Source organism: Heptranchias perlo, unplaced genomic scaffold (assembly GCF_035084215.1).
Source record: "Heptranchias perlo isolate sHepPer1 unplaced genomic scaffold, sHepPer1.hap1 HAP1_SCAFFOLD_76, whole genome shotgun sequence".
Lineage (NCBI taxonomy): Eukaryota > Metazoa > Chordata > Chondrichthyes > Hexanchiformes > Hexanchidae > Heptranchias > Heptranchias perlo.
Genome location: NW_027139793.1, coordinates 326,278 through 398,366, shown reverse-complemented (window position 1 = coordinate 398,366; position 72,089 = coordinate 326,278).

Genomic DNA, 72,089 nt, shown 5'->3' with positions numbered 1-72,089 from the left:
AGTGTGATGTTTATATATGAACTGTGGGTGTGTATATATGAGTGTGATGTTTATATATGAACTGTGGGTGTGTATATATGAGTGTGATGTTTATATATGGACTGCGGCTGTGTATATATGAGTGTGATGTTTATATATGGACTGTGGGTGTGTATATATGAGTGTGATGTTTATATATGAACTGAGGGTGTGTATATATGAGTGTGATGTTTATATATTAACTGTGGGTGAGTGTATATGAGTGTGATGTTTAGATATGAACTGTGGGTGTGTATATATGAGTGTGATGTTTATATATGAACTGTGGGTGTGTCTATATGAGTGTGATGTTTATGTATGAACTGTGGGTGTGTATACATGAGTGTGATGTTTATATATGAACTGTGGGTGTGTATATATGAGTGCGATGTTTATATATGGACTGTGGGTGTGTATATATGAGTGAGATGTTTATATATGGACTGTGGGTGTGTTTCCATGAGTGTGATGTTTATATATTAACTGTGGGTGTGTATATATGAGTGCGATGTTTATATATGAACTGTGGGTGCATATATATGAGTGTAATGTTTATATATGAACAGTGGGTGCATATATATGAGTGTGATGTTTATATATGAACTGTGGGTGTGTATATATGAGTGTGATGTTTATGTATTAACTGTGGGTGTGTATATATGAGTGTGATGTTTTTATATGAACTGTGGGTGTGTATATATGAGTGTGATGTTTATATATGAACTGTGGGTGTGTATATATGAGTGTGATGTTGATATATTAACTGTGGGTGTGTATGTATGAGTGCGATGTTTATATATTAACTGTGGGTGCATATATATGAGTGTGATGTTTATGTATTAACTGTGGGTGTGTATATATGAGTGTGATGTTTTTATATGAACTGTGGGTGTGTATATATGAGTGTGATGTTTATATATGAACTGTGGGTGTGTGTATATGAGTTTGATCGTTTTTATATGAACTGTGGGTGTGTATATATGAGTGTGATGTTTATATATGAACTTTGGGTGTGTATATATGAGTGTGATGTTTTTATATGAACTGTGGGTGTGTAAATATGAGTGTGATGTTTATATATGAACTGTGGGTGTGTATATATGAGTGTGATGTTTTTATATGAACTGTGGGTGTGTATATATGAGTGTTCATGTTTATATATGAACTGTGGGTGTGTGTATATGAGTGTGATGTTTTGATATGAACTGTGGGTGTGTATATATGAGTGTGATGTTTATATATGAACTGTGGGTGTGTATTTATGAGTGTGATGTTTTTATATGAACTGTGGGTGTGTATGTTTGAGTGTGATGTTTATATATGGACTGTGGGTGTGTATATATGAGTGTGATGTTTATGTATGAACTGAGGGTGTGTATATATGAGTGTGATGTTTATATATTAACTGTGGGTGAGTGTATATGAGTGTGATGTTTAGATATGAACTGTGGGTGTGTATATATGAGTGTGATGTTTATATATGAACTGTGGGTGTGTCTATATGAGTGTGAAGTTTATGTATGAACTGTGGGTGTGTATACATAAGTGTGATGTTTATATATGAACTGTGGGTGTGTATATATGAGTGCGATGTTTATATATGAACTGTGGGTGTGTATTTATGAGTGTGATGTTTTTATATGAACTGTGGGTGTGTATGTTTGAGTGTGATGTTTATATATGGACTGTGGGTGTGTATATATGAGTGTGATGTTTATGTATGAACTGAGGGTGTGTATATATGAGTGTGATGTTTATATATTAACTGTGGGTGAGTGTATATGAGTGTGATGTTTAGATATGAACTGTGGGTGTGTATATATGAGTGTGATGTTTATATATGAACTGTGGGTGTGTCTATATGAGTGTGAAGTTTATGTATGAACTGTGGGTGTGTATACATAAGTGTGATGTTTATATATGAACTGTGGGTGTGTATATATGAGTGCGATGTTTATATATGGACTGTGGGTGTGTATATATGAGTGAGATGTTTATATATGGACTGTGGGTGTGTTTCCATGAGTGTGATGTTTATATATTAACTGTGGGTGTGTATATATGAGTGCGATGTTTATATATGAACTGTGGGTGTGCATATATGAGTGTGATGTTTTTATATGAACTGTGGGTGTGTATATATGAGTGTGATGTTTATATATGAACTGTGGGTGTGTATATATGAGTGTGATGTTTTTATATGAACTGTGGGTGTGTATCTTTGAGTGTGATGTTTTTATATGAACTGTGGGTGTGCATATATGAGTGTGATGTTTATATATGAACTGTGGGTGTGTATATATGAGTGTGATGTTGATATATGAACTGTGGGTGTGTATATATGAGTGTGATGTTTTTATATGAACTGTGGGTGTGTATCTTTGAGTGTGATGTTTTTATATGAACTGTGGGTGTGCATATATGAGTGTGATGTTTATATATGAACTGTGGGTGTGTATATATGAGTGTGATGTTGATATATGAACTGTGGGTGTGTATATATGAGTGTGATGTTTATATATTAACTGTGGGTGTGTATATATGAGTGTGATGTTTTTATATGAACAGTGGGTGTGTTTATATGAGTGTGATGTTTATATATGAACTGTGGGTGTGTATACATGAGTGTGATGTTTATATATTAACTGTGGGTGTGTATATATGAGTGCGATGTTTATATATGAACTGTGGGTGCATATATATGAGTGTGATGTTTATATATGAACTGTGGGTGCATATATATCAGTGTGATGTTTATATATGAACTGTGGGTGTGTATATATGAGTGTGATGTTTATATATTAACTGTGGGTGCATAGATATGAGTGTGATGTTTATATATGAACTGTGGGTGTGTATATATGAGTGTGATGTTTATATATTAACTGTGGATGTGTATATATGAGTGTGATGTTTATATATTAACTGTGGGTGTGAAAATATGAGTGTGATGTTTTTATATGAACTGTGGGTGTGTATATATGAGTGTGATGTTTATATATGAACTGTGGGTGTGTATATATGAGTTTGATGTTTTTATATGAACTGTGGGTGTGTATATATGAGTGTGATGTTTATATATGAACTGTGGATGTGTAGAGATGAGTGTGATATTTATATATGAACTGGGGTGTGTATATATGAGTGTGATGTTTATATATGAACTGTGGGTGTGTATATATGAGTGTGATGTTTATATATGAACTGTGGGTGTGTATATATGAGTGTGATGTTTATATATGAACTGTGGGTGTGTATATATGAGTGTGATGTTTATATATGGACTGCGGCTGTGTATATATGAGTGTGATGTTTATATATGGACTGTGGGTGTGTATATATGAGTGTGATGTTTATATATGAACTGAGGGTGTGTATATATGAGTGTGATGTTTATATATTAACTGTGGGTGAGTGTATATGAGTGTGATGTTTAGATATGAACTGTGGGTGTGTATATATGAGTGTGATGTTTATATATGAACTGTGGGTGTGTCTATATGAGTGTGATGTTTATGTATGAACTGTGGGTGTGTATACATGAGTGTGATGTTTATATATGAACTGTGGGTGTGTATATATGAGTGCGATGTTTATATATGGACTGTGGGTGTGTATATATGAGTGAGATGTTTATATATGGACTGTGGGTGTGTTTCCATGAGTGTGATGTTTATATATTAACTGTGGGTGTGTATATATGAGTGCGATGTTTATATATGAACTGTGGGTGCATATATATGAGTGTGATGTTTATATATGAACAGTGGGTGCATATATATGAGTGTGATGTTTATATATGAACTGTGGGTGTGTATATATGAGTGTGATGTTTATGTATTAACTGTGGGTGTGTATATATGAGTGTGATGTTTTTATATGAACTGTGGGTGTGTATATATGAGTGTGATGTTTATATATGAACTGTGGGTGTGTATATATGAGTGTGATGTTGATATATTAACTGTGGGTGTGTATGTATGAGTGCGATGTTTATATATTAACTGTGGGTGCATATATATGAGTGTGATGTTTATATATTAACTGTGGGTGTGTATATATGAGTGTGATGTTTATGTATTAACTGTGGGTGTGTATATATGAGTGTGATGTTTTTATATGAACTGTGGGTGTGTATATATGAGTGTGATGTTTATATATGAACTGTGGGTGTGTGTATATGAGTGTGATCGTTTTTATATGAACTGTGGGTGTGTATATATGAGTGTGATGTTTATATATGAACTTTGGGTGTGTATATATGAGTGTGATGTTTTTATATGAACTGTGGGTGTGTAAATATGAGTGTGATGTTTATATATGAACTGTGGGTGTGTATATATGAGTGTGATGTTTTTATATGAACTGTGGGTGTGTATATATGAGTGTGATGTTTATATATGAACTGTGGGTGTGTTTATATGAGTGTGATGTTTTTATATGAACTGTGGGTGTGTATACATGAGTGTGATGTTTATATATTAACTGTGGGTGTGTATATATGAGTGCGATGTTTATATATGAACTGTGGGTGCATATATATGAGTGTGATGTTTATATATGAACTGTGGGTGCATATATATCAGTGTGATGTTTATATATGAACTGTGGGTGTGTATATATGAGTGTGATGTTTATATATTAACTGTGGGTGCATAGATATGAGTGTGATGTTTATATATGAACTGTGGGTGTGTATATATGAGTGTGATGTTTATATATTAACTGTGGATGTGTATATATGAGTGTGATGTTTATATATTAACTGTGGGTGTGAAAATATGAGTGTGATGTTTCTATATGAACTGTGGGTGTGTATATATGAGTGTGATGTTTATATATGAACTGTGGGTGTGTATATATGAGTTTGATGTTTTTATATGAACTGTGGGTGTGTATATATGAGTGTGATGTTTATATATGAACTGTGGATGTGTAGAGATGAGTGTGATATTTATATATGAACTGGGGTGTGTATATATGAGTGTGATGTTTATATATGAACTGTGAGTGTGTATATATGAGTGTGATGTTTATATATGAACTGTGGGTGTGTATATATGAGTGTGATGTTTATATATGAACTGTGGGTGTGTATATATGAGTGTGATGTTTATATATGGACTGTGGGTGTGTATATATGAGTGTGATGTTTATGTATGAACTGAGGGTGTGTATATATGAGTGTGATGTTTATATATTAACTGTGGGTGAGTGTATATGAGTGTGATGTTTAGATATGAACTGTGGGTGTGTATATATGAGTGTGATGTTTATATATGAACTGTGGGTGTGTCTATATGAGTGTGATGTTTATGTATGAACTGTGGGTGTGTATACATGAGTGTGATGTTTATATATGAACTGTGGGTGTGTATATATGAGTGCGATGTTTATATATGGACTGTGGGTGTGTATATATGAGTGAGATGTTTATATATGGACTGTGGGTGTGTTTCCATGAGTGTGATGTTTATATATTAACTGTGGGTGTGTATATATGAGTGCGATGTTTATATATGAACTGTGGGTGCATATATATGAGTGTGATGTTTATATATGAACAGTGGGTGCATATATATGAGTGTGATGTTTATATATGAACTGTGGGTGTGTATATATGAGTGTGATGTTTATGTATTAACTGTGGGTGTGTATATATGAGTGTGATGTTTTTATATGAACTGTGGGTGTGTATATATGAGTGTGATGTTTTCTATGAACTGTGGGTGTGTATATATGAGTGTGATGTTGATATATTAACTGTGGGTGTGTATATATGAGTGTGATATTTATATATGAACTGTGAGTGTGTATATATGAGTGTGATGTTTATATATGGACTGTGGTTGTGTATTTATGAGTGTGATGTTTATATATGAACTGTGGGTGTGTATATATGAGTGTGATGTTTATATATGGACTGTGGGTGTGTATGTATGAGTGTGATGTTTACATATGAACTGTGGGTGTGTATATATGAGTGTGATGTTTATATATGAACTGTGGGTGTGTAGAGATGAGTGTGATGTTTTATATGAACTGTGGTGTGTATATATGAGTGTGATTTTTATATATGAACTGGGGTGTGTATATATGAGTGTGAAGTTTATATATGAACTGTGGGTGTGTATATATGAGTGTGATGTTTATATATGAACTGTGGGTGTGTAGAGATGAGTGTGATGTTTTATATGAACTGTGGTGTGTATATATGAGTGTGATTTTTATATATGAACTGGGGTGTGTATATATGAGTGTGAAGTTTATATATGAACTGTGGGTGTGTATATATGAGTGTGATGTTTATATATGAACTGTGGGTGTGTATATATGAGTGTGATGTTTATATATGAACTGTGGGTGTGCATATATGAGTGTGATGTTTATATATGGACTGCGGCTGTGTCTTTATGAGTGTGATGTTTATATCTGGACTGTGGGTGTGTATATATGAGTGTGATGTTTATTTCTTAACTGTGGGTGTGTGTATATGAGTGTGATGTTTAGATATGAACTGTGAGTGTGTATATATGAGTATGATGTTTATATATGAAATGTGGGTGTGTCTATATGAGTGTGATGTTTATGTACGAACTGTGGGTGTGTATGTATGAGTGCGATGTTTATATATTAACTGTGGGTGTGTATCTATGAGTGCGAAGTTTATATATGAACTGTGGGTGTGTATATATGAGTGTGATGTTTATATATTAACTGTGGGTGTGTATATATGAGTGTGATGTTTATGTATTAACTGTGGGTGTGTATATATGAGTGTGATGTTTTTATATGAACTGTGGGTGTGTATATATGAGTGTTCATGTTTATATATGAACTGTGGGTGTGTGTATATGAGTGTGATGTTTTGATATGAACTGTGGGTGTGTATATATGAGTGTGATGTTTATATATGAACTGTGGGTGTGTATTTATGAGTGTGATGTTTTTATATGAACTGTGGGTGTGTATGTTTGAGTGTGATGTTTATATATGAACTGTGGGTGTGTATATATGAGTGTGATGTTTTTATATGAACTGTGGGTGTGTATATATGAGTGTGATGTTTATATATGAACTGTGGGTGTGTATATATGAGTGTGATGTTTTTATATGAACTGTGGGTGTGTATCTTTGAGTGTGATGTTTTTATATGAACTGTGGGTGTGCATATATGAGTGTGATGTTTATATATGAACTGTGGGTGTGTATATATGAGTGTGATGTTGATATATGAACTGTGGGTGTGTATATATGAGTGTGATGTTTTTATATGAACTGTGGGTGTGTATCTTTGAGTGTGATGTTTTTATATGAACTGTGGGTGTGCATATATGAGTGTGATGTTTATATATGAACTGTGGGTGTGTATATATGAGTGTGATGTTGATATATGAACTGTGGGTGTGTATATATGAGTGTGATGTTTATATATTAACTGTGGGTGTGTATATATGAGTGTGATGTTTTTATATGAACAGTGGGTGTGTTTATATGAGTGTGATGTTTATATATGAACTGTGGGTGTGTATACATGAGTGTGATGTTTATATATTAACTGTGGGTGTGTATATATGAGTGCGATGTTTATATATGAACTGTGGGTGCATATATATGAGTGTGATGTTTATATATGAACTGTGGGTGCATATATATCAGTGTGATGTTTATATATGAACTGTGGGTGTGTATATATGAGTGTGATGTTTATATATTAACTGTGGGTGCATAGATATGAGTGTGATGTTTATATATGAACTGTGGGTGTGTATATATGAGTGTGATGTTTATATATTAACTGTGGATGTGTATATATGAGTGTGATGTTTATATATTAACTGTGGGTGTGAAAATATGAGTGTGATGTTTTTATATGAACTGTGGGTGTGTATATATGAGTGTGATGTTTATATATGAACTGTGGGTGTGTATATATGAGTTTGATGTTTTTATATGAACTGTGGGTGTGTATATATGAGTGTGATGTTTATATATGAACTGTGGATGTGTAGACATGAGTGTGATATTTATATATGAACTGGGGTGTGTATATATGAGTGTGATGTTTATATATGAACTGTGGGTGTGTATATATGAGTGTGATGTTTATATATGAACTGTGGGTGTGTATATATGAGTGTGATGTTTATATATGAACTGTGGGTGTGTATATATGAGTGTGATGTTTATATATGGACTGCGGCTGTGTATATATGAGTGTGATGTTTATATATGGACTGTGGGTGTGTATATATGAGTGTGATGTTTATATATGAACTGAGGGTGTGTATATATGAGTGTGATGTTTATATATTAACTGTGGGTGAGTGTATATGAGTGTGATGTTTAGATATGAACTGTGGGTGTGTATATATGAGTGTGATGTTTATATATGAACTGTGGGTGTGTCTATATGAGTGTGATGTTTATGTATGAACTGTGGGTGTGTATACATGAGTGTGATGTTTATATATGAACTGTGGGTGTGTATATATGAGTGCGATGTTTATATATGGACTGTGGGTGTGTATATATGAGTGAGATGTTTATATATGGACTGTGGGTGTGTTTCCATGAGTGTGATGTTTATATATTAACTGTGGGTGTGTATATATGAGTGCGATGTTTATATATGAACTGTGGGTGCATATATATGAGTGTGATGTTTATATATGAACAGTGGGTGCATATATATGAGTGTGATGTTTATATATGAACTGTGGGTGTGTATATATGAGTGTGATGTTTATGTATTAACTGTGGGTGTGTATATATGAGTGTGATGTTTTTATATGAACTGTGGGTGTGTATATATGAGTGTGATGTTTATATATGAACTGTGGGTGTGTATATATGAGTGTGATGTTGATATATTAACTGTGGGTGTGTATGTATGAGTGCGATGTTTATATATTAACTGTGGGTGCATATATATGAGTGTGATGTTTATATATTAACTGTGGGTGTGTATATATGAGTGTGATGTTTATGTATTAACTGTGGGTGTGTATATATGAGTGTGATGTTTTTATATGAACTGTGGGTGTGTATATATGAGTGTGATGTTTATATATGAACTGTGGGTGTGTGTATATGAGTGTGATCGTTTTTATATGAACTGTGGGTGTGTATATATGAGTGTGATGTTTATATATGAACTGTGGGTGTGTATATATGAGTGTGATGTTTTTATATGAACTGTGGGTGTGTAAATATGAGTGTGATGTTTATATATGAACTGTGGGTGTGTATATATGAGTGTGATGTTTTTATATGAACTGTGGGTGTGTATATATGAGTGTGATGTTTATATATGAACTGTGGGTGTGTTTATATGAGTGTGATGTTTTTATATGAACTGTGGGTGTGTATATATGAGTGTGATGTTTTTATATGAACTGTGGGTGTGTATATATGAGTGTGATGTTTATATATGAACTGAGGGTGTGCATATATGAGTGTGATGTTTTTATATGAACTGTGGGTGTGTATATATGAGTGTGATGTTTATATATGAACTGTGGGTGTGTATATATGAGTGTGATGTTTATATATGAACTGTGGATGTGTATATATGAGTGTGATGTTTATATATGAACTGTGGGTGTGTATATATGAGTGTGATGTTTTTATATGAACAGTGGGTGTGTTTATATGAGTGTGATGTTTATATATGAACTGTGGGTGTGTATATATGAGTGTGATGTTTTTATATGAACTGTGGGTGTGTATATATGAGTGTGATGTTTTTATATGAACTGTGGGTGTGTATATATGAGTGTGATGTTTATATATGAACTGTGGGTGTGTTTATATGAGTGTGATTTTTTTATATGAACTGTGGGTGTGTTTATATGAGTGTGATGTTTATATATGAACTGTGGGTGTGTATATATGAGTGTGATGTTTATATATGAACTGTGGGTGTGTATATATGAGTGTGATGTTTTTATATGAACTGTGGGTGTGTATAAATGAGTGTGATGTTTATATATGAACTGTGGGTGTGTTTATATGAGTGTGATGTTTTTATATGAACTGTGGGTGTGTATATATGAGTGTGATGTTTTTATATGAACTGTGGGTGTGTATATATGAGTGTGATGTTTATATATGAACGGTGGGTGTGTATATATGAGTGTGATGTTTTTATATGAACTGTGGGTGTGTATATATGAGTGTGATGTTTATATATTAACTGTGGGTGTGAAAATATGAGTGTGATGTTTTTATATGAACTGTGGGTGTGTATATATGAGTGTGATGTTTATATATGAACTGTGGGTGTGTATATATGAGTTTGATGTTTTTATATGAACTGTGGGTGTGTATATATGAGTGTGAAGTTTATATATGAACTGTGGATGTGTAGAGATGAGTGTGATATTTATATATGAACTGGGGTGTGTATATATGAGTGTGATGTTTATATATGAACTGTGGGTGTGTATATATGAGTGTGATGTTTATATATGAACTGTGGGTGTGTATATATGAGTGTGATGTTTATATATGAACTGTGGGTGTGTATATATGAGTGTGATGTTTATATATGGACTGCGGCTGTGTATATATGAGTGTGATGTTTATATATGGACTGTGGGTGTGTATATATGAGTGTGATGTTTATATATGAACTGAGGGTGTGTATATATGAGTGTGATGTTTATATATTAACTGTGGGTGAGTGTATATGAGTGTGATGTTTAGATATGAACTGTGGGTGTGTATATATGAGTGTGATGTTTTTATATGAACTGTGGGTGTGTATATATGAGTGAGATGTTTATATATGGACTGTGGGTGTGTTTCCATGAGTGTGATGTTTATATATTAACTGTGGGTGTGTATATATGAGTGCGATGTTTATATATGAACTGTGGGTGCATATATATGAGTGTGATGTTTATATATGAACTGTGGGTGTGTATATATGAGTGTGATGTTTATGTATTAACTGTGGGTGTGTATATATGAGTGTGATGTTTTTATATGAACTGTGGGTGTGTATATATGAGTGTGATGTTTATATATGAACTGTGGGTGTGTATATATGAGTGTGATGTTGATATATTAACTGTGGGTGTGTATGTATGAGTGCGATGTTTATATATTAACTGTGGGTGCATATATATGAGTGTGATGTTTATATATTAACTGTGGGTGTGTATATATGAGTGTGATGTTTATGTATTAACTGTGGGTGTGTATATATGAGTGTGATGTTTTTATATGAACTGTGGGTGTGTATATATGAGTGTGATGTTTATATATGAACTGTGGGTGTGTGTATATGAGTGTGATCGTTTTTATATGAACTGTGGGTGTGTATATATGAGTGTGATGTTTATATATGAACTGTGGGTGTGTATATATGAGTGTGATGTTTTTATATGAACTGTGGGTGTGTAAATATGAGTGTGATGTTTATATATGATCTGTGGGTGTGTATATATGAGTGTGATGTTTTTATATGAACTGTGGGTGTGTATATATGAGTGTGATGTTTATATATGAACTGTGGGTGTGTTTATATGAGTGTGATGTTTTTATATGAACTGTGGGTGTGTATATATGAGTGTGATGTTTTTATATGAACTGTGGGTGTGTATATATGAGTGTGATGTTTATATATGAACTGAGGGTGTGCATATATGAGTGTGATGTTTTTATATGAACTGTGGGTGTGTATATATGAGTGTGATGTTTATATATGAACTGTGGGTGTGTATATATGAGTGTGATGTTTATATATGAACTGTGGATGTGTATATATGAGTGTGATGTTTATATATGAACTGTGGGTGTGTATATATGAGTGTGATGTTTTTATATGAACAGTGGGTGTGTTTATATGAGTGTGATGTTTATATATGAACTGTGGGTGTGTATATATGAGTGTGATGTTTTTATATGAACTGTGGGTGTGTATATATGAGTGTGATGTTTTTATATGAACTGTGGGTGTGTATATATGAGTGTGATGTTTATATATGAACTGTGGGTGTGTTTATATGAGTGTGATTTTTTTATATGAACTGTGGGTGTGTTTATATGAGTGTGATGTTTATATATGAACTGTGGGTGTGTATATATGAGTGTGATGTTTATATATGAACTGTGGGTGTGTATATATAAGTGTGATGTTTTTATATGAACTGTGGGTGTGTATAAATGAGTGTGATGTTTATATATGAACTGTGGGTGTGTTTATATGAGTGTGATGTTTTTATATGAACTGTGGGTGTGTATATATGAGTGTGATGTTTTTATATGAACTGTGGGTGTGTATATATGAGTGTGATGTTTATATATGAACTGAGGGTGTGTATATATGAGTGTGATGTTTTTATATGAACTGTGGGTGTGTATATATGAGTGTGATGTTTATATATGAACGGTGGGTGTGTATATATGAGTGTGATGTTTTTATATGAACAGTGGGTGTGTTTATATGAGTGTGATGTTTTTATATGAACTGTGGGTGTGTATATATGAGTGTGATGTTTATATATGAACTGTGGGTGTGTATATATGAGTGTGATGCTTTTATATGAACAGTGGGTGTGTACATATGAGTGTGATGTTTATATATGAACTGTGGGTGTGTATATATGAGTGTGATGTTTATATATGAACTGTGGGTGTGTATATATGAGTGCGATGTTTATATATGGACTGTGGGTGTGTATATATGAGTGTGATGTTTATATATTAACTGTGGGTGTGTGTATATGAGTGTGATGTTTATATATTAACTGTGGGTGTGTATATATGAGTGCGATGTTTATGTATGGACTGTGGGTGTGTATATATGAGTGAGATGTTTATATATGGACTGTGGGTGTGCATACATGAGTGTGATGTTTTTTATTAACTGTGGGTGTGTATATATGAGTGCGATGTTTATATATGAACTGTGGGTGCATATATATGAGTGTGATGTTTATATATGAACTGTGGGTGTGTATATATGAGTGTGATGTTTATATATTAACTGTGGGTGCATATATATGAGTGTGATGTTTATATATGAACTGTGGGTGTGTATATATGAGTGCGATGTTTATATATTAACTGAGGGTGTGTATATATGAGTGTGATGTTTATATATTAACTGTGGGTGTGTATATATGAGTGTGATGTTTTTATATGAACTGTGGGTGTGTATATATGAGTGCGATGTTTATATATGAACTGTGGGTGCATATATATCAGTGTGATGTTAATATATGAACTGTGGGTGTGTATATATGAGTGTGATGTTTATATATTAACTGTGGGTGCATATATATGAGTGTGATGTTTATATATGAACTGTGGGTGTGTATATTTGAGTGCGATGTTTATATATGAACTGTGGGTGTGTATATATGAGTGTGATGTTTATATATGAACTGTGGGTGTGTATATATGAGTGTGATGTTTTTATATGAACTGTGGGTGTGTATATATGAGTGTGATGTTTATATATGAACTGTGGGTGTGTATATATGAGTGTGATGTTTATATATGAACTGTGGGTGTGTATATATGAGTGTGATGTTTTTATATGAACTGTGGGTGTGTATATATGAGTGCGATGTTTATATATGGACTGTGGGTGTGTATATATGAGTGTGATGTTTATATATTAACTGTGGGTGTGTGTATATGAGTGTGATGTTTATATATTAACTGTGGGTGTGTATATATGAGTGTGATGATCATATATGAACTGTGGGTGTGCATATATGAGTGTGATGTTTATTCCTGAACTGTGGGTGTGTATATATGAGTGTGATGTTTATATATTAACTGTGGGTGTGTGTATATGAGTGTGATGTTTATATATTAACTGTGGGTGTGTATATATGAGTGTGATGTTTATATATGAACTGTGGGTGTGTATATATGAGTGTGATGTTTATATATTAACTGTGGGTGTGTATATATGAGTGTGATGTTTATATATGAACTGAGGGTGCATATATATGAGTGTGAAGTTTATATATGAACTGTGGGTGTGTATATATGAGTGTGATGTTTATATATGAACGGTGGGTGTGTATATATGAGTGTGATGTTTATATATTAACTGTGGGTGCATATATATGAGTGTGATGTTTATATATGAACTGTGGGTGTGTATATATGAGTGTGATGTTTATATATTAACTGTGGGTGTGTATATATGAGTGTGATGTTTATATATGAACTGTGGGTGTGTATATATGAGTGTGATGTTTATATATGGACTGGGGTGTGTATGTATGAGTGTGATGTTTATATATGAACTGTGAGTGTGTATATATGAGTGTGATGTTTATATATGAACTGTGGGTGTGTATATATGAGTGTGATGTTTATATATGGACTGGGGTGTTTATATATGAGTGTGATGTTTATATATGGACTGTGGGTGTGTATATATGAGTGTGATGTTTATATATGAACTGTGGGTGTGTATATATGAGTGTGATGTTTATATATGGACTGTGGGTGTGTATATATGAGTGTGATGTTTTTTATTAACTGTGGGTGTGTATATATGAGTGTGATGTTTATATATGGACTGTGGGCGTGTATATATGAGTGTGATGTTTATATATGAACTGTGGGTGTGTATATGTGAGTGTGATGTTTATATATGAACTGTGGGTGTGTATATATGAGTGCAATGTTTATATATGAACTGTGGGTGTGTAGATATGAGTGTGATGTTTATATATTAACTGTGGGTTGTTTTTAAGACTGTGATGTTTATATATGAATTGTGGGTGTGTATATATGAGTATGATGTTTATATATGAACTGTGGGTGCGTATATATGAGTGTGATGTTTATATATGAAATGTGGGTGTGTATATATGAGTGTGATGTTTATATATGAACTGTGGGTCTGTATATATGAGTGTGATGTTTATATATGAACTGTGGGTGTGTATATATGAGTGTGATGTTTATATATGAACTGTGGGTCTGGATATATGAGTGTGATGTTTATATATTAACTGTGGGTGTGTATATATGAGTGCGATGTTTATATATGAACTGTGGGTGCATATATATGAGTGTGATGTTTATATATGAACTGTGGGTGTGTATATATGAGTGTGATGTTTATATATTAACTGTGGGTGCATATATATGAGTGTGATGTTTATATATGAACTGTGGGTGTGAAGATATGAGTGTGATGTTTATATATTAACTGTGGGTGTGTATATATGAGTGTGATGTTTATATATTAACTGTGGGTGTGTATATATGAGTGTGATGTTTATATATGAACTGTGGGTGTGTATATATGAGTGTGATGTTTTTATATGAACAGTGGGTGTGTATATATGAGTGTGATGTTTATATATGAACTGTGGGTGTGTATATATGAGTGTGATGTTTTTATATGAACTGTGGGTGTGTATATATGAGTGTGATGTTTATATATGAACTGTGGGTGTGTATATATGAGTGTGATGTTTATATATGAACTGTGGATTTGTATATATGAGTGTGATGTTTTTATATGAACTGTGGGTGTGTATATATGAGTGTGATGTTTTTATATGAACTGTGGGTGTGTATATATGAGTGCGATGTTTATATATGGACTGTGGGTGTGTATATATGAGTGTGATATTTATATATTAACTGTGGGTGTGTGTATATGAGTGTGATGTTTATATATTAAATGTGGGTGTGTATATATGAGTGCGATGTTTATGTATGGACTGTGGGTGTGTATATATGAGTGAGATGTTTATATATGGACTGTGGGTGTGCATACATGAGTGTGATGTTTATATATTAACTGTGGGTGTCTATATATGAGTGCGATGTTTATATATGAACTGTGGGTGCATATATATGAGTGTGATGTTTATATATGAACTGTGGGTGTGTATATATGAGTGTGATGTTTATATATTAACTGTGGGTGCATATATATGAGTGTGATGTTTATATATGAACTGTGGGTGTGTATATATGAGTGCGATGTTTATATATTAACTGAGGGTGTGTATATATGAGTGTGATGTTTATATATTAACTGTGGGTGTGTATATATGAGTGTGATGTTTTTATATGAACTGTGGGTGTGTATATATGAGTGCGATGTTTATATATGAACTGTGGGTGCATATATATCAGTGTGATGTTTATATATGAACTGTGGGTGTGTATATATGAGTGTGATGTTTATATATTAACTGTGGGTGCATATATATGAGTGTGATGTTTATATATGAACTGTGGGTGTGTATATATGAGTGCGATGTTTATATATTAACTGAGGGTGTGTATATATGAGTGTGATGTTTATATATTAACTGTGGGTGTGTATATATGAGTGTGATGTTTTTATATGAACTGTGGGTGTGTATATATGAGTGTGATGTTTATATATGAACTGTGGGTGTGTATATATGAGTGTGATGTTTTTATATGAACTGTGGGTGTGTATATATGAGTGTGATGTTTATATATGAACTGTGGGTGTGTATATATGAGTGTGATGTTTTTATATGAACTGTGGGTGTGTATCTATGAGTGTGATGTTTATATATGAACTGTCGGTGTGTATATATGAGTGTGATGTTTTTATATGAACTGTGGGTGTGTATATATGAGTGTGATGTTTTTATATGAACTGTGGGTGTGTATATATGAGTGTGATGTTTATATATGAACTGTGGGTGTGTATATATGAGTGTGATGTTTTTATATGAACTGTGGGTGTGTATATATGAGTGTGATGTTTATATATGAACTGTGGGTGTGTATATATGAGTGTGATGTTTATATATGAACTGTGGGTGTGTATATATGAGTGTGATGTTTATATATGAACTGTGGGTGTGCATATATGAGTGTGATGTTTATATATGAACTGTGGGTGTGTATATATGAGTGTGATGTTTTTATATGAACTGTGGGTGTGTATATATGAGTGTGATGTTTATATATGAACTGTGGGTGTGTATATATGAGTGTGATGTTTATATATGAACTGTGGGTGTGTATATATGAGTGTGATGTTTTTATATGAACTGTGGGTGTGTATATATGAGTGCGATGTTTATATATGGACTGTGGGTGTGTATAAATGAGTGTGATGTTTATATATTAACTGTGGGTGTGTGTATATGAGTGTGATGATCATATATGAACTGTGGGTGTGCATATATGAGTGTAATGTTTATTCCTGAACTGTGGGTGTGTATATATGAGTGTGATGTTTATATATTAACTGTGGGTGTGTGTACATGAGTGTGATGTTTATATATTAACTGTGGGTGTGTATATATGAGTGTGATGTTTATATATGAACTGTGGGTGTGTATATATGAGTGTGATGTTTATATATTAACTGTGGGTGTGTATATATGAGTGTGATGTTTATATATGAACTGAGGGTGCATATATATGAGTGTGATGTTTATATATGAACTGTGGGTGTGTATATATGAGTGTGATGTTTATATATGAACGGTGGGTGTGTATATATGAGTGTGATGTTTATATATTAACTGTGGGTGCATATATATGAGTGTGATGTTTATATATGAACTGTGGGTGTGTATATATGAGTGTGATGTTTATATATTAACTGTGGGTGTGTATATATGAGTGTGATGTTTATATATGAACTGTGGGTGTGTATATATGAGTGTGATATTTATATATGGACTGGGGTGTGTATGTATGAGTGTGATGTTTATATATGAACTGTGAGTGTGTATATATGAGTGTGATGTTTATATATGAACTGTGGGTGTGTATATATGAGTGTGATGTTTATATATGGACTGGGGTGTTTATATATGAGTGTGATGTTTATATTTGGACTGTGGGTGTGTATATATGAGTGTGATGTTTATATATGAACTGTGGGTGTGTATATATGAGTGTGATGTTTATATATGGACTGTGGGTGTGTATATATGAGTGTGATGTTTATATATGAACTGTGGGTGTGTATATATGAGTGTGATGTTTATGTATGGACTGTGGGTGTGTATATATGAGTGTGATGTTTATATATGAACTGTGGGTGTGTATATATGAGTGTGATGTTTATATATGAAATGTGGGTGTGTATATATGAGTGCAATGTTTATATATGAACTGTGGGTGTGTAGATATGAGTGTGATGTTTATATATTAACTGTGGGTTGTTTTTAAGACTGTGATGTTTATATATGAATTGTGCGTGTGTATATATGAGTATGATGTTTATATATGAACTGTGGGTGCGTATATATGAGTGTGATATTTATATATGAAATGTGGGTGTGTATATATGAGTGTGATGTTTATATATGAACTGTGGGTCTGTATATATGAGTGTGATGTTTATATATGAACTGTGGGTGTGTATATATGAGTGTGATGTTTATATATTAACTGTGGGTGCATATATATGAGTGTGATGTTTATATATGAACTGTGGGTGTGAAGATATGAGTGTGATGTTTATATATTAACTGTGGGTGTGTATGTATGAGTGTGATGTTTATATATTAACTGTGGGTGTGTATATATGAGTGTGATGTTTATATATTAACTGTGGGTGTGTATATATGAGTGTGATGTTTTTATATGAACAGTGGGTGTGTATATATGAGTGTGATGTTTATATATTAACTGTGGGTGTGTATGTATGAGTGCGATGTTTATGTATGGACTGTGGGTGTGCGTACATGAGTGTGATGTTTATATATTAACTGTGGGTGTGTATATATGAGTGAGATGTTTATATATGGACTGTGGGTGTGCATACATATGAGTGTGATGTTTATATATTAACTGTGGGTGTGTATATATGAGTGCGATGTTTATATATGAACTGTGGGTGCATATATATGAGTGTGATGTTTATATATGAACTGTGGGTGTGTATATATGAGTGTGATGTTTATATATTAACTGTGGGTGCATATATATGAGTGTGATGTTTATATATGAACTGTGGGTGTGTATATATGAGTGCGATGTTTATATATTAACTGAGGGTGTGTATATATGAGTGTGATGTTTATATATGAACTGTGGGTGTGTATATATGAGTGTGATGTTTATATATGAACTGTGGGTGTGAAGATATGAGTGTGATGTTTATATATTAACTGTGGGTGTGTATATATGAGTGTGATGTTTATATATTAACTGTGGGTGTGTATATATGAGTGTGATGTTTATATATTAACTGTGGGTGTGTATATATGAGTGTGATGTTTTTATATGACCAGTGGGTGTGTATACATGAGTGTGATGTTTATATATGAACTGTGGGTGTGTATATATGAGTGTGATGTTTTTATATGAACTGTGGGTGTGTATATATGAGTGTGATGTTTATATATGAACTGTGGGTGTGTATATATGAGTGTGATGTTTTTATATGAACTGTGGGTGTGTATATATGAGTGTGATGTTTATATATGAACTGTGGATTTGTATATATGAGTGTGATGTTTTTATATGAACTGAGGGTATGTATATATGAGTGTGATGTTTTTATATGAACTGTGGGTGTGTATATATGAGTGTGATGTTTATATATGAACTGTGAGTGTGTATAAATGAGTGTGATGTTTTTATATGAACTGTGTGTGTGTGTATATGAGTGTGATGTTTATATATGAACTGTGGGTGTGTTTTTATGAGTGTGATGTTTTTATATGAACTGTGGGTGTGAAAATATGAGTGTGATGTTTATATATGAACTGTGGATGTGTATATATGAGTGTGATGTTTTTATATGAACTGTGGGTGTGTATATATGAGTGCGATGTTTATATATGGACTGTGGGTGTGTATATATGAGTGTGATGATTATATATTAACTGTGGGTGTGTGTATATGAGTGTGATGTTTATATATTAACTGTGGGTGTGTATATATGAGTGTGATGTTCATATATGAACTGTGGGTGTGTATATATGAGTGTGATGTTTATATATGAACTGTGGGTGTGTATATATGAGTGTGATGTTTATATATTAACTGTGGGTGTGTATATATGAGTGTGATGTTTTCTATGAACTGAGGGTGCATATATATGAGTGTGATGTTTATATATGAACTGTGGGTGTGTATATATGAGTGCGATGTTTATATATTAACTGTGGGTGCATATATATGAGTGTGATGTTTATATATGAACTGTGGGTGTGTATATATGAGTGTGATGTTTATATATTAACTGTGGGTGTGTATATATGAGTGTGATGTTTATATATGAACTGTGGGTGTGTATATATGAGTGTGATGTTTATATATGGACTGGGGTGTGTATGTATGAGTGTGATGTTTATATATGAACTGTGAGTGTGTATATATGAGTGTGATGTTTATATATGAACTGTGGGTGTGTATATATGAGTGTGATGTTTATATATGGACTGGGGTGTTTATATATGAGTGTGATGTTTATATATGGACTGTGGGTGTGTATATATGAGAGTGATGTTTATATATGAACTGTGGGTGTGTATATATGAGTGTGATGTTTATATATGGACTGTGGGTGTGTATATATGAGTGTGATGTTTATATATGAACTGTGGGTGTGTATATATGAGTGTGATGTTTATATATGGACTGTGGGTGTGTATATATGAGTGTGATGTTTATATATGAACTGTGGGTGTGTATATATGAGTGTGATGTTTATATATGAAATGTGGGTGTGTATATATGAGTGCAATATTTATATATGAACTGTGGGTGTGTAGATATGAGTGTGATGTTTATATATTAACTGTGGGTTGTTTTTATGACTGTGATGTTTATATATGAATTGTGGGTGTGTGTATATGAGTGTAATGTTTATATATGAACTTTGGTTGTGTATCTCTAAGTGCGATGTTTATATATGAACTGTTGGTGTGTATATATGAGTGTGATGTTTATATATGAACTGTGGGTGCATATATATGAGTGTGATGTTTATATATGAAATGTGGGTGTGTATATATGAGTGTGATGTTTATATATGAACTGTGGGTCTGTATATATGAGTGTGATGTTTATATATGAACTGTGGGTGTGTATATATGAGTGCGATGTTTATATATGAACTGTGGGTGCATATATATGAGTGTGATGTTTATATATGAACTGTGGGTGCATATGTATGAGTGTGATGTTTATATATGAACTGTGGGTGTGTATGTATGAGTGCGATGTTTATATATTAACTGTGGGTGTGTATCTATGAGTGCGATGTTTATATATGAACTGTGGGTGTGTATATATGAGTGTGATGTTTATATATTAGCTGTGGGTGTGTATATATGAGTGTGATGTTTATGTATTAACTGTGGGTGTGTATATATGAGTGTGATGTTTTTATATGAACTGTGGGTGTGTATATATGAGTGTGATGTTTATATATGAAATGTGGGTGTGTGTATATGAGTGTGATGTTTTGATATGAACTGTGGGTGTGTATATATGAGTGTGATGTTTATATATGAACTGTGGGTGTGTATATATGAGTGTGATGTTTATATATGAACTGTGGGTGTGCATATATGAGTGTGATGTTTATATATGAACTGTGGGTGTGTATATATGAGTGTGATGTTTTTATATGAACTGTGGGTGTGTATATATGAGTGTGATGTTTATATATGAACTGTGGGTGTGTATATATGAGTGTGATGTTTATATATGAACTGTGGGTGTGTATATATGAGTGTGATGTTTTTATATGAACTGTGGGTGTGTATATATGAGTGCGATGTTTATATATGGACTGTGGGTGTGTATAAATGAGTGTGATGTTTATATATTAACTGTGGGTGTGTATATATGAGTGTAATGTTTATTCCTGAACTGTGGGTGTGAAAATATGAGTGTGATGTTTATATATTAACTGTGGGTGTGTGTACATGAGTGTGATGTTTATATATTAACTGTGGGTGTGTATATATGAGTGTGATGTTTATATATGAACTGTGGGTGTGTATATATGAGTGTGATGTTTATATATTAACTGTGGGTGTGTATATATGAGTGTGATGTTTATATATGAACTGAGGGTGCATATATATGAGTGTGATGTTTATATATGAACTGTGGGTGTGTATATATGAGTGTGATGTTTATATATGAACGGTGGGTGTGTATATATGAGTGTGATGTTTATATATTAACTGTGGGTGCATATATATGAGTGTGATGTTTATATATGAACTGTGGGTGTGTATATATGAGTGTGATGTTTATATATTAACTGTGGGTGTGTATATATGAGTGTGATATTTATATATGGACTGGGGTGTGTATGTATGAGTGTGATGTTTATATATGAACTGTGAGTGTGTATATATGAGTGTGATGTTTATATATGAACTGTGGGTGTGTATATATGAGTGTGATGTTTATATATGGACTGGGGTGTTTATATATGAGTGTGATGTTTATATTTGGACTGTGGGTGTGTATATATGAGTGTGATGTTTATATATGAACTGTGGGTGTGTATATATGAGTGTGATGTTTATATATGGACTGTGGGTGTGTATATATGAGTGTGATGTTTATATATGAACTGTGGGTGTGTATATATGAGTGTGATGTTTATGTATGGACTGTGGGTGTGTATATATGAGTGTGATGTTTATATATGAACTGTGGGTGTGTATATATGAGTGTGATGTTTATATATGAAATGTGGGTGTGTATATATGAGTGCAATGTTTATATATGAACTGTGGGTGTGTAGATATGAGTGTGATGTTTATATATTAACTGTGGGTTGTTTTTAAGACTGTGATGTTTATATATGAATTGTGCGTGTGTATATATGAGTATGATGTTTATATATGAACTGTGGGTGCGTATATATGAGTGTGATATTTATATATGAAATGTGGGTGTGTATATATGAGTGTGATGTTTATATATGAACTGTGGGTCTGTATATATGAGTGTGATGTTTATATATGAACTGTGGGTGTGTATATATGAGTGTGATGTTTATATATTAACTGTGGGTGCATATATATGAGTGTGATGTTTATATATGAACTGTGGGTGTGAAGATATGAGTGTGATGTTTATATATTAACTGTGGGTGTGTATGTATGAGTGTGATGTTTATATATTAACTGTGGGTGTGTATATATGAGTGTGATGTTTATATATTAACTGTGGGTGTGTATATATGAGTGTGATGTTTTTATATGAACAGTGGGTGTGTATATATGAGTGTGATGTTTATATATTAACTGTGGGTGTGTATGTATGAGTGCGATGTTTATGTATGGACTGTGGGTGTGCATACATGAGTGTGATGTTTATATATTAACTGTGGGTGTGTATATATGAGTGAGATGTTTATATATGGACTGTGGGTGTGCATACATATGAGTGTGATGTTTATATATTAACTGTGGGTGTGTATATATGAGTGCGATGTTTATATATGAACTGTGGGTGCATATATATGAGTGTGATGTTTATATATGAACTGTGGGTGTGTATATATGAGTGTGATGTTTATATATTAACTGTGGGTGCATATATATGAGTGTGATGTTTATATATGAACTGTGGGTGTGTATATATGAGTGCGATGTTTATATATTAACTGAGGGTGTGTATATATGAGTGTGATGTTTATATATGAACTGTGGGTGTGTATATATGAGTGTGATGTTTATATATGAACTGTGGGTGTGAAGATATGAGTGTGATGTTTATATATTAACTGTGGGTGTGTATATATGAGTGTGATGTTTATATATTAACTGTGGGTGTGTATATATGAGTGTGATGTTTATATATTAACTGTGGGTGTGTATATATGAGTGTGATGTTTTTATATGAACAGTGGGTGTGTATACATGAGTGTGATGTTTATATATGAACTGTGGGTGTGTATATATGAGTGTGATGTTTTTATATGAACTGTGGGTGTGTATATATGAGTGTGATGTTTATATATGAACTGTGGGTGTGTATATATGAGTGTGATGTTTTTATATGAACTGTGGGTGTGTATATATGAGTGTGATGTTTATATATGAACTGTGGATTTGTATATATGAGTGTGATGTTTTTATATGAACTGAGGGTATGTATATATGAGTGTGATGTTTTTATATGAACTGTGGGTGTGTATATATGAGTGTGATGTTTATATATGAACTGTGAGTGTGTATAAATGAGTGTGATGTTTTTATATGAACTGTGGGTGTGTGTATATGAGTGTGATGTTTATATATGAACTGTGGGTGTGTTTTTATGAGTGTGATGTTTTTATATGAACTGTGGGTGTGAAAATATGAGTGTGATGTTTATATATGAACTGTGGATGTGTATATATGAGTGTGATGTTTTTATATGAACTGTGGGTGTGTATATATGAGTGCGATGTTTATATATGGACTGTGGGTGTGTATATATGAGTGTGATGATTATATATTAACTTTGGGTGTGTGTATATGAGTGTGATGTTTATATATTAACTGTGGGTGTGTATATATGAGTGTGATGTTCATATATGAACTGTGGGTGTGTATATATGAGTGTGATGTTTATATATGAACTGTGGGTGTGTATATATGAGTGTGATGTTTATATATTAACTGTGGGTGTGTATATATGAGTGTGATGTTTTCTATGAACTGAGGGTGCATATATATGAGTGTGATGTTTATATATGAACTGTGGGTGTGTATATATGAGTGCGATGTTTATATATTAACTGTGGGTGCATATATATGAGTGTGATGTTTATATATGAACTGTGGGTGTGTATATATGAGTGTGATGTTTATATATTAACTGTGGGTGTGTATATATGAGTGTGATGTTTATATATGAACTGTGGGTGTGTATATATGAGTGTGATGTTTATATATGGACTGGGGTGTGTATGTATGAGTGTGATGTTTATATATGAACTGTGAGTGTGTATATATGAGTGTGATGTTTATATATGAACTGTGGGTGTGTATATATGAGTGTGATGTTTATATATGGACTGGGGTGTTTATATATGAGTGTGATGTTTATATATGGACTGTGGGTGTGTATATATGAGTGTGATGTTTATATATGAACTGTGGGTGTGTATATATGAGTGTGATGTTTATATATGGACTGTGGGTGTGTATATATGAGTGTGATGTTTATATATGAACTGTGGGTGTGTATATATGAGTGTGATGTTTATATATGGACTGTGGGTGTGTATATATGAGTGTGATGTTTATATATGAACTGTGGGTGTGTATATATGAGTGTGATGTTTATATATGAAATGTGGGTGTGTATATATGAGTGCAATATTTATATATGAACTGTGGGTGTGTAGATATGAGTGTGATGTTTATATATTAACTGTGGGTTGTTTTTATGACTGTGATGTTTATATATGAATTGTGGGTGTGTGTATATGAGTGTAATGTTTATATATGAACTTTGGTTGTGTATCTCTAAGTGCGATGTTTATATATGAACTGTTGGTGTGTATATATGAGTGTGATGTTTATATATGAACTGTGGGTGCATATATATGAGTGTGATGTTTATATATGAAATGTGGGTGTGTATATATGAGTGTGATGTTTATATATGAACTGTGGGTCTGTATATATGAGTGTGATGTTTATATATGAACTGTGGGTGTGTATATATGAGTGCGATGTTTATATATGAACTGTGGGTGCATATATATGAGTGTGATGTTTATATATGAACTGTGGGTGCATATGTATGAGTGTGATGTTTATATATGAACTGTGGGTGTGTATGTATGAGTGCGATGTTTATATATTAACTGTGGGTGTGTATCTATGAGTGCGATGTTTATATATGAACTGTGGGTGTGTATATATGAGTGTGATGTTTATATATTAGCTGTGGGTGTGTATATATGAGTGTGATGTTTATGTATTAACTGTGGGTGTGTATATATGAGTGTGATGTTTTTATATGAACTGTGGGTGTGTATATATGAGTGTAATGTTTATATATGAAATGTGGGTGTGTGTATATGAGTGTGATGTTTTGATATGAACTGTGGGTGTGTATATATGAGTGTGATGTTTATATATGAACTGTGGGTGTGTATTTATGAGTGTGATGTTTTTATATGAACTGTGGGTGTGTATATATGAGTGTGATGTTTATATATGAACTGTGGGTGTGTATATATGAGTGTGATGTTTTTATATGAACTGTGGGTGTGTATATATGAGTGTGATGTTTATATATGAACTGTGGGTGTGTATATATGAGTGTGATGTTTTTATATGAACTGTGGGTGTGTATATATGAGTGTGATGTTTTTATATGAACTGTGGGTGTGTATATATGAGTGTGATGTTTATATATGAACTGTGGGTGTGTATATATGAGTGTGATGTTTTTATATGAACTGTGGGTGTGTATATATGAGTGTGATGTTTATATATGAACTATGGGTGTGTAAATATGAGTGTGATGTTTTTATATGAACAGTGGGTGTGTTTATATGAGTGTGATGTTTATATATGAACTGTGGGTGTGTATACATGAGTGTGATGTTTATATATTAACTGTGGGTGTGTATATATGAGTGCGATGTTTATATATGAACTGTGGGTGCATATATATGAGTGTGATGTTTATATATGAACTGTGGGTGCATATATATCAGTGTGATGTTTATATATGAAATGTGGGTGTGTATATATGAGTGTGATGTTTATATATTAACTGTGGGTGCATATATATGAGTTTGATGTTTATATATGAACTGTGGGTGTGTATATATGAGTGTGATGTTTATATATTAACTGTGGGTGTGTATATATGAGTGTGATGTTTATATATTAACTGTGGGTGTGAAAATATGAGTGTGATGTTTTTATATGAACTGTGGGTGTGTATATATGAGTGTGATGTTTATATATGAACTGTGGGTGTGTATATATGAGTGTGATGTTTTTATATGAACTGTGGGTGTGTATATATGAGTGTGATGTTTATATATGAACTGTGGGTGTGTAGAGATGAGTGTTATATTTATATATGAACTGGGGTGTGTATATATGAGTGTGATGTTTATATATGAACTGTGGGTGTGTATATATGAGTGTGATGTTTATATATGAACTGTGGGTGTGTATATATGAGTGTGATGTTTATATATGAACTGTGGGTGTGTATATATGAGTGTGATGTTTATATATGGACTGCGGCTGTGTATATATGAGTGCAATGTTTATATATGGACTGTGGGTGTGTATATATGAGTGTGATGTTTATATATTAACTGTGGGTGTGTGTATATGAGTGTGATGTTTAGATATGAACTGTGGGTGTGTATATATGAGTGTGATGTATATATGATCTGTGGGTGTGTCTATATGAGTGTGATGTTTATGTATGAACTGTGGGTGTGTATACATGAGTGTGATGTTTATATATGAACTGTGGGTGTGTACATATGAGTGCGATGTTTATATATGGACTGTGGGTGTGTATATATGAGTGAGATGTTTATATATGGACTGTGGGTGTGTTTCCATGAGTGTGATGTTTATATATTAACTGTGGGTGTGTATATATGAGTGCGATGTTTATATATGAACTGTGGGTGCATATATATGAGTGTGATGTTTATATATGAACTGTGGGTGTGTATGTATGAGTGCGATGTTTATATATTAACTGTGGGTGCATATATATGAGTGTGATGTTTATATATTAACTGTGGGTGTGTATATATGAGTGTGATGTTTATGTATTAACTGTGGGTGTGTGTATATGAGTGTGATGTTTATATATGAACTGTGGGTGTGTAGAGATGAGTGTGATATTTATATATGAACTGGGGTGTGTATATATGAGTGTGATGTTTATATATGAACTGTGGGTGTGTGTATATGAGTGTGATCGTTTTTATATGAACTGTGGGTGTGTATATATGAGTGTGATGTTTATATATGAACTGTGGGTGTGTATATATGAGTGTGATGTTTTTATATGAACTGTGGGTGTGTAAATATGAGTGTGATGTTTATATATGAACTGTGGGTGTGTATATATGAGTGTGATGTTTTTATATGAACTGTGGGTGTGTATATATGAGTGTGATGTTTATATATGAACTGTGGGTGTGTTTATATGAGTGTGATTTTTTTATATGAACTGTGGGTGTGTTTATATGAGTGTGATGTTTATATATGAACTGTGGGTGTGTTATATGAGTGTGATGTTTATATATGAACTGTGGGTGTGTATATGTGAGTGTGATGTTTTTATATGAACTGTGGGTGTGTATAAATGAGTGTGATGTTTATATATGAACTGTGGGTGTGTTTATATGAGTGTGAAGTTTTTATATGAACTGTGGGTGTGTATATATGAGTGTGATCTTTTTATATGAACTGTGGGTGTGTATATATGAGTGTGATGTTTATATATGAACTGAGGGTGTGTATATATGAGTGTGATGTTTTTATATGAACTGTGGGTGTGTATATATGAGTGTGATGTTTATATATGAACTGTGGGTGTGTATATATCAGTGTGATGTTTTTATATGAACAGTGGGTGTGTTTATATGAGTGTGATGTTTTTATATGAACTGTGGGTGTGTATATATGAGTGTGATGTTTATATATGAACTGTGGGTGTGTATATATGAGTGTGATGTTTATATATGAACTGAGGGTGTGTATATATGAGTGTGATGTTTTTATATGAACTGTGGGTGTCTATATATGAGTGTGATGTTTTTATATGAACTGTGGGTGTGTATATATGAGTGTGATGTTTTTATATGAACTGTGGGTGTGTATATATGAGTGCGATGTTTATATATGGACTGTGGGTGTGTATATATGAGTGTGATGTTTATATATTAACTGTGGGTGTGTGTATATGAGTGTGATGTTTATATATTAACTGTGGGTGTGTATATATGAGTGCGATGTTTATGTATGGACTGTGGGTGTGTATATATGAGTGAGATGTTTATATATGGACTGTGGGTGTGCATACATGAGTGTGATGTGTATATATTAACTGTGGGTGTGTATATATGAGTGCGATGTTTATATATGAACTGTGGGTGTGTATATATGAGTGCAATGTTTATATATGAACTGTGGGTGCATATATATGAGTGTGATGTTTATATATGAACTGTGGGTGTGTATATATGAGTGTGATGTTTATATATTAATTGTGGGTGCATATATATGAGTGTGATGTTTATATATGAACTGTGGGTGTGTATATATCAGTGCGATGTTTATATATTAACTGAGGGTGTGTATATATGAGTGTGATGTTTATATATTAACTGTGGGTGTGTATATATGAGTGTGATGTTTTTATATGAACTGTGGGTGTGCATATATGAGTGTGATGTTTATATATGAACTGTGGGTGTGTATATATGAGTGTGATGTTTTTATATGAACTGTGGGTGTGTATATATGAGTGTGATGTTTATATATGAACTGTGGGTGTGTATATATGAGTGTGATGTTTTTATATGAACTGTGGGTGTGTATCTATGAGTGCGATGTTTATATATGAACTGTGGGTGTGTATATATGAGTGTGATGTTTATATATGAACTGTGGGTGTGTATATATGAGTGTGATGTTTTTATATGAACTGTGGGTGTGTATATATGAGTGTGATGTTTATATATGAACTGTGGGTGTGTATATATGAGTGTGATGTTTATATATTAACTGTGGGTGTGTATATATGAGTGTGATGTTTTTATATGAACTGTGGGTGTGTATATATGAGTGTGATGTTTATATATGAACTGTGGGTGTGTATATGTGAGTGTGATGTTTTTATATGAACTGTGGGTGTGTATCTATGAGTGTGATGTTTATATATGAACTGTCGGTGTGTATATATGAGTGTGATGTTTTTATATGAACTGTGGGTGTGTATATATGAGTGTGATGTTTTTATATGAACTGTGGGTGTGTATATATGAGTGTGATGTTTATATATGAACTGTGGGTGTGTATATATGAGTGTGATGTTTTTATATGAACTGTGGGTGTGTATATATGAGTGTGATGTTTATATATGAACTGTGGGTGTGTATATATGAGTGTGATGTTTATATATGAACTGTGGGTGTGTATATATGAGTGTGATGTTTTTATATGAACTGTGGGTGTGTATATATGAGTGTGATGTTTATATATGAACTGTGGGTGTGTATATATGAGTGTGATGTTTATATATGAACTGTGGGTGTGTATATATGAGTGTGATGTTTTTATATGAACTGTGGGTGTGTATATATGAGTGCGATGTTTATATATGGACTGTGGGTGTGTATATATGAGTGTGATGTTTATATATTAACTGTGGGTGTGTGTACATGAGTGTGATGTTTATATATTAACTGTGGGTGTGTATATATGAGTGTGATGATCATATATGAACTGTGGGTGTGCATATATGAGTGTGATGTTTATTTCTGAACTGTGGGTGTGTATATATGAGTGTGATGTTTATATATTAACTGTGGGTGTGTGTATATGAGTGTGATGTTTATATATTAACTGTGGGTGTGTATATATGAGTGTGATGTTTATATATGAACTGTGGGTGTGTATATATGAGTGTGATGTTTATATATTAACTGTGGGTGTGTATATATGAGTGTGATGTTTTTATATGAACTGTGGGATGTATATATGAGTGTGATGTTTATATATGAACTGTGGGTGTGTATATATGAGTGTGATGTTTATATATTAACTGTGGGTGTGTATATATGAGTGTGATGTTTTTATATGAACTGTGGGTGTGTATATATGAGTGTGATGTTTATATATGAACTGTGGGTGTGTATATGTGAGTGTGATGTTTTTATATGAACTGTGGGTGTGTATCTATGAGTGTGATGTTTATATATGAACTGTCGGTGTGTATATATGAGTGTGATGTTTTTATATGAACTGTGGGTGTGTATATATGAGTGTGATGTTTTTATATGAACTGTGGGTGTGTATATATGAGTGTGATGTTTATATATGAACTGTGGGTGTGTATATATGAGTGTGATGTTTTTATATGAACTGTGGGTGTGTATATATGAGTGTGATGTTTATATATGAACTGTGGGTGTGTATATATGAGTGTGATGTTTATATATGAACTGTGGGTGTGTATATATGAGTGTGATGTTTTTATATGAACTGTGGGTGTGTATATATGAGTGTGATGTTTATATATGAACTGTGGGTGTGTATATATGAGTGTGATGTTTTTATATGAACTGTGGGTGTGTATATATGAGTGCGATGTTTATATATGGACTGTGGGTGTGTATATATGAGTGTGATGTTTATATATTAACTGTGGGTGTGTGTATATGAGTGTGATGTTTATATATTAACTGTGGGTGTGTATATATGAGTGTGATGATCATATATGAACTGTGGGTGTGCATATATGAGTGTGATGTTTATTTCTGAACTGTGGGTGTGTATATATGAGTGTGATGTTTATATATTAACTGTGGGTGTGTGTATATGAGTGTGATGTTTATATATTAACTGTGGGTGTGTATATATGAGTGTGATGTTTATATATGAACTGTGGGTGTGTATATATGAGTGTGATGTTTATATATTAACTGTGGGTGTGTATATATGAGTGTGATGTTTATATATGTACTGAGGGTGCATATATATGAGTGTGATGTTTATATATGAACTGTGGGTGTGTATATATGAGTGTGATGTTTATTATATGAACTGTGGGTGTGTATATATGAGTGTGATGTTTATATATGAACTGTGGGTGTGTATATATGAGTGTGATGTTTTTATATGAACTGTGGGTGTGTATATATGAGTGTGATGTTTTTATATGAACTGTGGGTGTGTATATATGAGTGTGATGTTTATATATGAACTGTGGGTGTGTATATATGAGTGTGATGTTTTTATATGAACTGTGGGTGTGTATATATGAGTGTGATGTTTATATATGAACTGTGGGTGTGTAAATATGAGTGTGATGTTTTTATATGAACAGTGGGTGTGTTTATATGAGTGTGATGTTTATATATGAACTGTGGGTGTGTATACATGAGTGTGATGTTTATATATTAACTGTGGGTGTGTATATATGAGTGCGATGTTTATATATGAACTGTGGGTGCATATATATGAGTGTGATGTTTATATATGAACTGTGGGTGCATATATATCAGTGTGATGTTTATATATGAACTGTGGGTGTGTATATATGAGTGTGATGTTTATATATTAACTGTGGGTGCATATATATGAGTGTGATGTTTATATATGAACTGTGGGTGTGTATATATGAGTGTGATGTTTATATATTAACTGTGGGTGTGTATATATGAGTGTGATGTTTATATATTAACTGTGGGTGTGAAAATATGAGTGTGATGTTTTTATATGAACTGTGGGTGTGTATATATGAGTGTGATGTTTATATATGAACTGTGGGTGTGTATATATGAGTGTGATGTTTTTATATGAACTGTGGGTGTGTATATATGAGTGTGATGTTTATATATGAACTGTGGGTGTGTAGAGATGAGTGTGATATTTATATATATACTGGGGTGTGTATATATGAGTGTGATGTTTATATATGAACTGTGGGTGTGTATATATGAGTGTGATGTTTATATATGAACTGTGGGTGTGTATATATGAGTGTGATGTTTATATATGAACTGTGGGTGTGTATATATGAGTGTGATGTTTATATATGGACTGCGGCTGTGTATATATGAGTGTGATGTTTATATATGGACTGTGGGTGTGTTTCTATGAGTGTGATGTTTATATATTAACTGTGGGTGTGTGTATATGAGTGTGATGTTTAGATATGAACTGTGGGTGTGTATATATGAGTGTGATGTATATATGATCTGTGGGTGTGTCTATATGAGTGTGATGTTTATGTATGAACTGTGGGTGTGTATACATGAGTGTGATGTTTATATATGAACTGTGGGTGTGTACATATGAGTGCGATGTTTATATATGGACTGTGGGTGTGTATATATGAGTGAGATGTTTATATATGGACTGTGGGTGTGTTTCCATGAGTGTGATGTTTATATATTAACTGTGGGTGTGTATATATGAGTGCGATGTTTATATATGAACTGTGGGTGCATATATATGAGTGTGATGTTTATATATGAACTGTGGGTGTGTATGTATGAGTGCGATGTTTATATATTAACTGTGGGTGCATATATATGAGTGTGATGTTTATATATTAACTGTGGGTGTGTATATATGAGTGTGATGTTTATGTATTAACTGTGGGTGTGTGTATATGAGTGTGATGTTTTTATATGAACTGTGGGTGTGTATATATGAGTGTGATGTTTATATATGAACTGTGGGTGTGTGTATATGAGTGTGATCGTTTTTATATGAACTGTGGGTGTGTATATATGAGTGTGATGTTTATATATGAACTGTGGGTGTGTATATATGAGTGTGATGTTTTTATATGAACTGTGGGTGTGTAAATATGAGTGTGATGTTTATATATGAACTGTGGGTGTGTATATATGAGTGTGATGTTTTTATATGAACTGTGGGTGTGTATATATGAGTGTGATGTTTATATATGAACTGTGGGTGTGTTTATATGAGTGTGATTTTTTTATATGAACTGTGGGTGTGTTTATATGAGTGTGATGTTTATATATGAACTGTGGGTGTGTTATATGAGTGTGATGTTTATATATGAACTGTGGGTGTGTATATGTGAGTGTGATGTTTTTATATGAACTGTGGGTGTGTATAAATGAGTGTGATGTTTATATATGAACTGTGGGTGTGTTTATATGAGTGTGAAGTTTTTATATGAACTGTGGGTGTGTATATATGAGTGTGATCTTTTTATATGAACTGTGGGTGTGTATATATGAGTGTGATGTTTATATATGAACTGAGGGTGTGTATATATGAGTGTGATGTTTTTCTCTGAACTGTGGGTGTGTATATATGAGTGTGATGTTTATATATGAACTGTGGGTGTGTATATATGAGTGTGATGTTTTTATATGAACAGTGGGTGTGTTTATATGAGTGTGATGTTTTTATATGAACTGTGGGTGTGTATATATGAGTGTGATGTTTATATATGAACTGTGGGTGTGTATATATGAGTGTGATGTTTATATATGAACTGAGGGTGTGTATATATGAGTGTGATGTTTTTATATGAACTGTGGGTGTCTATATATGAGTGTGATGTTTTTATATGAACTGTGGGTGTGTATATATGAGTGTGATGTTTTTATATGAACTGTGGGTGTGTATATATGAGTGCGATGTTTATATATTAACTGTGGGTGCATATATATGAGTGTGATGTTTATATATGAACTGTGGGTGTGTATATATGAGTGTGATGTTTATATATTAACTGTGGGTGTGTATATATGAGTGTGATGTTTATATATGAACTGTGGGTGTGTATATATGAGTGTGATGTTTATATATGGACTGGGGTGTGTATGTATGAGTGTGATGTTTATATATGAACTGTGAGTGTGTATATATGAGTGTGATGTTTATATATGAACTGTGGGTGTGTATATATGAGTGTGATGTTTATATATGGACTGGGGTGTTTATATATGAGTGTGATGTTTATATATGGACTGTGGGTGTGTATATATGAGAGTGATGTTTATATATGAACTGTGGGTGTGTATATATGAGTGTGATGTTTATATATGGACTGTGGGTGTGTATATATGAGTGTGATGTTTATATATGAACTGTGGGTGTGTATATATGAGTGTGATGTTTATATATGGACTGTGGGTGTGTATATATGAGTGTGATGTTTATATATGAACTGTGGGTGTGTATATATGAGTGTGATGTTTATATATGAAATGTGGGTGTGTATATATGAGTGCAATATTTATATATGAACTGTGGGTGTGTAGATATGAGTGTGATGTTTATATATTAACTGTGGGTTGTTTTTATGACTGTGATGTTTATATATGAATTGTGGGTGTGTGTATATGAGTGTAATGTTTATATATGAACTTTGGTTGTGTATCTCTAAGTGCGATGTTTATATATGAACTGTTGGTGTGTATATATGAGTGTGATGTTTATATATGAACTGTGGGTGCATATATATGAGTGTGATGTTTATATATGAAATGTGGGTGTGTATATATGAGTGTGATGTTTATATATGAACTGTGGGTCTGTATATATGAGTGTGATGTTTATATATGAACTGTGGGTGTGTATATATGAGTGCGATGTTTATATATGAACTGTGGGTGCATATATATGAGTGTGATGTTTATATATGAACTGTGGGTGCATATGTATGAGTGTGATGTTTATATATGAACTGTGGGTGTGTATGTATGAGTGCGATGTTTATATATTAACTGTGGGTGTGTATCTATGAGTGCGATGTTTATATATGAACTGTGGGTGTGTATATATGAGTGTGATGTTTATATATTAGCTGTGGGTGTGTATATATGAGTGTGATGTTTATGTATTAACTGTGGGTGTGTATATATGAGTGTGATGTTTTTATATGAACTGTGGGTGTGTATATATGAGTGTGATGTTTATATATGAAATGTGGGTGTGTGTATATGAGTGTGATGTTTTGATATGAACTGTGGGTGTGTATATATGAGTGTGATGTTTATATATGAACTGTGGGTGTGTATATATGAGTGTGATGTTTATATATGAACTGTGGGTGTGCATATATGAGTGTGATGTTTATATATGAACTGTGGGTGTGTATATATGAGTGTGATGTTTTTATATGAACTGTGGGTGTGTATATATGAGTGTGATGTTTATATATGAACTGTGGGTGTGTATATATGAGTGTGATGTTTATATATGAACTGTGGGTGTGTATATATGAGTGTGATGTTTTTATATGAACTGTGGGTGTGTATATATGAGTGCGATGTTTATATATGGACTGTGGGTGTGTATAAATGAGTGTGATGTTTATATATTAACTGTGGGTGTGTATATATGAGTGTAATGTTTATTCCTGAACTGTGGGTGTGTATATATGAGTGTGATGTTTATATATTAACTGTGGGTGTGTGTACATGAGTGTGATGTTTATATATTAACTGTGGGTGTGTATATATGAGTGTGATGTTTATATATGAACTGTGGGTGTGTATATATGAGTGTGATGTTTATATATTAACTGTGGGTGTGTATATATGAGTGTGATGTTTATATATGAACTGAGGGTGCATATATATGAGTGTGATGTTTATATATGAACTGTGGGTGTGTATATATGAGTGTGATGTTTATATATGAACGGTGGGTGTGTATATATGAGTGTGATGTTTATATATTAACTGTGGGTGCATATATATGAGTGTGATGTTTATATATGAACTGTGGGTGTGTATATATGAGTGTGATGTTTATATATTAACTGTGGGTGTGTATATATGAGTGTGATATTTATATATGGACTGGGGTGTGTATGTATGAGTGTGATGTTTATATATGAACTGTGAGTGTGTATATATGAGTGTGATGTTTATATATGAACTGTGGGTGTGTATATATGAGTGTGATGTTTATATATGGACTGGGGTGTTTATATATGAGTGTGATGTTTATATTTGGACTGTGGGTGTGTATATATGAGTGTGATGTTTATATATGAACTGTGGGTGTGTATATATGAGTGTGATGTTTATATATGGACTGTGGGTGTGTATATATGAGTGTGATGTTTATATATGAACTGTGGGTGTGTATATATGAGTGTGATGTTTATGTATGGACTGTGGGTGTGTATATATGAGTGTGATGTTTATATATGAACTGTGGGTGTGTATATATGAGTGTGATGTTTATATATGAAATGTGGGTGTGTATATATGAGTGCAATGTTTATATATGAACTGTGGGTGTGTAGATATGAGTGTGATGTTTATATATTAACTGTGGGTTGTTTTTAAGACTGTGATGTTTATATATGAATTGTGCGTGTGTATATATGAGTATGATGTTTATATATGAACTGTGGGTGCGTATATATGAGTGTGATATTTATATATGAAATGTGGGTGTGTATATATGAGTGTGATGTTTATATATGAACTGTGGGTCTGTATATATGAGTGTGATGTTTATATATGAACTGTGGGTGTGTATATATGAGTGTGATGTTTATATATTAACTGTGGGTGCATATATATGAGTGTGATGTTTATATATGAACTGTGGGTGTGAAGATATGAGTGTGATGTTTATATATTAACTGTGGGTGTGTATGTATGAGTGTGATGTTTATATATTAACTGTGGGTGTGTATATATGAGTGTGATGTTTATATATTAACTGTGGGTGTGTATATATGAGTGTGATGTTTTTATATGAACAGTGGGTGTGTATATATGAGTGTGATGTTTATATATTAACTGTGGGTGTGTATGTATGAGTGCGATGTTTATGTATGGACTGTGGGTGTGCATACATGAGTGTGATGTTTATATATTAACTGTGGGTGTGTATATATGAGTGAGATGTTTATATATGGACTGTGGGTGTGCATACATATGAGTGTGATGTTTATATATTAACTGTGGGTGTGTATATATGAGTGCGATGTTTATATATGAACTGTGGGTGCATATATATGAGTGTGATGTTTATATATGAACTGTGGGTGTGTATATATGAGTGTGATGTTTATATATTAACTGTGGGTGCATATATATGAGTGTGATGTTTATATATGAACTGTGGGTGTGTATATATGAGTGCGATGTTTATATATTAACTGAGGGTGTGTATATATGAGTGTGATGTTTATATATGAACTGTGGGTGTGTATATATGAGTGTGATGTTTATATATGAACTGTGGGTGTGAAGATATGAGTGTGATGTTTATATATTAACTGTGGGTGTGTATATATGAGTGTGATGTTTATATATTAACTGTGGGTGTGTATATATGAGTGTGATGTTTATATATTAACTGTGGGTGTGTATATATGAGTGTGATGTTTTTATATGAACAGTGGGTGTGTATACATGAGTGTGATGTTTATATATGAACTGTGGGTGTGTATATATGAGTGTGATGTTTTTATATGAACTGTGGGTGTGTATATATGAGTGTGATGTTTATATATGAACTGTGGGTGTGTATATATGAGTGTGATGTTTTTATATGAACTGTGGGTGTGTATATATGAGTGTGATGTTTATATATGAACTGTGGATTTGTATATATGAGTGTGATGTTTTTATATGAACTGAGGGTATGTATATATGAGTGTGATGTTTTTATATGAACTGTGGGTGTGTATATATGAGTGTGATGTTTATATATGAACTGTGAGTGTGTATAAATGAGTGTGATGTTTTTATATGAACTGTGGGTGTGTGTATATGAGTGTGATGTTTATATATGAACTGTGGGTGTGTTTTTATGAGTGTGATGTTTTTATATGAACTGTGGGTGTGAAAATATGAGTGTGATGTTTATATCTGAACTGTGGATGTGTATATATGAGTGTGATGTTTTTATATGAACTGTGGGTGTGTATATATGAGTGCGATGTTTATATATGGACTGTGGGTGTGTATATATGAGTGTGATGATTATATATTAACTTTGGGTGTGTGTATATGAGTGTGATGTTTATATATTAACTGTGGGTGTGTATATATGAGTGTGATGTTCATATATGAACTGTGGGTGTGTATATATGAGTGTGATGTTTATATATGAACTGTGGGTGTGTATATATGAGTGTGATGTTTATATATTAACTGTGGGTGTGTATATATGAGTGTGATGTTTTCTATGAACTGAGGGTGCATATATATGAGTGTGATGTTTATATATGAACTGTGGGTGTGTATATATGAGTGCGATGTTTATATATTAACTGTGGGTGCATATATATGAGTGTGATGTTTATATATGAACTGTGGGTGTGTATATATGAGTGTGATGTTTATATATTAACTGTGGGTGTGTATATATGAGTGTGATGTTTATATATGAACTGTGGGTGTGTATATATGAGTGTGATGTTTATATATGGACTGGGGTGTGTATGTATGAGTGTGATGTTTATATATGAACTGTGAGTGTGTATATATGAGTGTGATGTTTATATATGAACTGTGGGTGTGTATATATGAGTGTGATGTTTATATATGGACTGGGGTGTTTATATATGAGTGTGATGTTTATATATGGACTGTGGGTGTGTATATATGAGTGTGATGTTTATATATGAACTGTGGGTGTGTATATATGAGTGTGATGTTTATATATGGACTGTGGGTGTGTATATATGAGTGTGATGTTTATATATGAACTGTGGGTGTGTATATATGAGTGTGATGTTTATATATGGACTGTGGGTGTGTATATATGAGTGTGATGTTTATATATGAACTGTGGGTGTGTATATATGAGTGTGATGTTTATATATGAAATGTGGGTGTGTATATATGAGTGCAATATTTATATATGAACTGTGGGTGTGTAGATATGAGTGTGATGTTTATATATTAACTGTGGGTTGTTTTTATGACTGTGATGTTTATATATGAATTGTGGGTGTGTGTATATGAGTGTAATGTTTATATATGAACTTTGGTTGTGTATCTCTAAGTGCGATGTTTATATATGAACTGTTGGTGTGTATATATGAGTGTGATGTTTATATATGAACTGTGGGTGCATATATATGAGTGTGATGTTTATATATGAAATGTGGGTGTGTATATATGAGTGTGATGTTTATATATGAACTGTGGGTCTGTATATATGAGTGTGATGTTTATATATGAACTGTGGGTGTGTATATATGAGTGCGATGTTTATATATGAACTGTGGGTGCATATATATGAGTGTGATGTTTATATATGAACTGTGGGTGCATATGTATGAGTGTGATGTTTATATATGAACTGTGGGTGTGTATGTATGAGTGCGATGTTTATATATTAACTGTGGGTGTGTATCTATGAGTGCGATGTTTATATATGAACTGTGGGTGTGTATATATGAGTGTGATGTTTATATATTAGCTGTGGGTGTGTATATATGAGTGTGATGTTTATGTATTAACTGTGGGTGTGTATATATGAGTGTGATGTTTTTATATGAACTGTGGGTGTGTATATATGAGTGTAATGTTTATATATGAAATGTGGGTGTGTGTATATGAGTGTGATGTTTTGATATGAACTGTGGGTGTGTATATATGAGTGTGATGTTTATATATGAACTGTGGGTGTGTATTTATGAGTGTGATGTTTTTATATGAACTGTGGGTGTGTATATATGAGTGTGATGTTTATATATGAACTGTGGGTGTGTATATATGAGTGTGATGTTTTTATATGAACTGTGGGTGTGTATATATGAGTGTGATGTTTATATATGAACTGTGGGTGTGTATATATGAGTGTGATGTTTTTATATGAACTGTGGGTGTGTATATATGAGTGTGATGTTTTTATATGAACTGTGGGTGTGTATATATGAGTGTGATGTTTATATATGAACTGTGGGTGTGTATATATGAGTGTGATGTTTTTATATGAACTGTGGGTGTGTATATATGAGTGTGATGTTTATATATGAACTATGGGTGTGTAAATATGAGTGTGATGTTTTTATATGAACAGTGGGTGTGTTTATATGAGTGTGATGTTTATATATGAACTGTGGGTGTGTATACATGAGTGTGATGTTTATATATTAACTGTGGGTGTGTATATATGAGTGCGATGTTTATATATGAACTGTGGGTGCATATATATGAGTGTGATGTTTATATATGAACTGTGGGTGCATATATATCAGTGTGATGTTTATATATGAAATGTGGGTGTGTATATATGAGTGTGATGTTTATATATTAACTGTGGGTGCATATATATGAGTTTGATGTTTATATATGAACTGTGGGTGTGTATATATGAGTGTGATGTTTATATATTAACTGTGGGTGTGTATATATGAGTGTGATGTTTATATATTAACTGTGGGTGTGAAAATATGAGTGTGATGTTTTTATATGAACTGTGGGTGTGTATATATGAGTGTGATGTTTATATATGAACTGTGGGTGTGTATATATGAGTGTGATGTTTTTATATGAACTGTGGGTGTGTATATATGAGTGTGATGTTTATATATGAACTGTGGGTGTGTAGAGATGAGTGTTATATTTATATATGAACTGTGGGTGTGTATATATGAGTGCGATGTTTATATATGGACTGTGGGTGTGTATATATGAGTGTGATGTTTATATATTAACTGTGGGTGTGTGTATATGAGTGTGATGTTTAGATATGAACTGTGGGTGTGTATATATGAGTGTGATGTATATATGATCTGTGGGTGTGTCTATATGAGTGTGATGTTTATGTATGAACTGTGGGTGTGTATACATGAGTGTGATGTTTATATATGAACTGTGGGTGTGTACATATGAGTGCGATGTTTATATATGGACTGTGGGTGTGTATATATGAGTGAGATGTTTATATATGGACTGTGGGTGTGTTTCCATGAGTGTGATGTTTATATATTAACTGTGGGTGTGTATATATGAGTGCGATGTTTATATATGAACTGTGGGTGCATATATATGAGTGTGATGTTTATATATGAACTGTGGGTGTGTATGTATGAGTGTGATGTTTATATATTAACTGTGGGTGCATATATATGAGTGTGATGTTTATATATTAACTGTGGGTGTGTATATATGAGTGTGATGTTTATGTATTAACTGTGGGTGTGTGTATATGAGTGTGATGTTTATATATGAACTGTGGGTGTGTAGAGATGAGTGTGATATTTATATATGAACTGGGGTGTGTATATATGAGTGTGATGTTTATATATGAACTGTGGGTGTGTGTATATGAGTGTGATCGTTTTTATATGAACTGTGGGTGTGTATATATGAGTGTGATGTTTATATATGAACTGTGGGTGTGTATATATGAGTGTGATGTTTTTATATGAACTGTGGGTGTGTAAATATGAGTGTGATGTTTATATATGAACTGTGGGTGTGTATATATGAGTGTGATGTTTTTATATGAACTGTGGGTGTGTATATATGAGTGTGATGTTTATATATGAACTGTGGGTGTGTTTATATGAGTGTGATTTTTTTATATGAACTGTGGGTGTGTTTATATGAGTGTGATGTTTATATATGAACTGTGGGTGTGTTATATGAGTGTGATGTTTATATATGAACTGTGGGTGTGTATATGTGAGTGTGATGTTTTTATATGAACTGTGGGTGTGTATAAATGAGTGTGATGTTTATATATGAACTGTGGGTGTGTTTATATGAGTGTGAAGTTTTTATATGAACTGTGGGTGTGTATATATGAGTGTGATCTTTTTATATGAACTGTGGGTGTGTATATATGAGTGTGATGTTTATATATGAACTGAGGGTGTGTATATATGAGTGTGATGTTTTTATATGAACTGTGGGTGTGTATATATGAGTGTGATGTTTATATATGAACTGTGGGTGTGTATATATCAGTGTGATGTTTTTATATGAACAGTGGGTGTGTTTATATGAGTGTGATGTTTTTATATGAACTGTGGGTGTGTATATATGAGTGTGATGTTTATATATGAACTGTGGGTGTGTATATATGAGTGTGATGTTTATATATGAACTGAGGGTGTGTATATATGAGTGTGATGTTTTTATATGAACTGTGGGTGTCTATATATGAGTGTGATGTTTTTATATGAACTGTGGGTGTGTATATATGAGTGTGATGTTTTTATATGAACTGTGGGTGTGTATATATGAGTGCGATGTTTATATATGGACTGTGGGTGTGTATATATGAGTGTGATGTTTATATATTAACTGTGGGTGTGTGTATATGAGTGTGATGTTTATATATTAACTGTGGGTGTGTATATATGAGTGCGATGTTTATGTATGGACTGTGGGTGTGTATATATGAGTGAGATGTTTATATATGGACTGTAGGTGTGCATACATGAGTGTGATGTGTATATATTAACTGTGGGTGTGTATATATGAGTGCGATGTTTATATATGAACTGTGGGTGTGTATATATGAGTGCAATGTTTATATATGAACTGTGGGTGCATATATATGAGTGTGATGTTTATATATGAACTGTGGGTGTGTATATATGAGTGTGATGTTTATATATTAATTGTGGGTGCATATATATGAGTGTGATGTTTATATATGAACTGTGGGTGTGTATATATCAGTGCGATGTTTATATATTAACTGAGGGTGTGTATATATGAGTGTGATGTTTATATATTAACTGTGGGTGTGTATATATGAGTGTGATGTTTTTATATGAACTGTGGGTGTGCATATATGAGTGTGATGTTTATATATGAACTGTGGGTGTGTATATATGAGTGTGATGTTTTTATATGAACTGTGGGTGTGTATATATGAGTGTGATGTTTATATATGAACTGTGGGTGTGTATATATGAGTGTGATGTTTTTATATGAACTGTGGGTGTGTATCTATGAGTGCGATGTTTATATATGAACTGTGGGTGTGTATATATGAGTGTGATGTTTATATATGAACTGTGGGTGTGTATATATGAGTGTGATGTTTTTATATGAACTGTGGGTGTGTATATATGAGTGTGATGTTTATATATGAACTGTGGGTGTGTATATATGAGTGTGATGTTTATATATTAACTGTGGGTGTGTATATATGAGTGTGATGTTTTTATATGAACTGTGGGTGTGTATATATGAGTGTGATGTTTATATATGAACTGTGGGTGTGTATATGTGAGTGTGATGTTTTTATATGAACTGTGGGTGTGTATCTATGAGTGTGATGTTTATATATGAACTGTCGGTGTGTATATATGAGTGTGATGTTTTTATATGAACTGTGGGTGTGTATATATGAGTGTGATGTTTTTATATGAACTGTGGGTGTGTATATATGAGTGTGATGTTTATATATGAACTGTGGGTGTGTATATATGAGTGTGATGTTTTTATATGAACTGTGGGTGTGTATATATGAGTGTGATGTTTATATATGAACTGTGGGTGTGTATATATGAGTGTGATGTTTATATATGAACTGTGGGTGTGTATATATGAGTGTGATGTTTTTATATGAACTGTGGGTGTGTATATATGAGTGTGATGTTTATATATGAACTGTGGGTGTGTATATATGAGTGTGATGTTTATATATGAACTGTGGGTGTGTATATATGAGTGTGATGTTTTTATATGAACTGTGGGTGTGTATATATGAGTGCGATGTTTATATATGGACTGTGGGTGTGTATATATGAGTGTGATGTTTATATATTAACTGTGGGTGTGTGTACATGAGTGTGATGTTTATATATTAACTGTGGGTGTGTATATATGAGTGTGATGATCATATATGAACTGTGGGTGTGCATATATGAGTGTGATGTTTATTTCTGAACTGTGGGTGTGTATATATGAGTGTGATGTTTATATATTAACTGTGGGTGTGTGTATATGAGTGTGATGTTTATATATTAACTGTGGGTGTGTATATATGAGTGTGATGTTTATATATGAACTGTGGGTGTGTATATATGAGTGTGATGTTTATATATTAACTGTGGGTGTGTATATATGAGTGTGATGTTTTTATATGAACTGTGGGATGTATATATGAGTGTGATGTTTATATATGAACTGTGGGTGTGTATATATGAGTGTGATGTTTATATATTAACTGTGGGTGTGTATATATGAGTGTGATGTTTTTATATGAACTGTGGGTGTGTATATATGAGTGTGATGTTTATATATGAACTGTGGGTGTGTATATGTGAGTGTGATGTTTTTATATGAACTGTGGGTGTGTATCTATGAGTGTGATGTTTATATATGAACTGTCGGTGTGTATATATGAGTGTGATGTTTTTATATGAACTGTGGGTGTGTATATATGAGTGTGATGTTTTTATATGAACTGTGGGTGTGTATATATGAGTGTGATGTTTATATATGAACTGTGGGTGTGTATATATGAGTGTGATGTTTTTATATGAACTGTGGGTGTGTATATATGAGTGTGATGTTTATATATGAACTGTGGGTGTGTATATATGAGTGTGATGTTTATATATGAACTGTGGGTGTGTATATATGAGTGTGATGTTTTTATATGAACTGTGGGTGTGTATATATGAGTGTGATGTTTATATATGAACTGTGGGTGTGTATATATGAGTGTGATGTTTATTTATGAACTGTGGGTGTGTATATATGAGTGTGATGTTTTTATATGAACTGTGGGTGTGTATATATGAGTGCGATGTTTATATATGGACTGTGGGTGTGTATATATGAGTGTGATGTTTATATATTAACTGTGGGTGTGTGTATATGAGTGTGATGTTTATATATTAACTGTGGGTGTGTATATATGAGTGTGATGATCATATATGAACTGTGGGTGTGCATATATGAGTGTGATGTTTATTTCTGAACTGTGGGTGTGTATATATGAGTGTGATGTTTATATATTAACTGTGGGTGTGTGTATATGAGTGTGATGTTTATATATTAACTGTGGGTGTGTATATATGAGTGTGATGTTTATATATGAACTGTGGGTGTGTATATATGAGTGTGATGTTTATATATTAACTGTGGGTGTGTATATATGAGTGTGATGTTTATATATGTACTGAGGGTGCATATATATGAGTGTGATGTTTATATATGAACTGTGGGTGTGTATATATGAGTGTGATGTTTATTATATGAACTGTGGGTGTGTATATATGAGTGTGATGTTTATATATGAACTGTGGGTGTGTATATATGAGTGTGATGTTTTTATATGAACTGTGGGTGTGTATATATGAGTGTGATGTTTTTATATGAACTGTGGGTGTGTATATATGAGTGTGATGTTTATATATGAACTGTGGGTGTGTATATATGAGTGTGATGTTTTTATATGAACTGTGGGTGTGTATATATGAGTGTGATGTTTATATATGAACTGTGGGTGTGTAAATATGAGTGTGATGTTTTTATATGAACAGTGGGTGTGTTTATATGAGTGTGATGTTTATATATGAACTGTGGGTGTGTATACATGAGTGTGATGTTTATATATTAACTGTGGGTGTGTATATATGAGTGCGATGTTTATATATGAACTGTGGGTGCATATATATGAGTGTGATGTTTATATATGAACTGTGGGTGCATATATATCAGTGTGATGTTTATATATGAACTGTGGGTGTGTATATATGAGTGTGATGTTTATATATTAACTGTGGGTGCATATATATGAGTGTGATGTTTATATATGAACTGTGGGTGTGTATATATGAGTGTGATGTTTATATATTAACTGTGGGTGTGTATATATGAGTGTGATGTTTATATATTAACTGTGGGTGTGAAAATATGAGTGTGATGTTTTTATATGAACTGTGGGTGTGTATATATGAGTGTGATGTTTATATATGAACTGTGGGTGTGTATATATGAGTGTGATGTTTTTATATGAACTGTGGGTGTGTATATATGAGTGTGATGTTTATATATGAACTGTGGGTGTGTAGAGATGAGTGTGATATTTATATATATACTGGGGTGTGTATATATGAGTGTGATGTTTATATATGAACTGTGGGTGTGTATATATGAGTGTGATGTTTATATATGAACTGTGGGTGTGTATATATGAGTGTGATGTTTATATATGAACTGTGGGTGTGTATATATGAGTGTGATGTTTATATATGGACTGCGGCTGTGTATATATGAGTGTGATGTTTATATATGGACTGTGGGTGTGTTTCTATGAGTGTGATGTTTATATATTAACTGTGGGTGTGTGTATATGAGTGTGATGTTTAGATATGAACTGTGGGTGTGTATATATGAGTGTGATGTATATATGATCTGTGGGTGTGTCTATATGAGTGTGATGTTTATGTATGAACTGTGGGTGTGTATACATGAGTGTGATGTTTATATATGAACTGTGGGTGTGTACATATGAGTGCGATGTTTATATATGGACTGTGGGTGTGTATATATGAGTGAGATGTTTATATATGGACTGTGGGTGTGTTTCCATGAGTGTGATGTTTATATATTAACTGTGGGTGTGTATATATGAGTGCGATGTTTATATATGAACTGTGGGTGCATATATATGAGTGTGATGTTTATATATGAACTGTGGGTGTGTATGTATGAGTGCGATGTTTATATATTAACTGTGGGTGCATATATATGAGTGTGATGTTTATATATTAACTGTGGGTGTGTATATATGAGTGTGATGTTTATGTATTAACTGTGGGTGTGTGTATATGAGTGTGATGTTTTTATATGAACTGTGGGTGTGTATATATGAGTGTGATGTTTATATATGAACTGTGGGTGTGTGTATATGAGTGTGATCGTTTTTATATGAACTGTGGGTGTGTATATATGAGTGTGATGTTTATATATGAACTGTGGGTGTGTATATATGAGTGTGATGTTTTTATATGAACTGTGGGTGTGTAAATATGAGTGTGATGTTTATATATGAACTGTGGGTGTGTATATATGAGTGTGATGTTTTTATATGAACTGTGGGTGTGTATATATGAGTGTGATGTTTATATATGAACTGTGGGTGTGTTTATATGAGTGTGATTTTTTTATATGAACTGTGGGTGTGTTTATATGAGTGTGATGTTTATATATGAACTGTGGGTGTGTTATATGAGTGTGATGTTTATATATGAACTGTGGGTGTGTATATGTGAGTGTGATGTTTTTATATGAACTGTGGGTGTGTATAAATGAGTGTGATGTTTATATATGAACTGTGGGTGTGTTTATATGAGTGTGAAGTTTTTATATGAACTGTGGGTGTGTATATATGAGTGTGATCTTTTTATATGAACTGTGGGTGTGTATATATGAGTGTGATGTTTATATATGAACTGAGGGTGTGTATATATGAGTGTGATGTTTTTCTCTGAACTGTGGGTGTGTATATATGAGTGTGATGTTTATATATGAACTGTGGGTGTGTATATATGAGTGTGATGTTTTTATATGAACAGTGGGTGTGTTTATATGAGTGTGATGTTTTTATATGAACTGTGGGTGTGTATATATGAGTGTGATGTTTATATATGAACTGTGGGTGTGTATATATGAGTGTGATGTTTATATATGAACTGAGGGTGTGTATATATGAGTGTGATGTTTTTATATGAACTGTGGGTGTCTATATATGAGTGTGATGTTTTTATATGAACTGTGGGTGTGTATATATGAGTGTGATGTTTTTATATGAACTGTGGGTGTGTATATATGAGTGCGATGTTTATATATGGACTGTGGGTGTGTATATATGAGTGTGATGTTTATATATTAACTGTGGGTGTGTGTATATGAGTGTGATGTTTATATATTAACTGTGGGTGTGTATATATGAGTGCGATGTTTATGTATGGACTGTGGGTGTGTATGTATGAGTGAGATGTTTATATATGGACTGTGGGTGTGCATACATGAGTGTGATGTGTATATATTAACTGTGGGTGTGTATATATGAGTGCGATGTTTATATATGAACTGTGGGTGTGTATATATGAGTGCGATGTTTATATATGAACTGTGGGTGCATATATATGAGTGTGAAGTTTATATATGAACTGTGGGTGTGTATATATGAGTGTGATGTTTATATATTAATTGTGGGTGCATATATATGAGTGTGATGTTTATATATGAACTGTGGGTGTGTATATATCAGTGCGATGTTTATATATTAACTGAGGGTGTGTATATATGAGTGTGATGTTTATATATTAACTGTGGGTGTGTATATATGAGTGTGATGTTTTTATATGAACTGTGGGTGTGTATATATGAGTGTGATGTTTATATATGAACTGTGGGTGTGTATATATGAGTGTGATGTTTTTATATGAACTGTGGGTGTGTATATATGAGTGTGATGATTATATATGAACTGTGGGTGTGTATATATGAGTGTGATGTTTTTATATGAACTGTGGGTGTGTATCTATGAGTGCGATGTTTATATATGAACTGTGGGTGTGTATATATGAGTGTGATGTTTATATATGAACTGTGGGTGTGTATATATGAGTGTGATGTTTTTATATGAACTGTGGGTGTGTATATATGAGTGTGATGTTTATATATGAAATGTGGGTGTGTATATATGAGTGTGATGTTTATATATTAACTGTGGGTGTGTATATATGAGTGTGATGTTTTTATATGAACTGTGGGTGTGTATATATGAGTGTGATGTTTATATATGAACTGTGGGTGTGTATATGTGAGTGTGATGTTTTTATATGAACTGTGGGTGTGTATATATGAGTGTGATGTTTTTATATGAACTGTGGGTGTGTATATATGAGTGTGATGTTTATATATGAACTGTGGGTGTGTATATATGAGTGTGATGTTTATATATGAACTGTGGGTGTGTATATATGAGTGTGATGTTTTAATATGAACTGTGGGTGTGTATATATGAGTGCGATGTTTATATATGGACTGTGGGTGTGTATATATGAGTGTGATGTTTATATATTAACTGTGGGTGTGTGTATATGAGTGTGATGTTTATATATTAACTGTGGGTGTGTATATATGAGTGTGATGATCATATATGAACTGTGGGTGTGCATATATGAGTGTGATGTTTATTTCTGAACTGTGGGTGTGTATATATTAGTGTGATGTTTATATATTAACTGTGGGTGTGTGTATATGAGTGTGATGTTTATATATTAACTGTGGGTGTGTATATATGCGTGTGATGTTTATATATGAACTGTGGGTGTGTATATATGAGTGTCATGTTTATATATTAACTGTGGGTGTGTATATATGAGTGTGATGTTTATATATGAACTGAGGGTGCATATATATGAGTGTGATGTTTATATATGAACTGTGGGTGTGTATATATGAGTGTGATGTTTATATATGAACGGTGGGTGTGTATATATGAGTGCGATGTTTATATATTAACTGTGGGTGCATATATATGAGTGTGATGTTTATATATGAACTGTGGGTGTGTATATATGAGTGTGATGTTTATATATTAACTGTGGGTGTGTATATATGAGTGTGATGTTTATATATGAACTGTGGGTGTGTATATATGAGTGTGATGTTTATATATGGACTGGGGTGTGTATGTATGAGTGTGATGTTTATATATGAACTGTGAGTGTGTATATATGAGTGTGATGTTCATATATGAACTGTGGGTGTGTATATATGAGTGTGATGTTTATATATGGACTGGGGTGTTTATATATGAGTGCGATGTTTATATATGGACTGTGGGTGTGTATATATGAGTGTGATGTTTATATATGAACTGTGGGTGTGTATATATGAGTGTGATGTTTATATATGGACTGTGGGTGTGTATATATGAGTGTGATGTTTATATATTAACTGTGGGTGTGTATATATGAGTGTGATGTTTATATATGGACTGTGGGTGTGTATATATGAGTGTGATGTTTATATATGAACTGTGGGTGTGTATATATGAGTGTGATGTTTATATATGAAATGTGGGTGTGTATATATGAGTGCAATGTTTATATATGAACTGTGGGTGTGTAGATATGAGTGTGATGTTTATATATTAACTGTGGGTTGTTTTTAAGACTGTGATGTTTATATATGAATTGTGGGTGTGTGTATATGAGTGTGATGTTTATATATGAACTGTGGGTGTGTATATATGAGTGTGATGTTTATATATGAAATGTGGGTGTGTATATATGAGTGCAATGTTTATATATGAACTGTGGGTGTGTAGATATGAGTGTGATGTTTATATATTAACTGTGGGTTGTTTTTAAGACTGTGATGTTTATATATGAATTGTGGGTGTGTATATATGAGTATGATGTTTATATATGAACTGTGGGTGCGTATATATGAGTGTGATGTTTATATATGAAATGTGGGTGTGTATATATGAGTGTGATGTTTATATATGAACTGTGGGTCTGTATATATGAGTGTGATGTTTATATATGAACTGTGGGTGTGTATATATGAGTGTGATGTTTATATATGAACTGTGGGTCTGTATATATGAGTGCGATGTTTATATATTAACTGTGGGTGTGTATATATGAGTGCGATGTTTATATATGAACTGTGGGTGCATATATATGAGTGTGATGTTTATATATGAACTGTGGGTGTGTATATATGAGTGTGATGTTTATATATTAACTGTGGGTGCATATATATGAGTGTGATGTCTATATATGAACTGTGGGTGTGAAGATATGAGTGTGATGTTTATATATTAACTGTGGGTGTGTATATATGAGTGTGATGTTTATATATTAACTGTGGGTGTGTATATATGAGTGTGATGTTTATATATTAACTGTGGGTGTGTATATATGAGTGTGATGTTTTTATATGAACTGTGGGTGTGTATATATGAGTGTGATGTTTATATATGAACTGTGGGTGTGTATATATGAGTGTGATGTTTTTATATGAACTGTGGGTGTGTATATATGAGTGTGATGTTTGTATATGAACTGTGGGTGTGTATATATGAGTGTGATGTTTTTATATGAACTGTGGGTGTGTATATATGAGTTTGATGTTTATATATGAACTGTGGATTTGTATATATGAGTGTGATGTTTTTATATGAACTGTGGGTATGTATATATGAGTGTGATGTTTTTATATGAACTGTGGGTGTGTATATATGAGTGTGATGTTTATATATGAACTGTGGGTGTGTATATATGAGTGTGATGTTTTTATATTAACTGTGGGTGTGTATATATGAGTGTGATGATCATATATGAACTGTGGGTGTGCATATATGAGTGTGATGTTTATTTCTGAACTGTGGGTGTGTATATATGAGTGTGATGTTTATATATTAACTGTGGGTGTGTGTATATGAGTGTGATGTTTATATATTAACTGTGGGTGTGTATATATGAGTGTGATGTTTATATATGAACTGTGGGTGTGTATATATGAGTGTGATGTTTATATATTAACTGTGGGTGTGTATATATGAGTGTGATGTTTATATATGAACTGAGGGTGCATATATATGAGTGTGATGTTTATATATGAACTGTGGGTGTGTATATATGAGTGTGATGTTTATATATGAACGGTGGGTGTGTATATATGAGTGCGATGTTTATATATTAACTGTGGGTGCATATATATGAGTGTGATGTTTATATATGAACTGTGGGTGTGTATATATGAGTGTGATGTTTATATATTAACTGTGGGTGTGTATATATGAGTGTGATGTTTATATATGAACTGTGGGTGTGTATATATGAGTGTGATGTTTATATATGGACTGGGGTGTGTATGTATGAGTGTGATGTTTATATATGAACTGTGAGTGTGTATATATGAGTGTGATGTTCATATATGAACTGTGGGTGTGTATATATGAGTGTGATGTTTATATATGGACTGGGGTGTTTATATATGAGTGTGATGTTTATATATGGACTGTGGGTGTGTATATATGAGTGTGATGTTTATATATGAACTGTGGGTGTGTATATATGATTGTGATGTTTATATATGGACTGTGGGTGTGTATATATGAGTGTGATGTTTATATATTAACTGTGGGTGTGTATATATGAGTGTGATGTTTATATATGGACTGTGGGTGTGTATATATGAGTGTGATGTTTATATATGAACTGTGGGTGTGTATATATGAGTGTGATGTTTATATATGAAATGTGGGTGTGTATATATGAGTGCAATGTTTATATATGAACTGTGGGTGTGTAGATATGAGTGTGATGTTTATATATTAACTGTGGGTTGTTTTTAAGACTGTGATGTTTATATATGAATTGTGGGTGTGTGTATATGAGTGTGATGTTTATATATGAACTGTGGGTGTGTATATATGAGTGTGATGTTTATATATGAAATGTGGGTGTGTATATATGAGTGCAATGTTTATATATGAACTGTGGGTGTGTAGATATGAGTGTGATGTTTATATATTAACTGTGGGTTGTTTTTAAGACTGTGATGTTTATATATGAATTGTGGGTGTGTATATATGAGTATGATGTTTATATATGAACTGTGGGTGCGTATATATGAGTGTGATGTTTATATATGAAATGTGGGTGTGTATATATGAGTGTGATGTTTATATATGAACTGTGGGTCTGTATATATGAGTGTGATGTTTATATATGAACTGTGGGTGTGTATATATGAGTGTGATGTTTATATATGAACTGTGGGTCTGTATATATGAGTGCGATGTTTATATATTAACTGTGGGTGTGTATATATGAGTGCGATGTTTATATATGAACTGTGGGTGCATATATATGAGTGTGATGTTTATATATGAACTGTGGGTGTGTATATATGAGTGTGATGTTTATATATTAACTGTGGGTGCATATATATGAGTGTGATGTTTATATATGAACTGTGGGTGTGAAGATATAAGTGTGATGTTTATATATTAACTGTGGGTGTGTATATATGAGTGTGATGTTTATATATTAACTGTGGGTGTGTATATATGAGTGTGATGTTTATATATTAACTGTGGGTGTGTATATATGAGTGTGATGTTTTTATATGAACTGTGGGTGTGTATATATGAGTGTGATGTTTATATATGAACTGTGGGTGTGTATATATGAGTGTGATGTTTTTATATGAACTGTGGGTGTGTATATATGAGTGTGATGTTTATATATGAACTGTGGGTGTGTGTATATGAGTGTGATGTTTTTATATGAACTGTGGGTGTGTATATATGAGTGTGATGTTTATATATGAACTGTGGATTTGTATATATGAGTGTGATGTTTTTATATGAACTGTGGGTATGTATATATGAGTGTGATGTTTTTATATGAACTGTGGGTGTGTATATATGAGTGTGATGTTTATATATGAACTGTGGGTGTGTATATATGAGTGTGATGTTTTTATATGAACTGTGGGTGTGTGTATATGAATGTGATGTTTATATATGAACTGTGGGTGTGTTTTTATGAGTGTGATGTTTTTATATGAACTGTGGGTGTGTATATATGAGTGTAATGTTTATATATGAACTGTGGATGTGTTTCTATGAGTGTGATGTTTTTATATGAACTGTGGGTGTGTATATATGAGTGCGATGTTTATATATGGACTGTGGGTGTGTATATATGAGTGTGATGTTTATATATTAACTGTGGGTGTGTGTATATGAGTGTGATGTTTATATATTAACTGTGGGTGTGTATATATGAGTGTGATGTTTATATATTAACTGTGGGTGTGTATATATGAGTGTGATGTTTATATATGAACTGTGGGTGTGTATATATGAGTGTGATGTTTATATATGGACTGGGGTGTGTATGTATGAGTGTGATGTTTATATATGGACTGGGGTGTTTATATATGAGTGTGATGTTTATTTTTGGACTGTGGGTGTGTATATATGAGTGTGATGTTTATATATGAACTGTGGGTGTGTATATATGAGTGTGATGTTTATATATGAACTGTGGGTGTGTATATATGAGTGTGATGTTTATATATGGACTGGGGTGTTTATATATGAGTGTGATGTTTATATATGGACTGTGGGTGTGTATATATGAGTGTGATGTTTATATATGAACTGTGGGTGTGTATATATGAGTGTGATGTTTATATATGGACTGGGGTGTGTATGTATGAGTGTGATGTTTATATATGGACTGGGGTGTTTATATATGAGTGTGATGTTTATATATGGACTGTGGGTGTGTATATATGAGTGTGATGTTTATATATGAACTGTGAGTGTGTATATATGAGTGTGATGTTTATATATGAACTGTGGGTGTGTATATATGAGTGTGATGTTTATATATGGACTGGGGTGTTTATATATGAGTGTGATGTTTATATATGGACTGTGGGTGTGTATATATGAGTGTGATGTTTATATATGAACTGTGGGTGTGTATATATGAGTGTGACGTTTATATATGGACTGTGGGTGTGTATATATGAGTGTGATGTTTATATATTAACTGTGGGTGTGTATATATGAGTGTGATGTTTATATATGGACTGTGGGTGTGTATATATGAGTGTGATGTTTATATATGAACTGTGGGTGTGTATATATGAGTGTGATGTTTATATATGAAATGTGGGTGTGTATATATGAGTGCAATATTGATATATGAACTGTGGGTGTGTAGATATGAGTGTGATGTTTATATATTAACTGTGGGTTGTTTTTATGACTGTGATGTTTATATATGAATTGTGGGTGTGTGCATATGAGTCTAATGTTTATATATGAACTGTGGGTGTGTATCTCTGAGTGCGATGTTTATATATGAACTGTTGGTGTGTATATATGAGTGTGATGTTTATATATGAACTGTGGGTGCATATATATGAGTGTGATGTTTATATATGAAATGTGGGTGTGTATATATGAGTGTGATGTTTATATATGAACTGTGGGTCTGTATTTATGAGTGTGATGTTTATATATGAACTGTGGGTGTGTATATATGAGTGTGATGTTTATATATGAACTGTGGGTGTGTATATATGAGTGTGATGTTTTTATATGAACTGTGGGTGTGTATATATGAGTGTGATGTTTATATATGAACTGTGGGTGTGTATATATGAGTGTGATGTTTTTATATGAACTGTGGGTGTGTATATATGAGTGTGATGTTTATATATTAACTGTGGGTGTGTATATATGAGTGTGATGTTTATATATTAACTGTGGGTGTGTATATATGAGTGTGATGTTTTTATATGAACTGTGGGTGTGTATATATGAGTGTGATGTTTATATATGAACTGTGGGTGTGTGTATATGAGTGTGATGTTTATATATTAACTGTGGGTGTGTATATATGAGTGTGATGATCATATATGAACTGTGGGTGTGCATATATGAGTGTGATGTTTATTTCTGAACTGTGGGTGTGTATATATGAGTGTGATGTTTATATATTAACTGTGGGTGTGTGTATATGAGTGTGATGTTTATATATTAACTGTGGGTGTGTATATATGAGTGTGATGTTTATATATGAACTGTGGGTGTGTATATATGAGTGTGATGTTTATATATTAACTGTGGGTGTGTATATATGAGTGTGATGTTTATATATGAACTGAGGGTGCATATATATGAGTGTGATGTTTATATATGAACTGTGGTTGTGTATATATGAGTGTGATGTTTATATATGAACGGTGGGTGTGTATATATGAGTGCGATGTTTATATATTAACTGTGGGTGCATATATATGAGTGTGATGTTTATATATGAACTGTGGGTGTGTATATATGAGTGTGATGTTTATATATTAACTGTGGGTGTGTATATATGAGTGTGATGTTTATATATGAACTGTGGGTGTGTATATATGAGTGTGATGTTTATATATGGACTGGGGTGTGTATGTATGAGTGTGATGTTTATATATGAACTGTGAGTGTGTATATATGAGTGTGATGTTCATATATGAACTGTGGGTGTGTATATATGAGTGTGATGTTTATATATGGACTGGGGTGTTTATATATGAGTGTGATGTTTATATATGGACTGTGGGTGTGTATATATGAGTGTGATGTTTATATATGAACTGTGGGTGTGTATATATGAGTGTGATGTTTATATATGGACTGTGGGTGTGTATATATGAGTGTGATGTTTATATATTAACTGTGGGTGTGTATATATGAGTGTGATGTTTATATATGGACTGTGGGTGTGTATATATGAGTGTGATGTTTATATATGAACTGTGGGTGTGTATATATAAGTGTGATGTTTATATATGAAATGTGGGTGTGTATATATGAGTGCAATGTTTATATATTAACTGTGGGTGTGTAGATATGAGTGTGATGTTTATATATTAACTGTGGGTTGTTTTTAAGACTGTGATGTTTATATATGAATTGTGGGTGTGTATATATGAGTATGATGTTTATATATGAACTGTGGGTGCGTATATATGAGTGTGATGTTTATATATGAAATGTGGGTGTGTATATATGAGTGTGATGTTTATATATGAACTGTGGGTCTGTATATATGAGTGTGATGTTTATATATGAACTGTGGGTGTGTATATATGAGTGTGATGTTTATATATGAACTGTGGGTCTGTATATATGAGTGTGATGTTTATATATTAACTGTGGGTGTGTATATATGAGTGCGATGTTTATATATGAACTGTGGGTGCATATATATGAGTGTGATGTTTATATATGAACTGTGGGTGTGTATATATGAGTGTGATGTTTATATATTAACTGTGGGTGCATATATATGAGTGTGATGTTTATATATGAACTGTGGGTGTGAAGATATGAGTGTGATGTTTATATATTAACTGTGGGTGTGTATATATGAGTGTGATGTTTATATATTAACTGTGGGTGTGTATATATGAGTGTGATGTTTATATATTAACTGTGGGTGTGTATATATGAGTGTGATGTTTTTATATGAACTGTGGGTGTGTATATATGAGTGTGATGTTTATATATGAACTGTGGGTGTGTATATATGAGTGTGATGTTTTTATATGAACTGTGGGTGTGTATATATGAGTGTGATGTTTATATATGAACTGTGGGTGTGTATATATGAGTGTGATGTTTTTATATGAACTGTGGGTGTGTATATATGAGTGTGATGTTTATATATGAACTGTGGATTTGTATATATGAGTGTGATGTTTTTATATGAACTGTGGGTATGTATATATGAGTGTGATGTTTTTATATGAACTGTGGGTGTGCATATATGAGTGTGATGTTTATATATGAACTGTGGGTGTGTATATATGAGTGTGATGTTTTTATATGAACTGTGGGTGTGTGTATATGAGTGTGATGTTTATATATGAACTGTGGGTGTGTTTTTATGAGTGTGATGTTTTTATATGAACTGTGGGTGTGTATATATGAGTGTGATGTTTATATATGAACTGTGGATGTGTTTCTATGAGTGTGATGTTTTTATATGAACTGTGGGTGTGTATATATGAGTGTGATGTTTATATATTAACTGTGGGTGTGTATATATGAGTGTGATGTTTATATATTAACTGTGGGTGTGTATATATGAGTGTGATGTTTATATATGAACTGTGGGTGTGTATATATGAGTGTGATGTTTATATATGGACTGGGGTGTGTATGTATGAGTGTGATGTTTATATATGGACTGGGGTGTTTATATATGAGTGTGATGTTTATATATGGACTGTGGGTGTGTATATATGAGTGTGATGTTTATATATGAACTGTGGGTGTGTATATATGAGTGTGATGTTTATATATGAACTGTGGGTGTGTATATATGAGTGTGATGTTTATATATGGACTGGGGTGTTTATATATGAGTGTGATGTTTATATATGGACTGTGGGTGTGTATATATGAGTGTGATGTTTATATATGAACTGTGGGTGTGTATATATGAGTGTGATGTTTATATATGGACTGGGGTGTGTATGTATGAGTGTGATGTTTATATATGGACTGGGGTGTTTATATATGAGTGTGATGTTTATATATGGACTGTGGGTGTGTATATATGAGTGTGATGTTTATATATGAACTGTGAGTGTGTATATATGAGTGTGATGTTTATATACGAACTGTGGGTGTGTATATATGAGTGTGATGTTTATATATGGACAGGGGTGTTTATATATGAGTGTGATGTTTATATATGGACTGTGGGTGTGTATATATGAGTGTGATGTTTATATATGAACTGTGGGTGTGTATATATGAGTGTGACGTTTATATATGGACTGTGGGTGTTTATATATGAGTGTGATGTTTATATATTAACTGTGGGTGTGTATATATGAGTGTGATGTTTATATATGGACTGTGGGTGTGTATATATGAGTGTGATGTTTATATATGAACTGTGGGTGTGTATATATGAGTGTGATGTTTATATATGAAATGTGGGTGTGTATATATGAGTGCAATATTGATATATGAACTGTGGGTGTGTAGATATGAGTGTGATGTTTATATATTAACTGTGGGTTGTTTTTATGACTGTGATGTTTATATATGAATTGTGGGTGTGTGCATATGAGTGTAATGTTTATATATGAACTGTGGGTGTGTATCTCTGAGTGCGATGTTTATATATGAACTGTTGGTGTGTATATATGAGTGTGATGTTTATATATGAACTGTGGGTGCATATATATGAGTGTGATGTTTATATATGAAATGTGGGTGTGTATATATGAGTGTGATGTTTATATATGAACTGTGGGTCTGTATATATGAGTGTGATGTTTATATATGAACTGTGGGTGTGTATATATGAGTGTGATGTTTATATATGAACTGTGGGTGTGTATATATGAGTGTGATGTTTATATATGAACTGTGGGTGTGTATATATGAGTGTGATGTTTATATATGAACTGTGGGTGTGTATATATGAGTGTGATGTTTTTATATGAACTGTGGGTGTGTATATATGAGTGTGATGTTTATATATTAACTGTGGGTGTGTATATATGAGTGTGATGTTTATATATTAACTGTGGGTGTGTATATATGAGTGTGATGTTTTTATATGAACTGTGGGTGTGTATATATGAGTGTGATGTTTATATATGAACTGTGGGTGTGTATATATGAGTGTGATGTTTATATATGAACTGTGGGTGTGTATATATGAGTGTGATGTTTATATATGAACTGTCGGTGTGTATATATGAGTGTGATGTTTTTATATGAACTGTGGGTGTGTATATATGAGTGTGATGTTTATATATGAACTGTGGGTGTGTATATATGAGTGTGATGTTTTTATATGAACTGTGGGTATGTATATATGAGTGTGATGTTTATATATGAACTGTGGGTGTGTATATATGAGTGTGATGTTTTTATATGAACTGTGGGTGTGTATATATGAGTGTGATGTTGATATATGAACTGTGGATGTGTATATATGAGTGTGATGTTTTTATATGAACTGTGGGTGTGTATATATGAGTGCGATGTTTATATATGGACTGTGGGTGTGTATATATGAGTGTGATGTTTATATATTAACTGTGGGTGTGTGTATATGGGTGTGATGTTTATATATTAACTGTGGGTGGTTATATATGAGTGTGATGTTCATATTTGAACTGTGGGTGTGCATATATGAGTGTGATGTTTATATATGAACTGTGGGTGTGTATATATGAGTGTGATGTTTATATATTAACTGTGGGTGTGTGTCTATGAGTGTGATGTTTATATATTAACTGTGGGTGTGTATATATGAGTGCGATGTTTATATATGAACTGTGGGTGCATATATATGAGTGTGATGTTTATATATGAACTGTGGGTGCATATATATGAGTGTGATGTTTATGTATGAACTGTGGGTGTGAAGATATGAGTGTGATGTTTATATATTAACTGTGGGTGTGTATATATGAGTGTGATGTTTATATATTAACTGTGGGTGTGTATATATGAGTGTGATGTTTATATATTAACTGTGGGTGTGTATATATGAGTGTGATGTTTTTATATTAACTGTGGGTGTGTATATATGAGTGTGATGTTTATATATGAACTGTGGGTGTGTATATATGAGTGTGATGTTTTTATATTAACTGTGGGTGTGTATATATGAGTGTGATGTTTATATATTAACTGTGGGTGTGTATATATGAGTGTGATGTTTATATATTAACTGTGGGTGTGTATATATGAGTGTGATGTTTATATATTAACTGTGGGTGTGTATATATGAGTGTGATGTTTATATATGGACTGGGGTGTTTATATATGAGTGTGATGTTTATATATGGACTGTGGGTGTGTATATATGAGTGTGATGTTTATATATGAACTGTGGGTGTGTATATATGAGTGTGACGTTTATATATGGACTGTGGGTGTGTATATATGAGTGTGATGTTTATATATTAACTGTGGGTGTGTATATATGAGTGTGATGTTTATATATGGACTGTGGGTGTGTATATATGAGTGTGATGTTTATATATGAACTGTGGGTGTGTATATATGAGTGTGATGTTTATATATGAAATGTGGGTGTGTATATATGAGTGCAATATTTATATATGAACTGTGGGTGTGTAGATATGAGTGTGATGTTTATATATTAACTGTGGGTTGTTTTTATGACTGTGATGTTTATATATGAATTGTGGGTGTGTGCATATGAGTGTAATGTTTATATATGAACTGTGGGTGTGTATCTCTGAGTGCGATGTTTATATATGAACTGTTGGTGTGTATATATGAGTGTGATGTTTATATATGAACTGTGGGTGCATATATATGAGTGTGATGTTTATATATGAAATGTGGGTGTGTATATATGAGTGTGATGTTTATATATGAACTGTGGGTCTGTATATATGAGTGTGATGTTTATATATGAACTGTGGGTGTGTATATATGAGTGTGATGTTTATATATGAACTGTGGGTCTGTATATATGAGTGTGATGTTTATATATCAACTGTGGGTGCATATATATGAGTGTGATGTTTATATATGAACTGTGGGTGTGGAGATATGAGTGTGATGTTTACATATTAACTGTTGGTGCATATATATGAGTGTGATGTTTATATATGAACTGTGGGTGTGTATATATGAGTGTGATGTTTATATATGAACTGTGGGTGTGTATATATGAGTGTGATGTTTTTATATGAACTGTGGGTGTGTATATATGAGTGTGATGTTTATATATGAACTGTGGGTGTGTATATATGAGTGTGATGTTTTTATATGAACTGTGGGTGTGTATATATGAGTGTGATGTTTATATATTAACTGTGGGTGTGTATATATGAGTGTGATGTTTATATATTAACTGTGGGTGTGTATATATGAGTGTGATGTTTTTATATGAACTGTGGGTGTGTATATATGAGTGTGATGTTTATATATGAACTGTGGGTGTGTATATATGAGTGTGATGTTTTTATATGAACTGTGGGTGTGTATATATGAGTGTGATGTTTATATATGAACTGTCGGTGTGTATATATGAGTGTGATGTTTTTTTATGAACTGTGGGTGTGTATATATGAGTGTGATGTTTATATATGAACTGTGGGTGTGTATATATGAGTGTGATGTTTTTGTATGAACTGTGGGTGTGTATATATGAGTGTGATGTTTTTATATGAACTGTGGGTGTGTATATATGAGTGTGATGTTTATATATGAACTGTGGGTGTGTATATATGAGTGTGATGTTTTTATATTAACTGTGGGTGTGTATATATGAGTGTGATGTTTATATATTAACTGTGGGTGTGTATATATGAGTGTGATGTTTATATATTAACTGTGGGTGTGTATATATGAGTGTGATGTTTATATATTAACTGTGGGTGTGTATATATGAGTGTGATGTTTATATATGGACTGGGGTGTTTATATATGAGTGTGATGTTTATATATGGACTGTGGGTGTGTATATATGAGTGTGATGTTTATATATGAACTGTGGGTGTGTATATATGAGTGTGACGTTTATATATGGACTGTGGGTGTGTATATATGAGTGTGATGTTTATATATTAACTGTGGGTGTGTATATATGAGTGTGATGTTTATATATGGACTGTGGGTGTGTATATATGAGTGTGATGTTTATATATGAACTGTGGGTGTGAAAATATGAGTGTGATGTTTATATATGAAATGTGGGTGTGTATATATGAGTGCAATATTTATATATGAACTGTGGGTGTGTAGATATGAGTGTGATGTTTATATATTAACTGTGGGTTGTTTTTATGACTGTGATGTTTATATATGAATTGTGGGTGTGTGCATATGAGTGTAATGTTTATATATGAACTGTGGGTGTGTATCTCTGAGTGCGATGTTTATATATGAACTGTTGGTGTGTATATATGAGTGTGATGTTTATATATGAACTGTGGGTGCATATATATGAGTGTGATGTTTATATATGAAATGTGGGTGTGTATATATGAGTGTGATGTTTATATATGAACTGTGGGTCTGTATATATGAGTGTGATGTTTATATATGATCTGTGGGTGTGTATATATGAGTGTGATGTTTATATATGAACTGTGGGTCTGTATATATGAGTGTGATGTTTATATATCAACTGTGGGTGCATATATATGAGTGTGATGTTTATATATGAACTGTGGGTGTGTATATATGAGTGTGATGTTTACATATTAACTGTTGGTGCATATATATTAGTGTGATGTTTATATATGAACTGTGGGTGTGTATATATGAGTGTGATGTTTATATATGAACTGTGGGTGTGTATATATGAGTGTGATGTTTTTATATGAACTGTGGGTGTGTATATATGAGTGTGATGTTTATATATGAACTGTGGGTGTGTATATATGAGTGTGATGTTTTTATATGAACTGTGGGTGTGTATATATGAGTGTGATGTTTATATATTAACTGTGGGTGTGTATATATGAGTGTGATGTTTATATATTAACTGTGGGTGTGTATATATGAGTGTGATGTTTTTATATGAACTGTGGGTGTGTTTTTATGAGTGTGATGTTTATATATGAACTGTGGGTGTGTATATATGAGTGTGATGTTTTTATATGAACTGTGGGTGTGTATATATGAGTGTGATGTTTATATATGAACTGTCGGTGTGTATATATGAGTGTGATGTTTTTGTATGAACTGTGGGTGTGTATATATGAGTGTGATGTTTTTATATGAACTGTGGGTGTGTATATATGAGTGTGATGTTTATATATGAACTGTGGGTGTGTATATATGAGTGTGATATATTTATATGAACTTTGGGTGTGTGTATATGAGTGAGATGTTTATATATGAACTGTGGGTGTGTATATATGAGTGTGATGTTTTTATATGAACTGTGGGTGTGTATATATGAGTGTGATGTTGATATATGAACTGTGGATGTGTATATATGAGTGTGATGTTTTTATATGAACTGTGGGTGTGTATATATGAGTGCGATGTTTATATATGGACTGTGGGTGTGTATATATGAGTGTGATGTTTATATATTAACTGTGGGTGTGTGTATATGGGTGTGATGTTTATATATTAACTGTGGGTGTTTATATATGAGTGTGATGTTCATATATGAACTGTGGGTTTGCATATATGAGTGTGATGTTTATATATGAACTGTGGGTGTTTATATATGAGTGTGATGTTTATATATTAACTGTGGGTGTGTGTATATGAGTGTGATGTTTATATATTAACTGTGGGTGTGTATATATGAGTGCGATGTTTATATATGAACTGTGGGTGCATATATATGAGTGTGATATTTATATATGAACTGTGGGTGTGTATATATGAGTGTGATGTTTATATATTAACTGTGGGTGCATATATATGAGTGTGATGTTTATATATGAACTGTGGGTGTGAAGATATGAGTGTGATGTTTATATATTAACTGTGGGTGTGTATATATGAGTGTGATGTTTATATATTAACTGTGGGTGTGTATATATGAGTGTGATGTTTATATATTATCTGTGGGTGTGTATATATGAGTGTGATGTTTTTATATTAACTGTGGGTGTGTATATATGAGTGTGATGTTTATATATGAACTGTGGGTGTGTATATATGAGTGTGATGTTTTTATATTAACTGTGGGTGTGTATATATGAGTGTGATGTTTATATATTAACTGTGGGTGTGTATGTATGAGTGTGATGTTTATATATTAACTGTGGGTGTGTATATATGAGTGTGATGTTTATATATTAACTGTGGGTGTGTATATATGAGTGTGATGTTTTTATATTAACTGTGGGTGTGTATATATGAGTGTGATGTTTATATATGAACTGTGGGTGTGTATATATGAGTGTGATGTTTTTATATGAACTGTGGGTGTGTATATATGAGTGTGATGTTTATATATGAACTGTGGATTTGTATATATGAGTGTGATGTTTTTATATGAACTGTGGCTGTGTATATATGAGTGTGATGTTTTTATATGAACTGTGGGTGTGTGTATATGAGTGTGATGTTTATATATGAACTGTGGGTGTGTTTTTATGAGTGTGATGTTTTTATATGAACTGTGGGTGTGTATATATGAGTGTGATGTTTTTTCTGAACTGTGGATGTGTATATATGAGTGTGATGTTTTTATATGAACTGTGGGTGTGTATATATGAGTGCGATGTTTATATATGGACTGTGGGTGTGTATATATGAGTGTGATGTTTATATATTAACTGTGGGTGTGTGTATATGAGTGTGATATTTATATATTAACTGTGGGTGTGTATATATGAGTGTGATGTTTATATATGAACTGTGGGTGTGTATATATGAGTGTGATGTTTATATATGAACTGTGGTTGTGCATATATGAGTGTGATGTTTATATATGAACTGTGGGTGTGCATATATGAGTGTGATGTTTATATATGGACTGCGGCTGTGTATATATGAGTGTGATGTTTTTATATGAACTGTGGGTGTGTATATATGAGTGTGATGTTTATATATGAACTGTGGGTGTGTATATATGAGTGTGATGTTTTTATATTAACTGTGGGTGTGTATATATGAGTGTGATGTTTATATATTAACTGTGGGTGTGTATATATGAGTGTGATGTTTATATATTAACTGTGGGTGTGTATATATGAGTGTGATGTTTATATATTAACTGTGGGTGTGTATATATGAGTGTGATGTTTATATATGGACTGGGGTGTTTATATATGAGTGTGATGTTTATATATGGACTGTGGGTGTGTATATATGAGTGTGATGTTTATATATGAACTGTGGGTGTGTATATATGAGTGTGACGTTTATATATGGACTGTGGGTGTGTATATATGAGTGTGATGTTTATATATTAACTGCGGGTGTGTATATATGAGTGTGATGTTTATATATGGACTGTGGGTGTGTATATATGAGTGTGATGTTTATATATGAACTGTGGGTGTGTATATATGAGTGTGATGTTTATATATGAAATGTGGGTGTGTATATATGAGTGCAATATTTATATATGAACTGTGGGTGTGTAGATATGAGTGTGATGTTTATATATTAACTGTGGGTTGTTTTTATGACTGTGATGTTTATATATGAATTGTGGGTGTGTGCATATGAGTGTAATGTTTATATATGAACTGTGGGTGTGTATCTCTGAGTGCGATGTTTATATATGAACTGTTGGTGTGTATATATGAGTGTGATGTTTATATATGAACTGTGGGTGCATATATATGAGTGTGATGTTTATATATGAAATGTGGGTGTGTATATATGAGTGTGATGTTTATATATGAACTGTGGGTCTGTATATATGAGTGTGATGTTTATATATGAACTGTGGGTGTGTATATATGAGTGTGATGTTGATATATGAACTGTGGATGTGTATATATGAGTGTGATGTTTTTATATGAACTGTGGGTGTGTATATATGAGTGCGATGTTTATATATGGACTGTGGGTGTGTATATATGAGTGTGATGTTTATATATTAACTGTGGGTGTGTGTATATGGGTGTGATGTTTATATATTAACTGTGGGTGTTTATATATGAGTGTGATGTTCATATATGAACTGTGGGTTTGCATATATGAGTGTGATGTTTATATATGAACTGTGGGTGTTTATATATGAGTGTGATGTTTATATATTAACTGTGGGTGTGTGTATATGAGTGTGATGTTTATATATTAACTGTGGGTGTGTATATATGAGTGCGATGTTTATATATGAACTGTGGGTGCATATATATGAGTGTGATATTTATATATGAACTGTGGGTGTGTATATATGAGTGTGATGTTTATATATTAACTGTGGGTGCATATATATGAGTGTGATGTTTATATATGAACTGTGGGTGTGAAGATATGAGTGTGATGTTTATATATTAACTGTGGGTGTGTATATATGAGTGTGATGTTTATATATTAACTGTGGGTGTGTATATATGAGTGTGATGTTTATATATTATCTGTGGGTGTGTATATATGAGTGTGATGTTTTTATATTAACTGTGGGTGTGTATATATGAGTGTGATGTTTATATATGAACTGTGGGTGTGTATATATGAGTGTGATGTTTTTATATTAACTGTGGGTGTGTATATATGAGTGTGATGTTTATATATTAACTGTGGGTGTGTATGTATGAGTGTGATGTTTATATATTAACTGTGGGTGTGTATATATGAGTGTGATGTTTATATATTAACTGTGGGTGTGTATATATGAGTGTGATGTTTTTATATTAACTGTGGGTGTGTATATATGAGTGTGATGTTTATATATGAACTGTGGGTGTGTATATATGAGTGTGATGTTTTTACATGAACTGTGGGTGTGTATATATGAGTGTGATGTTTATATATGAACTGTGGATTTGTATATATGAGTGTGATGTTTTTATATGAACTGTGGCTGTGTATATATGAGTGTGATGTTTTTATATGAACTGTGGGTGTGTGTATATGAGTGTGATGTTTATATATGAACTGTGGGTGTGTTTTTATGAGTGTGATGTTTTTATATGAACTGTGGGTGTGTATATATGAGTGTGATGTTTTTTCTGAACTGTGGATGTGTATATATGAGTGTGATGTTTTTATATGAACTGTGGGTGTGTATATATGAGTGCGATGTTTATATATGGACTGTGGGTGTGTATATATGAGTGTGATGTTTATATATTAACTGTGGGTGTGTGTATATGAGTGTGATATTTATATATTAACTGTGGGTGTGTATATATGAGTGTGATGTTTATATATGAACTGTGGGTGTGTATATATGAGTGTGATGTTTATATATGAACTGTGGTTGTGCATATATGAGTGTGATGTTTATATATGAACTGTGGGTGTGCATATATGAGTGTGATGTTTATATATGGACTGCGGCTGTGTATATATGAGTGTGATGTTTTTATATGAACTGTGGGTGTGTATATATGAGTGTGATGTTTATATATGAACTGTGGGTGTGTATATATGAGTGTGATGTTTTTATATTAACTGTGGGTGTGTATATATGAGTGTGATGTTTATATATTAACTGTGGGTGTGTATATATGAGTGTGATGTTTATATATTAACTGTGGGTGTGTATATATGAGTGTGATGTTTATATATTAACTGTGGGTGTGTATATATGAGTGTGATGTTTATATATGGACTGGGGAGTTTATATATGAGTGTGATGTTTATATATGGACTGTGGGTGTGTATATATGAGTGTGATGTTTATATATGAACTGTGGGTGTGTATATATGAGTGTGACGTTTATATATGGACTGTGGGTGTGTATATATGAGTGTGATGTTTATATATTAACTGCGGGTGTGTATATATGAGTGTGATGTTTATATATGGACTGTGGGTGTGTATATATGAGTGTGATGTTTATATATGAACTGTGGGTGTGTATATATGAGTGTGATGTTTATATATGAAATGTGGGTGTGTATATATGAGTGCAATATTTATATATGAACTGTGGGTGTGTAGATATGAGTGTGATGTTTATATATTAACTGTGGGTTGTTTTTATGACTGTGATGTTTATATATGAATTGTGGGTGTGTGCATATGAGTGTAATGTTTATATATGAACTGTGGGTGTGTATCTCTGAGTGCGATGTTTATATATGAACTGTTGGTGTGTATATATGAGTGTGATGTTTATATATGAACTGTGGGTGCATATATATGACTGTGATGTTTATATATGAAATGTGGGTGTGTATATATGAGTGTGATGTTTATATATGAACTGTGGGTCTGTATATATGAGTGTGATGTTTATATATGATCTGTGGGTGTGTATATATGAGTGTGATGTTTATATATGAACTGTGGGTCTGTATATATGAGTGTGATGTTTATATATCAACTGTGGGTGCATATATATGAGTGTGATGTTTATATATGAACTGTGGGTGTGTATATATGAGTGTGATGTTTACATATTAACTGTTGGTGCATATATATTAGTGTGATGTTTATATATGAACTGTGGGTGTGTATATATGAGTGTGATGTTTATATATGAACTGTGGGTGTGTATATATGAGTGTGATGTTTTTATATGAACTGTGGGTGTGTATATATGAGTGTGATGTTTATATATGAACTGTGGGTGTGTATATATGAGTGTGATGTTTTTATATGAACTGTGGGTGTGTATATATGAGTGTTATGTTTATATATTAACTGTGGGTGTGTATATATGAGTGTGATGTTTATATATTAACTGTGGGTGTGTATATATGAGTGTGATGTTTTATATGAACTGTGGGTGTGTATATATGAGTGTGATGTTTATATATGAACTGTGGGTGTGTATATATGAGTGTGATGTTTTTATATGAACTGTGGTTGTGTATATATGAGTGTGATGTTTATATATGAACTGTCGGTGTGTATATATGAGTGTGATGTTTTTATATGAACTGTGGGTATGTATATATGAGTGTGATGTTTATATATGAACTGTGGGTGTGCATATATGAGTGTGATGTTTTTGTATGAACTGTGGGTGTGTATATATGAGTGTGATGTTTTTATATGAACTGTGTGTGTGTATATATGAGTGTGATGTTTATATATGAACTGTGGGTGTGTATATATGAGTGTGATGTATTTATATGAACTTTGGGTGTGTGTATATGAGTGAGATGTTTATATATGAACTGTGGGTGTGTATATATGAGTGTGATGTTTTTATATGAACTGTGGGTGTGTATATATGAGTGTGATGTTGATATATGAACTGTGGATGTGTATATATGAGTGTGATGTTTTTATATGAACTGTGGGTGTGTATATATGAGTGCGATGTTTATATATGGACTGTGGGTGTGTATATATGAGTGTGATGTTTATATATTAACTGTGGGTGTGTGTATATGGGTGTGATGTTTATATATTAACTGTGGGTGTTTATATATGAGTGTGCTGTTCATATATGAACTGTGGGTGTGCATATATGAGTGTGATGTTTATATATGAACTGTGGGTGTTTATATATGAGTGTGATGTTTATATATTAACTGTGGGTGTGTGTATATGAGTGTGATGTTTATATATTAACTGTGGGTGTGTATATATGAGTGCGATGTTTATATATGAACTGTGGGTGCATATATATGAGTGTGATGTTTATATATGAACTGTGGGTGTGTATATATGAGTGTGATGTTTATATATTAACTGTGGGTGCATATATATGAGTGTGATGTTTATATATGAACTGTGGGTGTGAAGATATGAGTGTGATGTTTATATATTAACTGTGGGTGTGTATATATGAGTGTGATGTTTATATATTAACTGTGGGTGTGTATATATGAGTGTGATGTTTATATATTAACTGTGGGTGTGTATATATGAGTGTGATGTTTTTATATTAACTGTGGGTGTGTATATATGAGTGTGATGTTTATATATGAACTGTGGGTGTGTATATATGAGTGTGATGTTTTTATATTAACTGTGGGTGTGTATATATGAGTGTGATGTTTATATATTAACTGTGGGTGTGTATGTATGAGTGTGATGTTTATATATTAACTGTGGGTGTGTATATATGAGTGTGATGTTTATATATTAACTGTGGGTGTGTATATATGAGTGTGATGTTTTTATATTAACTGTGGGTGTGTATATATGAGTGTGATGTTTATATATGAACTGTGGGTGTGTATATATGAGTGTGATGTTTTTATATGAACTGTGGGTGTGTATATATGAGTGCGATGTTTATATATGGACTGTGGGTGTGTATATATGAGTGTGATGTTTATATATTAACTGTGGGTGTGTGTATATGAGTGTGATGTTTATATATTAACTGTGGGTGTGTATATATGAGTGCGATGTTTATATATGAACTGTGGGTGCATATATATGAGTGTGATGTTTATATATGAACTGTGGGTGCATATATATGAGTGTGATGTTTATGTATGAACTGTGGGTGTGAAGATATGAGTGTGATGTTTATATATTAACTGTGGGTGTGTATATATGAGTGTGATGTTTATATATTAACTGTGGGTGTGTATATATGAGTGTGATGTTTATATATTAACTGTGGGTGTGTATATATGAGTGTGATGTTTTTATATGGACTGTGGGTGTGTATATATGAGTGTGATGTTTATATATTAACTGTGGGTTGTTTTTATGACTGTGATGTTTATATATGAATTGCGGGTGTGTGCATATGAGTGTAATGTTTATATATGAACTGTGGGTGTGTATCTCTGAGTGCGATGTTTATATATGAACTGTTGGTGTGTATATATGAGTGTGATGTTTATATATGAACTGTGGGTGCATATATATGAGTGTGATGTTTATATATGAAATGTGGGTGTGTATATATGAGTGTGATGTTTATATATGAACTGTGGGTCTGTATATATGAGTGTGATGTTTATATATGAACTGTGGGTGTGTATATATGAGTGTGATGTTTATATATGAACTGTGGGTCTGTATATATGAGTGTGATGTTTATATATCAACTGTGGGTGCATATATATGAGTGTGATGTTTATATATGAACTGTGGGTGTGGAGATATGAGTGTGATGTTTACATATTAACTGTTGGTGCATATATATGAGTGTGATGTTTATATATGAACTGTGGGTGTGTATATATGAGTGTGATGTTTATATATGAACTGTGGGTGTGTATATATGAGTGTGATGTTTTTATATGAACTGTGGGTGTGTATATATGAGTGTGATGTTTATATATGAACTGTGGGTGTGTATATATGAGTGTGATGTTTTTATATGAACTGTGGGTGTGTATATATGAGTGTGA